This window comes from Bidens hawaiensis, unplaced genomic scaffold (genome assembly GCF_021521415.1).
Source record: "Bidens hawaiensis isolate Kalapana, Puna unplaced genomic scaffold, B.hawaiensis_p1.1 tig00001920_1, whole genome shotgun sequence".
NCBI classification, from domain to species: Eukaryota; Viridiplantae; Streptophyta; class Magnoliopsida; order Asterales; family Asteraceae; genus Bidens; species Bidens hawaiensis.
This window is the reverse complement of record NW_027491107.1, coordinates 1,105,654-1,177,742: the sequence shown is the minus strand read 5'-3', so window position 1 is coordinate 1,177,742 and position 72,089 is coordinate 1,105,654. Positions and strand designations below refer to the sequence as shown.

Genomic DNA, 72,089 nt, shown 5'->3' with positions numbered 1-72,089 from the left:
GGCCTGAACCGACTGTTAACAACCTGAACTGGGGCCACAAAGTTCCTTCTTAGCCCCCCGGGGTTCACCAAACCGCCCCGGTTAACCTGAATACGGCGAACTCTTTCGGGCCTTTTCACCCGATTCATTCTGTTTTGACCCAAACCATTTCTGTTAACCGCTTCAACCCGTCTTCAATTCACTGGCTCTTCCACCTCTTCATCCCAATTCTGATTTCCCTCATTTTCCATCTCAAAACCCTCATTCTCGGGCTCAACTGCCCGATTCCTTCAAACCCACCGGTTTACCTCGTTTTCAACCTCAAAACCCTCGTTCCCATTATTATCTTCCCCCTCTTCTTCATCATCTGTCGGAATAATAGGAATAGCATCATCCAGGTTAAGTCGAACTCTGCGGTTAGGGGTGTTGTGTGGAACTGCTGGTTCAGTTTGATCAAGGTTTCGGTTTCGGGGTCTGGAAGCTTGAGCTGAGTTGTTTTGGTTGTTTTGGTTATTGAAGTTTGTAACATTGGTTAATTTTTAAACCCGAAAACCCGACCCGTTTTAAATTTTCAATTTTGTTTCTATTTAAATTTATATATTTTTATAATATTAATAATTAATCTCAATTTTTGTTAATGTATTTTATGTGATCATTTCTATGCAATTATACTTTTCACCACCCTTGTAGTATTACATACAAATTTAAAACATTCATAATCAAGATCAAATATTTATGTACATGTCCCATGCAATTTACTAGAATTATTATTTAACTACTACTACTACTACTTTTATTATTATTATTATTATCATTATCATCATCTTTTCATATTATGTTACTTAACTAATAAAAAAAACTAATATATGTTTTAATTACATAAAGTTTATTAAAATAGTTAAACCTTTTGAATGCTCCATTAAACCATTTTAATTTTTGTTTTTTATTATATTAAACATGATTTAATTTCTTTAATTCCATAAGACATAACAAGTCTATATTTTCACTATAAAAGGAGGACAAATCCTCCATTATTTTCACACCTCAATCCATTATTTTCTTAAGTTTAAGAGCACTAACAAGTAAGTTGTTACCATTTCAAGCATTTTATAGCTTTTGTTTTGATTTTATCTTGAATATTCATACTTGTTCATAAGTTGTTCTTCATGATCATGTTACTTTTATCATAAAAATATTATATTTTAGTTTTAAGAATCATTATGATCATGGATACCCAAGATAAACACTTTGATTTTTCTAAATCTTGGATCAAACCTAGTTATTTTGCAAGAACAAGCATGAATATATATATTTATGTAAATCTTATGATTTGTTGATCATTATAAACTTATAAAATTTCTTTTAAAAAAGATGATTTATATTTTACAATATATATAACATATTTCATATCTTTAAATTAATAATTGAGTAAGTTAATTATTGTTTATTTTATTTCAACATAACTACTATTTATAATTTTCTTTAAGAGAATTCATGCAAAACATTTAAGTAAATTAATTAATTATGTTACTTGGAAAAACATTTAATAATAAATTATTATTAATATTGTTATTTAATCTTATATTAATAAGTTATAATTATTTATCTACAAATCATCTTCAACTAATAAATATCAAATGATTTATATAAACTTTATTCATTTTTGTTAAACTCATTCAAAATCCCCAAGTCCCCGTTTTCCATAAGTTAATGAAATATATTTTAATAATGTATAATTTCTAAAACTAATATTATTTAACTTTTATAATCCCGATAGTTAGTCTTTAAATTTTGTATTTCCTTTTTAGTTATAGTTTGTGAGGTTCGATCGTTTCAATTTCCTTAAAAGCGCTTTTGGTTATTATTTCAAGCTGTCTTCAATCTCAAAGGTGAGTTTCTCACACCCCCTTTTTAACGCTTTTACACATTTTGGGGGTAGCATATATATATCCTATCAACATAACAATTTCGTTTATTTATTATTTACAAACTACAATTCGTTACATGGACTTGTGTGTTTATTTGCTTACTTGCTCAAAGATTACGTGTTCATGGTTTCCTCATTAAGTATGATCATACGCCCCCCTATGCACTCAGGACCTCGATGTTATGAGTGGAATAGGGACCCCCGATCCGAGTACGTTGGTTGTTACCAACGGAAAGGACACTTACTTGCGCTATTATCCGAGTACATTGGTGCACAATCCCAACTGGAAAGGACCTTACTTTCTCATTTACACTTGTTCATGGAATTGTAGATTTTTATGTACTTATATCAAAACTTGTGTGAACTCACCAACTATTCATTTAGTTGACATTATTTTATATATATGCTACATGTTCCTTATTTAGAGACTGGTGCCGTCACAAGGACACTAAAACTTAGGTTATATTAATAAATGGATAAGCTGTTAATTGTTCTTGTATTTTCCTTGTATTTTTGTTACAAACATGTGTACTTGATGTTTAAATTAATTAATGATATTATTGTCACTTAATAGTGAATCTTTACGTCACACTCGGGCGTATTCCGCTTTAGCCGGGGTGTTACAGATTGGTATTAGAGCTGTGACTATAAGATAGGACATTAGACGTAGTGTTCTAGTTGGTTATAGCTTATTTTTTGTATTTAGGGTTGCATGTTAGAAATTATGTGGGCCCTATTTGATTGTTCAAAGCACTTACTTGATACTATTATGCTGATGATTCAATTACTTCAATTACACAAGCACATACAAGTCCAAGGCTTATGCCTAACACAAAGATTTTCAATTTCAAAAATCAAATTTTTGATTTTTGGTTGTCCGATATTTCTTCTTCATAAAGATGGTTCGTTATGGCGGGTATGTAATAAACTGTAAGGGGGACGTGCTTGGTTTCCGAAATCTTGACACCAAGGTTATTGAAACCTAAGTGATGTGTTGTAAAACACACTTACTTTACGTACCTTTTTACCATGTTTTAAGTGCTTAATAGTATAATAAATAAGAGTTATGGCTTGTTTTTGCATGATCTTACAAAGTTTAATAATTGATTGTAGGTTATGAGTTTTACAAGAGAAAATGTTCGGGTTATTGAAGACAAAAGAGGCTTTTTTGATCAAGTATAAAGACTACAACTCAAAGTCCGATCCAAGCCCAAAAGATCCAAGCCTTTCATGAATATTATATAATATATCAAAAAAAAAATTAAAGAACCCTAACAACTTGGAGAAAGCCGATCGGAACTAAACAGCAAGGAGAAGAAAATTGGTGTTTGTGGTCGGCTAGTTGGTGAGATCTCATTTGTTTGTTGGGTTTAAGGAAACAAGCATTAATTTGCTTGTGGTTGGGGTTTAATCTCACGTGGACAGCAGCAAAAGTAACAAGAAACAATAGTAAACAATCAAAAAAAAAACCTAACAGCCCTCCCTTGTGTTATTCCGATCGGACAACCCCCCTTCACAAAGAAAAATTCATTTTTGCATATTGTTGAGCCAAGGGAAGAAAGAGAGCAGCCAAGGGTGACTTGGTACAGCAGCTAGGGTATTTTTCATCACTAATCTCAGCCATACATCTTAAGTATTCATCCATAAACTTTGTTCTATTGTTCAAGATGTATAACTTGTTTATTTGATCTTTTACTTTGAATTTTTTTGCAAGTAACTTGAAGATTGACTTGTGCTTGATTGAGATTGATTCTTGAATGATTTTAATTATGTTTTGGTTGAGTTATATGGTTTTTACATTAAGTGTTTGCTGCTGTCCAAATAATATGATTGGCTAAACTTGTTAGTTCTACCTAGGTTAGATGAATATTGTTAGGTTTTAATGAGTAATATGGATTGTTGATCATCATGGCTTGAATTGTTAATGAAAAGTTTGGTTTAACATTGAATTAGGTTGTGTTTAGTGGCTGTGAATTCATTAATTATACTCACATACCTCTTGCTTTGATTAATTGATCGGTTTTGATTGATTGTTGCTTGTTTAGGCTCTTTACTTTATGTTTAGGGTTTGTTTGCAGGGTGTACAACCATAGGGTTTAAGTGGGTAAGTTAATTGATTATATTCAGCGGTGAACACCTTCTTAGAGACCGAGAGGTGATAGGAAGTAAGGTCGTCTTATAGCTTTTACTTGTTAGGATTAGGATCGCGCGAGAGCGGGTTCGGTTCTTGTCGGGTTTGGGTTTTGAGCGATTAGTTGATCTAGTTTAAGTTAAACTAAATTGTTCCTCTATCCTTGGTTGCGTAGTATTCGCCTCCATTAGGGTAGTGTGTCGGTGAGACCGAGAGGAGAGTCGACATTAGAGCACTTTAACAGTTCGTTTCCCGGTTTGTTCTTAAAATCAACTAAGTGTAAGTTAGAGTTTGTAGTGAGACTGAGAGGTGATCTAGCTTTCTTGAGTGAACCTTAGTTATGTCATCCTTAGGAACCGGTGTCGTGAGATTCTCAATCCATTAGCTCATTATACCTTCAATATGATTCTTACCTAGGTAGACGTTTTCTCCGATTACAGTCAAGTTTCCAAGTTTTGTTAAGCGTTTAGTTAAGTTAAGTTAAGTTAAGTCTAGTTAATTAATTTAGTTAAAGTAAGTTAGGTTAAGTAGTTAATTATATTAAAAATCATTTAAATATTCTTATGTGAGTCATGGTTAGGGTTAAGTATCATTAACGTTTTCAAGCGTCCTTGTGTTCGATACTCGGACTACCTTAGTGCTATACTATTAGTGATCGTTACACTTGCCGGTTTTGTGTGGTTTCTTTAGGATTTTCGTTTAATAAATTTAAAGCTTAGTTGTGAGAGCATCATTATACACACATCACTAAGGATAAGCAATGCGCATAAATCCCAATCAGACGCGGGACCTGGTTGCTTACCTGGAGAGTTAGGAAAGGCCATGAACTCTATTAAGCCAAAGCATACCACTTTCAACGCCATATGAATCATAACTTTAAGTTTTCAATCGTGATCATGTTTTCTTTGTGAAAAGAATATGGTTACACTCTTAGGATATCATACAAGTCATGGTGGTTAATGCGACGTGTGACGTACGACTCTCTGTGTTTTTCAATGTATTTTAACTAAAAGGCTGCTAAGTCGTGGTGATACACGAATACTCAGCTTTCGGTTCGATTTAATTACGCATTTTATACGAGAATATTTAAGTTTAAAAATTTTGTGACTCGTTTTCTTTATTTATACATTCATTTACGGTTTAAAATTTTAAAGATAGTTCGAAAGGTAATAACCGAATTTCAAACGATTACTTTATTATTTTACTATTATGTTTTAGAATTGAAAGTTCACAAAGTTACGGTGGTACGTAAATGGTTGAATTTCGATTTGATCACTATATTATTTAATTCATTTACTACTGCGTTTTAGAATTGAAAATTCGAAAGGTCACGGTGATACATGAATGGTCGAATTTCAATTCGTTTACTTTATTTCTATATCCATTTACCCTTATGTTTTAGAATTGAAAATTCAAAAAGTCATGTTCATGAACACTCGATTTTCAATTCGATTTCACTATTTATTGTTAAGTTTAATACTTTTTCCATATGATTATTCAATAATTTATGAGATTTTCATTTATTAGAAGGTGAAAACTCATGACGTTTTATGGGAATTCCAATTTTGATTTTAAATTTTGTTTCATTCGATTTCTTTACTTTACTTGTTTTTATTGATGTATCTACTACTCGTTTTCAGACTTACGTCCCAAGTCACGCGAATTCTTCACGTCTCGTGTTATGCCTTCTCGTTTTCCTAGTTTCCGCACTCAACCCGCAAAGTGTCAACCCAAGTTACCATGTAATTGACCGCCGTGATCCCGATCATCTCACGTTTAACAACACCCACCTTCATCGCTATAGTAATTGAAATTCAAACCAAACACAATTCTTGGAAGCCCAAACCAAACCCAACCGAAAAGTCTCGCACAGAAACACTCCCTTTGTATAGTAGGTTTAAATCCCACCACTTTACTTCCCTGAAACGTTGATATACTTCAACTTGTGTTAGATTCAATTACCACTTATTGCTAAAACTTACCCAAACTCAACGCTATTCACCCATCTACAAGACCTGTACCTAACCATTTGTCTCAATCATATGCGTGACCATACGCTTCAAGCCTACTACCATTATAGTGACCCAAACACGCCTACTATGCTTCGGAAGGCCTAACTTAATTCCGCCATGCATTACCTTAAATCGCATTCTCTAACCACTTGGAGATCACTCGTAGCCTTACACCCCTACGTAACCCCTTCATGCTCGTCAAACATACTTATTTCTATTATTATTATTTTAAAATCATGAATGTTTTTCCGCATTCAATACATATATATATATATATATATATATATATATATATATATATATATATATATATTTACAAACACCTTACACTTATGATTTCAAATCATCAAATTATTTTAAAATAGTTAATTAACAAGTACTTAATCAAGTTGATGATTTTCAAAAAGACTTTAAGTCAAACATATGGTTATTATTATTACTATTCTTATGATTATTATTATTGTTATTACTACTATTATTATTATTATTACTACTACTACTACTACTATTATTATTATTATTTCATTACTACTATTATGGTAACAATTATTATTACCACTATAATTTTTATTATATATAATATTTTCAAGGTTAAATAAAAACGTTAAATAAAGTAAAATCGTTGATTCAAACAAGTACTAAGACCTTGAGGCTATTATATTAATATCATAACAGTTCTATCGAAACGAATCTTTTTAGTTGGAGATTCTCTTTGAAGTTTTCATAGGACGCCGCCATAGGGGAAATATTTGTTTTATATTAAAAATTTTATAAATATTGTGGCGCAAACTTTAGCACTAGCTAAGAAATTTTTTTATTATTATTACTAAGCTTTTAAAAAATTTATTATAAAAGCATCGCATTCTTTTTCGGTTTTCATAAACTTAAGCGAATTTTATAGAGAGTATTTTCCATTTTCCCTCTTCAACGCCAACAAATTCAGTTGAGAAATCGTGGCACCACCCTCACCATAACCTTTATACCTCAAATCTACCTTCGAGAAGATAATTATCGCAAGTTTCGTCTTTTTTTATTTTGTTTATTATTATTGTTTTCTTTTCTTTTTTACATATATATATATATATATATACATATATATATATATTATTCTATTTGAATATAACCAAAGCAATTTTACGTATCAAATCCTTTCAATGATTATTTATGAAGTTTATAACTGAGTTTGACTATTTGTGATTGCTGAGCCATTTTCGTTGTCATTCATGGTTGCATTGCTGAACTTGTTTACTATTATCTCAATGTCGCGTTTTATGACCAATTTCCCATAAACGTAATCGTTTAGTGGAAGATGGGATTTCAAATATGTTTAGGTACATGTTGAATTTATATTACTTTTACAAGAACTGTTTTGATTATTTGTTTGTTTTTTTTTTCTTTTCGTCCAATGTTTCACCAAATTATTTCTTGATGTCTCATTAATATGAGATCATAGTTTGATTTTGATTTTGAAGTTTCAAGTATATATTTGGATAATCTAGCTGTTATTCAAAATTAATGTTTTATGGGGAATTTTCATTCGTTAAACGAAATTTCAAATTGATGCTTTATGTTGTTCTGATTCCAAGAACTCAAACTATTTTGATATTTTGATATTAAAGTTTCATTTCTCTATTTTATGTCAATGCGTTTTCGATTTACATGTTGATATTTTGTTAGCTCAATGCTACATTTAATTATCATGTTATTCTCGACCCGTTATTTACATTACTGTGATGCTCATAACTTTGACGTTTTATCCATGTTGTTATTGATAACCTAAGAGTTCCTGATTTCCGTGTTATTATTTTAATGCATCAAAAGTTTTATTTATCGATTTTATTATTCTTGAACCTCAACGTTTACATCTATAGCGGTATTACTAACTTCGAAAGTTTCATTTATTTATTTTTGTTATTTTGAACCCCAATGGCTCATTTATCAAATCTGTGATTTTTAATTATAAAATTTTTTGTACATAAAAAAAAGTTCTCTTTTATTGATGTCTTGCAAAACCACACAATAAGACAAATCATGTGGACCATGCGACGAACTAAGTAATTACGGGTGCACACGTAATTATCGAAGTCCGCGCATGGAAATCATAGTAAGGACAATTGTGTGCAATAACTCGAAACTTGGAATGATTTTGGGAAAAAACGGGACAAATGCAATATTATAAAGGCATGGTGGATACGCCGTTGGTACATCCTATATATAAGTGTCATTGTCATATTTCCCATTTGTGGCGTCTTTCGGTTCATTCAAATATCGACGTTATTTTTTTTATTATTTAAATATGTATGTATAAATTGTTTAAACTTTGAACAACTTTTAGTTGTTTTCTTCTAAAATTTTATTTTTATTTTAATTTCGGGACGAAATTTCTAAAATTTGTGAATCCTGTAACATTCGTTAATTTTTAAACCCGAAAACCCGACCCGTTTTATATTTTCGGTTTTGTTTCTATTTAAATTTATATATTTTTATAATATTATTAATTAATCTCAATTTTTGTTAATGTATTTTATGTGATCATTTCTATGCAATTATACTTTTCACCACCCTTGTAGTATTACATACAAATTTAAAACATTCATAATCAAGATCAAATATTTATGTATATGTCCCATGCAATTTACTAGAATTATTATTTAACTACTACTACTACTACTTTTATTATTATTATTATTATTATTATTATTATTATTATTATTATTATTATTATTATTATTATCATCTTTTCATATTATGTTACTTAACTAATAAAAAAAATTAATATATGTTATAATTACATAAAGTTTATTAAAATAGTTAAACCTTTTGAATGTTCCATTAAACCATTTTAATTTTTGTTTTTAATTATATTAAACATGATTTAATTCTTTAGTTCCATAAGACATAACAACTCTATATTTTCACTATAAAAGGAGGACAAATCCTTCATTATTTTCACACCTCAATCCATTCTTTCTTAAGTTTAAGAGCACTAACAAGTAAGTTGAACCATTTCAAGCATTTTATAGCTTTTGTTTTGATTTTATCTTGAATGTTCATACTTGTTCATAAGTTGTTTTTCATGATCATGTGACTTTTATCATAAATATATATTTATGTAAATCTTATGATCTTATGATTTATTGATTATCATAAACTTATAAACTTTCTTTTAAATAAGATGATTTAAAAAAATTTCCTTTATTTAAAATATTTTACAATAGATATAACATATTTCATATCTTTAAATTAATAATTGAGTAAGTTAATTATTGTTAATTTTATTTCAACATAACTACTATTTATAATTTTCTTTAAGAGAATTCATGCAAAACATTTAAGTCAATTAATTAGTAAATTAATTAATTATGTTACTTGGAAAAAACTTTTAATCATAAATTATTATTAATATTGTTATTTAATCTTATATTAACAAGTTATAATTATTTATCTACAAATCTTCAACTAATAAATATAAAATGATTTATATAAATTTTATTCATTTTTGTTAAACTCATTAAAAATCTCCAAGTCCCATTTTCCATAAGTTAAATGAAATAAATAATACATAATTTCTAAAACTAATATTATTTAACTTTTATAATCCCGATAGTTAGTCTTTAAATTTTGTATTTCCTTTTTAATTATAGTTTGTGAGGTTCGATCGTTTCAATTTCCTTAAACGCGCTTTTGGTTATTATTTCAAGCTGTCTTCAATCTTAAAGGTGAGTTTCTCACACCCCTTTTTTTAACGCTTTTACACATTTTGGGGGTAGCATATATATATCCAATCAACATAACAATTTCGTTTATTTATTATTTACAAACTACAATTCGTCACATGGACTTGTGTGTTTATTTGCTTACTTGCTCAAAGATTACGTGCTCATGGTTTCCTCATTAAGTATGATCATACGCCCCCCTATGCATTCAGGACCTTGATTGTATGAGTGGAATAGGGACCCCCGATCCAAGTACGTTGGTTGTTACCAACGGAAAGGACACTTACTTGCGTTATTATCCGAGTACATTGGTGCACAATCCCAATTGGAAAGGACATTACTTGCTCATTTACACTTGTTCATGGAATTGTAGATTTTTATGTACTTATATCAAAACTTGTGTGAACTCACCAACTATTCATTTAGTTGGCATTATTTTATATATATGTTACATGTACCTTATTTAGAGACTGTTGCCGTCAGAAGGACACTAGAACTTAGGTTATATTAATAAATGGATAAGCTGTTAATTGTTCTTGTATTTTCCTTGTATTTTTGTTACAAACTTGTGTACTTGATGTTTAAATTAATTAATGATATTATTGTCACTTAATAGTGTCACATGTGTTTTGAGCAATCTGCACGTCACGCTCGGGCGTATTCCGCTTTAGCCGTGGTGTTACAAAGTTCGGTGGTGGAGTTATATTATCTGGGTGAAACTCGTTATTTTGTGGAAGTGGGTCTTGGTTTTCGTTTTGGTTCTGGTTTTCATTATGGTTCAGGTTTCGGTTCCGGTTCTGATCTTCTATCTCTGAATTTCTGTTCTGAACTCGGTTCTGCCAAGCTACTCTCTCAATTTCGGGCTCGAAAATTAACGGAGACTGTCGGCCCGAGTGGCGGGTGCGCATAAACCTGTTATCTTCACAACTAACACAACCCGCGTAAAATAAAAAAAAAAATTTAAACTAAAACTTGGAAATTAAAAACTTAATTTTAACTAAAATAAACAAAAATCAAATTGCACGAAAAACACTAAGCGCACTAACTCCCCGGAAACGGCGCCATTTTGATGACAGTCGTTCAAGTCAATCAAAAACCTAGTTAAACTCTATAGATAACATAAGTTAGGTATCGTATCCACCAGGACTATATGGTCAATGTAATCGTGTAAACAATTTCAATATTATGAAGTAACAGATTTAGTGCTGATCACACAAGCAATTAAGTTGAATTTAGAGAATTAAGCAAACAAACAAGTAAATGATTTTCAATCAATTAACAAAGCAAATCACACCCGGGACTTCAAGTAGGTAACTTACAGTAATCTCATGCAACTTAACAGATTAATCATTAACGGTTAACTACAGACTGATCAACTAGACAAAACCTTAGGCAATAATAATTGCTTTACACACGAAACTGGTTATCAAACGGTCCCTTCCAGTATGACTCAGTTAAGGTCAATTATATGCTTTTTCGTATTCAACATAATCAAACAACCCGATGATCAATTATTATAGCAACTAGTAACTAATCGTTCAGATCAACGTAAACCTAAACCGATTGAACACACAGAAATACTAAACATCAATAATCATAGATTAAACATAAGCAATTATACATAAATGTTCTTAGTCACATGAGGAAACTAAAATTGTTACAAACTTTACATCCCAGGTATGATTCGGAGAAGACTAGCGAGCATCGTCATCGATAGATCTTCAATTATGATGAGAAGGCCATGAGGATTGATCAAGAGATGATTGGTAGCCCTGGAATTCACCCAAAATCGCCTAATAGATGTTTTTGTTCGTCAATACTGATTAGGGTTCGTCAAATAGAAGATATAGGTCAAAACCTGATTTTTTTCGTTTTTTATGTCCATAGCAATACGCGATGGACATAACCTCATGCCATCGCGTATCGCTACCTAAGAAAACCTCATATTTGGATTCCTCTCGTAGAGAAACCCAAAATTCATATATTATGGCTCCCGTAACTCATTTTCTAGCCCAGGATATGCTTGTTTTACTTCATGGTCGCATTTTGACAACCCATCTTGTTCAGTTTTAGCATCGGCTTAAGATTTCTCATCTATACTCTTCTCGAATTCTTGTAACACTTCCCAAGACATCAAATCATGCTTCGGTCTTCTCGAGATATCATTCCATGCTCGTACAAGTCTCTCATTTAGCATCTTTAATGATCAATGACCTGAAATACAAAAGCACGTATGAAGTACCAAAGTTCTAACTGTATACTCAATAAAACTACATAATTAATACACTAATATATATACAAAATACACGACCATCATGTTCCCGAAAGAAGAGGAGTATCACCGCCCAGACAGAGCCGTCGTCGCACCTACCATCAGCGAGGAAGCCCATCTTCATCATGGGTCAGCCCCAGCTCATCACATGATAGCCATTATTCTTTCGAGGGCCTATACGGCCTAATTGATCAGTTCTCAGCAAGAACCACTGCCTCGTTTGACAGGATCACCAAGCAGATGGCTGCTTCTGATGCACAGCGGGCGGCCGAATATGCAGAAACAAGGCAATAGATTGATCGTTTAGGATAGCGCATGGACAGGCAGTGGGGACCATTTGACCCGGACACGGGAAACTGATGAGCAGCGGCACTGCACTGGTAGGTCAGGGTATGGGCATGCACGGGTTGGTAGTACTTTTGATGTGTAGTAAAACACACTTACTTTCCTTATGATTTTATCATGGTTTTTATGCTTATTTGTTTATTTTATGAAAGTATTGGGGGCTAAGTGCAATAATTTACAAAGTTTAAATGTTAATTGTAGGTTTATGAAAGATGGTGAAAAAAGAGTTAATTTGGAAGATTCTAGAGGCCTTGTTGGTCAAGTTTTGAAGCTACAACTCAAGGCTCAACCCAAGCCCACAAGTTAGAAGCCTTGTATAATATTATATTAAGATAATTAATTGAGTTTCCAGTCATAATTCAGCCAAGAAACCCGAAAATAATAAAACCCTAGCTTCTTCTACAAGTCCGATCGGGCTGCAGCAGCCAAAGAAGAAGAAAAAAAAGAAAGAAAGGCGGCGGCTGTGGAGGCTGTGGCGGCTGGAGAGGAAGAGGAACATCAAGGGGCATCTTGGTACAGCAGCTAGGCATATCATACATCATAAATCTCAGCCATAAACCCTAAGTAATTGTTCTTAAACTTTGGTTATTGTTCAAGAACCCTAACTTTGTTGAATCGGTCTTTTGCTTTGGATTATTTTGCAAGTGATTGATAGTTTGACTTGTGATTGATTGTGTTTGAATCTTGAATGAATTTGATCATGTTTAAGTTGATGTTTGTGATGTTTTTCTTAAGCATACATGGCTGTCCAAAATCTACGAGTAGCTAAACTTGCTTGTTCGGCCTAGGATAGATGATTGTTGAGTAGTTTAGACTTGTATAATGGATTGTTAATGTTCAAGACTTGAATTATTGATGTAAAGTTTAACTAAACCATAAATTAAATTGTGTGTGATGGCTGTGTTTTATGTGTTATTACTTATAATCCTCTTGCATTAGTTAATTGAATTAGTTTTGATTAATTGATTGCTTGTTAGACTCTTGACTTGGTGTTTAGGGTTTATTTGCGGGGTGTACAACCGTAGGGATAAGTGGGTAATATAAATCATCTAAGATCAGTTAAAATACACCTTCTTTGAGACCGAGAGGTGATAAGAAGTAATATTGTCTCGTTGCTTTTACTTGTTAGAATTAAGACCGCACGAAAGCGGGTTTTTGTCTTGTCAAGTTTGAGTGTTTATATGCAATTAGTTGGTTTAATTTGGGTTAAGTTAAATTGTTCCTCTATCCTTGGTGACATAGTATTTGTCTCCATTAGGATAGTGTGTCGATGAGACCGAGAGGAGAGTCGACATTTGAACACGTTAATAATTGTTTTTTCCGGTTTATTCTTTAAAATCAACTAAGATAAGTTAGAGATTGTTAGAGAGACTGAGAGGTAATTTGACTTTCTTAAACAAGTTTTAGTTGTGTCATCTTTTATAACCGGCGTCGTGAATATTTTCAATCCGTTGTCTTGTTATTTCTGTCAACATGATTCATTCCTAGGTAGACGTCTTTATATATTGAATTTAAACCAAAGTTTTCAATGTTTTGTCAAAAGTTTTCATTCAGTTAAGTTAAGTAGTTAAATTAAATTCTAAAATAAATCAATTAAATGTTTTGGTGAGTCTTGGTTAGAGTTTAGTAATTATAAACGTTTTCACGTGTCTTCGAGTTCGATATACGGACTTTCCTCATCTTTGCTATACGCGACCGGTACACTTGTCGTTTGTGTGAACTAGGATAGATTGTTTGGTTTTTAAAGCTTAGTTGCGACTTGTGTTTTATTTATATATATATATTTTCGCACATCAACTTTCATGACATTACTATTATGTTTGTTCGAACAATTTACATTCCGTCGTTTACTTGTTTGTTTGTTTGTTGGTTGGTTTGGTTGGATACTTTTTTAGCCGTGGGTGCCAAGACATTATTATTAGGTAGTTATTAAGCCCGTTCGGGCAAGGGATGGATGATTCCATACCCAATTTTCAGCAATTATGCTTGGTTGTTTATGGTCGTTTGCAGTTTTATATTATGCAGGTACAAAACAAGAAAACGGACGATAAACAGGGGACGCTATGTTGAAATTTCGTTAACCCGTAGGGAAGTACCTCTCCATTTTAACCCATCATACTTAATTAGAATTTTTATCTTTTAATGAATCTTTTCACATTGAGGACAATGTGAGATTCAAGTGTGGGGAGGGGAATTACTTGACCAATTGCTTGCTCAAATAATTATAAAAATTCTCTAATAAACGAAATTTTTGTAGCAAACAAAAACTATTTTTATAATAAAACTTAAAGAAAAATCCAAGAAAATATTTTTGCAAATAACCAACTACTAATTTATTATAACCAAAGAAAAGTGAAAAGGTAAAAAAGAAGTTTTGTAATACTTAGAAGAAATTTATGCAGAATATGGCGTTCATACCCAATTCCTCCGTTACTATGAAATAAACCTCATGCCATATAAATAATTTTTTTGGAAGATTTGAGTGAGTCATATGTTTCATGTGATTTAGAACTTGTCGCAATTAATCATTTCAAGATCGCACGAAGCGTTGTGTAAAGAAGAAGGTAATGTCGTCACCATTCCCTCAAACCATTTCCCAAATTACAAAACCCAAAAACCTTAACCAAAACCTTACCACCTTATCCATCTCACCGGTAAATACAACACTTGTCTTTTACCGGCAGACCCTAAAGAACTGGAAATGCATTATTTCGATTTCAATTTCCTTTGCTGCATACATTTAGTAAAACCTAGGTTGCACCAAAACTTAGGGAGAGAATTTTTCTCTTTAGCAATGAAGTGAGGAAAAAGTGGCACCAAGACAAACAAAGGCCATCATTTTGTGGAGTTTCCAAAAGCGCAATAAAAAGAAGAGCAAAAAGATACCAACGATGCTTAGGCTGCGAAAACTAGTCCCACGAAGGAAGATGTAAAAAAGTCAAACTCAGTCTCAGCATGAATATAACCAACTAATGAGGGTGTGGGATATTAGGCTCAAAGCCAAACGATCCATTAGAGTTGGAAGTTATGTTCAGAACATGATTGAGGAAAAACTGATCCACATCCTCGACAAAACTGGTCTTGACGATCTGACCTTAAAAGAGTCATTAGGATAGTTTAAGACATCTTAAGACTCCAGAAAAATCAACAGAAGTTGTATTTACCATCCTCGTTAACCTAAACCCTTGAACCAGCACAAATACCAAAATCTCTACTTACACAAAACCAACCCATATTACCTTATGATCTATGCAACCCTTCACAAAGGTGGAGATTTGAACTTGTTACAAGCTTACTTATCACAGGTTACATTTTGGCTAAGAGTATTCACATACATACATCACATGTATGATCAGATATAAAACCGAGTGTGAGTGAAAATTGTGAGAACGTGACGTTTTGCATAAACGGAAGCTCATAAAAACAAATCACCTTTTTATATATCACTACATATATTCCTATGATTTAAAGGTTGGTTATTTTATTCCCATTTTCCTGAAAATCTTTTGGGGGTGTTTAAGCTATGGTCCTAAACTTGCTATTTTTAGAGAATATTTATAAGTAGATTGCTTGAGGACAAGCAATGATCAAGTGTGGGGATGTTTGATGTACATAAAATTATACATCTTTTTAGCATCAAATAATCTTTAAAAATTGCAAGTTCTATCAAATAACATAGCACAGAAGGCTACTTATCATAATAAAATACAATTTCAGGTAAACCCAAGCCTCAAACGAAGAAACGAGAGAAAAGACGAAGAAAAACGGAAGAAAACACAAGAAAAGCAAGAAACACGCCCCCATGCCTCAAGAAACACGCCCCCATGCTTCTGAACATAAGAAAAGACAAAAATCTACAAGAAAAGACAAAAACTGTGAACAAAAGCACGGGACCGACCACGTGGTCGTGGTCACCCTCAGCAAAAAGACAAATTAACTATGGCACATGTCAATAAAAGCACGGGGGCGTGCCTACCTAAGCACGGGGCCGTGCTTCACCCTCCAGACTGCCTATAAATAGTGGCTCATGTTTCATTGATCAAGTGTGCCTTAAAGAGAATTCTATACGGTTTTCACTTATAAAAACACCCACTAACACTCATATTGAAGATCTAGTGAAGAGTTTGAAGGCTTGGAGGTCATCATCATCAACCATTATCATCATCCAACCACCATCATCATTAAGAAGGAAGATTCATCCACATTTGGTTAGATTGTTCTAGTTTAATCATGTGTTTGTTATCATCATCCATTCTAATGTTCATAAGTATGCTCATTATGAGCTAAACTCCATTTACCATCTAAAATCTATGAAGAAGATTTGTTTTACGTGATGATTATATAAAACATGTGGTTTAGTTTATTAAAGTACATGGTTATCTTGTAATTATCTTTTGATGAGAAATGTTTCACCATCTTAATTCAACAATTCAAAGTTGGTGATTGTCAATTATATTGACAATCATTCATGATCGATTCATGTTCTTGAAAGATAGAAATACTTTGATAACTTATCGAAACATGGATCCTTATATTGTACTTAGAAATGATGAGATATAAGTTATGATCTATTTCTCTAGTTTTGGTAATTCCGAAATAACATCGCTAACGCGATTGCTTGGGTTATCATGCTAGTTAAAGAAATCATATGTTAACGGAATGTGTAATTATAACCTACTTAAATCAACCAATGGGAGGTGGTGTGACTAAACTATAACCACCTGAATTTGTTTGAATTGGTATTTGAGAAATCGAAGTCAATCCTAATCTTTCTACTTTACTAAACTACTTGTCAACTAAAATTGACATTCTCGTGGTAGCATGACATTAGAAAAGGGTTGACTTTAAAATGCGCATGCTATTTTCTTTTATGTCATAGGATATGCTCACTTAGAAATGCGGGGCTATTCTATCATATATTATTACGGCAAGTTTATCACATGTTTACTTTATAATCATCAAGGATAAATAGAGTGGATTCTTGATCTTAGATGGTAACCTTCATATAATTGAACTACTTGTTTAGAATTTCTCGTCTTGGTCACCTATATATTATATATAAGTATTTATATTTTATAAAAAAAATTTAAAAATCAACCCCAATATGATTAAAACCTCCGATTAAAGTAAAACGACGATTCATTATTAGAAACATTTGTGTCCACGGATCGATACTTAGTTCTTACCAATACTATCCTACATATACGATAGGTACACTTGTCTATTTTGTGTGTGTTTAGTTTTAGTATAAATCACTTTTATAAATCTAAAACACGATCTTGTGCAAAAGTCTAAATCAACCCATCTTTTATATTTCACCACACATCACAAACAACATCAATTAGCAGTAACGAAGAGGTGAGGGTATTTGAGTTTCATATGGTCTTCACGCTCCCACGTATACTTTGCGCCTTGTTTAAAATTCCAACTCAGGGGATGCGGCTTTGTTTGGTTACTTTGTCTTTATGATCCACGATTTCAAGGAGTTGTTCAACAAAATGCATAGTCTCGTCAATACGAACTTCATCGAGGGGGATATGGAGATTACCCTCGGCAAGACACTTCTTGAGATTCGAAATGTGAAACACCGGGTGAACATTTGAGAGTTCTATAGGAAGCTTGAGTCGATAAGCAACATGACCAACTTTATCGAGGATTTCAAAAAGACCAACGAACCTATGAGCTAGTTTTTCTTTATTTCTAAAATGAACGACTCCTTTCAAGGGGATGCTTTGAGTAAAATAACATCAAAATCATAACTATCGAACATAGAATAGAGGATTAGCCTGCCATAACTGATCCCAAAACAGAGGATTAGAAATGGAAGGCCAACCTCAGAACCAGAATCAAAATCAAAATTAGAACCAGAATCAAACACAGAAACAAAACCAATATTAAAACCCACTACCAGAAAATAATGATTTCAACCCAAACAAAAATTACCAACACAAAAATGACCAACTTCCACTAATAAATTCCAACCACAACAGTACCCAAACAATTCAGCTCAGTTATCCATAAACAGAAACCGAAACAATGATCAGGTCGGATCATCAGCCCCACATAATACCTCCAACCGCAGAGTTCATATTAACCCTAATGAGGATTATGTCAGTATTCATACAAAGGATGAAGAAGAGGGGAGTGGAATGATACAGGTCACAATGAAGACGATAATAATGGGACAGACTAGAGAGTTAAACAGAATGAGGGGTTTGAGCCAATAATTGAGGGGAATTATAATTGGGGTGAAGAGGTAGAAGAACCAGTAAACCAGAGACATGGTGGATTTGTTAATCGAAAAGGGGTAGAAACGGTAGTGGGAAAATCAGAGTTAACAGAGCTGACAGAATTGAAAGAGGTCAGGAAATTCAAGTTAATAGAGGAGGTTTGGGTAACCAGATGGGGCGAAGAGGAACTATGTGGCCCAGTTCAGGGTGTTAACAGTCGGTTCAGACCGGCTTTTCAGATAGAGCATTCTCGATTGTCCCACATGTGTGAGTACCGGGACAACAGACATTTATGTCTCGGATGTCTTACATTATCATTGTGCTACAATTTCACGAGATGGCTTCTGAGGACCCGTATTCACACTTGCCCGATTTTCGGCCATTTGCGGGTGATTGGCGATGGTACGTTTGATTAGGATGAGTCTCGGTTACGGTTATTCCAGTTCCCATTGAAGACAAAGCAAAACATTGGTTTAACTCATTACCGATGTATAGTATCAGAAGCTGGGCCGAGATGTAACATGTGCTCCTAAACGATTATTATTCACAGTCGAAGATAAACGAGGCCAGAAGTGAGATTCACCATTTTTCATAGTTACGGGGCGAGCTGTTTCACAAGACATTTACCCGTTTCAAAGATATGATCAGAAAGTGCCCACACCATCAGATCGATTTGTAGGAATTTGTGAAGTGTTTTGTTGACGGGTTAACATATGAAAACAGAAAGCATTTGAAAGCCTCGTGTAATGGTCAACTGTTAAACCAACCGGAAGAAGACGACTGGGATTTTCTTGGGTTTATATGTGAAGATTCTAAGTTAGAAGCAGTTGCAGGAAGAAGAAGAAAGCACTCGACTACCCGATCAGTATAATAAACATTGAGTGAATATGAACGGATAGCAGAATTAGAATGAGAACTGGCTTTGTTGAAGAAAGATAAGGGTAAAAAGGATGTAGGTAAAGTCGGGGTAAAGTTTTCGATTTGTGAAGATTGTGGAGAACTTGAGCACACAACAGATGATTGCCTCGAGTATGAAGACAGGGAAGATCCCGAAGGGGTTAATTTTGCTGATGGTAATTCCAAAATTCAGGGGTTTAATTCAAACACATACCATCTGTAACATCCCGGCCTCTCGTACCACCAATATTGTCCGCTTTGCTCCCGATTGGTTGCCCATCCGGGAACTCACGGCTTTGTTTTTGGTTGCCCAGGTAGAGACTTCCCACGTGGCCACCCATCCTAGTACTACTTCCACCTAAGCACGCTTAACCGTGGAGTTTTCATGTGCTCAACGGCCAACTAAGCCCAAAACGCGTTGGTGATGTTAAAGGCAGGACATTACTTATGAACCAAGGATCTCTCTTGTCCACAGCCGATGTGGGATTTGCCTAAGAGTGGGACGATGTTGTGTTTGCCAAGGGTGTTAGAAACAACCCCCTTTTGGACTCATCGTCCTCGATGAGGCATGTCCCATCATTTCTAACGGCACAGGAGTGGATCTGGTACCACCTGTAACATCCTGGCCTCTCGTACCTCCAATATTGCCCGCTTTGCCCCCGATGGGTTGCCCATACGGGAACTCACGGCTTTGTTTTTGGTTTCCCAGGTAGAGACTTCCCAGGTGGTCACCCATCCTAGTACTACTTCCACCTAAGCGTGCTTAACCGTGGAGTTTTCATGTGCTCCACGTCCAACTAAGCCCAAAACGCGTTGGTGATATTAAGAGGCAGGACATTACATATGAACCAAGGATCTCTCTTGTCCACGGCAGATGTAAGATTTGCCTAAGAGTGGGACGATGTTGTGTTTGCCAAGGGTGTTACACCACCTCGGCCTAAGAAATCACCCAAATTTTAGATACGGGAATGCAGCGGGTCAGTCAAACCAGAACTTTCAGGGTTCCAATCAATCCTTACAACAAAGTAATTACCACCAGGGAGGTTATCAACAAGGTTCGTATAATCAGAACAGTAGTCGGGGTTATAACAGAGAAGGTTATCGGGGTAACAGTTCATCGGATGGCCAGAATCAGGACCAACAAAAAGGGTCCTCTGGTAATTCAGGCGAGTCAGTACACTCGAAGTTGGATGTTTTGTTGAAGATAGTGACACATAATCAGAAAGACACTCAGAAACAGTTCGAGTTACGAGACAAATATTCGGAAGCGATGGCAAAGAAAATCGGTCAATTTGCCTCCGGCATGGCTAAGTTCCAGAAAAGTGTGGGTCAGTTACCAAGCAATACCACAGTCAACCCGCATCACTTCAGTTCGAGCTCGAAGATACACGTCAATGCGGTAAGTTTTTTACCTAATTTTGAAATTTCTAGTCTTGAAGTTGATTCACCACTACAGTTTGTTGAGGGAGTGGTGGAATATGTTAGTGATGAGTGTGATTGTGTTGGTCAAAATGAAACAATTTTCCAAAACAATTCAGAATTAAAAGCAAATGAAACACCTTTTTTGTGAAAATTGTTCATGTGATAAATGTTTAATGGGTAAATTGACCAACATAAGAGTTGATGAGGTGCAGAATAACACCACCCCAAGTAAACTTCAAGACCCAAGAGTGCCACTTATATCAATCCAAAGTTGGAGAATTTAACACTGATCCGGCACTTCAAGATCTTGGAGCATGTGTTAGTATCATGCCCGGTAGTTTATATGATCAGTATGAATTTGGCCCGTTAGAAAGGGTAAACACCATCGTGGTGTTGGAAGACCAAACTCATACATTCCCTCAGGGCATGGTGACTAATGTAATGGTTCAGGTGAAGGAATTTTGCTACCCAGTTGACTTTATTGTACTCGACTATGCTAAACGTGTGAATAATACACAACCGCAAGTCATATTGGGTAGGCCATTCCTTGTCATAGCACATGCGGTAATTGATTTTGCTAAGGGGGTATTGGGAATCAAGTGTATAAATCGTGATAAATGGTTATAATTGTTTAAAAAAAACTACTAACCCTCTTATTGACAAGTGTGTATCCTTAGACAAGGATCACACAAAAGAGGAATGTTTTGTGAGTGACAGGTTAGTTCAGAGAAGCGATTTGAGAAACAATAGAGTGAGAAGGTGGCAAAGAAAGGTAGCCGACCAAGAAAGAAGAATGTGAAACATCCACCCAACCAAAACGATATAGAGTGGAGATTGAGGATGTTCGGGCCAGATCTTGGCCTATCGGAAGACTGGCATCAATCGATTGAAGAAAAAGTGTGCTTATAATGAGAAGGTTGCACGGGAGCGGGCCAGACGCCCACCTTAAATGCCATAAAAGTTTCAAAAGGGTGGTAATTGTACATTTTGTATATTTTTAGTTTGCATTTTGTTTTAGTTTGTATAGTACTAAACGTATTTCAAGTGTACCATCATAGCAAAAGCTAAGTGTGGGGATACCTCACGAGAAAAGTTGATATTTTGATGTGTTCGGTAAAGTTTTGTTAGAAAACGAGGTAACAGTTAAGCTACCCAGAGTGCTTTCATGTTCTTTGTGTTGTGGTTAATCCAGGGAGACGAGTGTTCACGAGTGTCCAGAGAATTTACGAGCCACGTTGAGCATGCATTATCATTCATATCAGGTGATTTCGGTTTAATAATTTATTTTGTTATTTTAATTTAATTGTTAGAAGTGTAATTGTATATTTTAGTGTCGGGACCATCGCATTAGAGCCCCGATTTAAAAATAATTAAACAGACAGTTTCAACCCCGTCCTCCAAATGTTCTTAAACAATTCATATTTTTAACATTGAGGACAGTGTCAACCTTAAGTGTGGGGATGGGGGAAAATTGAGAATTTTTAGCCCGATAGTACCTCGAAGAGTGTTCGGAAACCAAAGTTGTTAATTGATAATTATTGTCATTAATACCAAGTTATAGGTTTCTGGTCATTGTTGGTTTTTCAGCTTCTTGATAGTTTTCCTAACAATTTTTTTCAAAAATAAACAGAGAAGTTGAAAATGGGATCGTTAAGGCGGGGATAACGAGTCAAGAGGACGGGTATACATGTTTCATATTGGCAGCCCATAATTCTAGACATATTGTGAGATTGCCCCTATACTTAATACACATATTATATAATAAATATAAAACATGTCTTATCATTTATTGAGGGAAACCAGTATGTTTCACAGAATTAGAACTTGCTTGTCATATGTTTATCGAGATCTTAATACCACCACCTGAATGGAGATTAGGACTTTAGAAAACCCGTACATATATTTCCTCAATAAATAAAATTCTTAACCCGACATTATCCCCTAAGATCCCATTTGAACCTTATTCCTCTCCACGTGCTAAACCGGACATTACACATCATTTTAGCCTTGACCTTTATTTTATTTTAACCATGTGTGATGAAATTCAGTTCGTTATCGGGCTGTATATAGTCAGAAGAGTTGTAAATATGTGAATGTCATAGTTGCGTATATTTGTTTCAGTGTTTTAGTATAAAAAATAAGCAAAAAGTCAAAAAGAAGTTATCAGTTAATGTTCAGTCATTGTAAATAGCAGTTCGTTTGTATTGGATTATTTAATCGTCTATTTGTAAAACTGGGTTTCATCCACCTTGGTCACTAAATATGCCTAATTCGCCCCCAAACCTAAGCCTCGGCAAAACCTTAGTCCGAGTCTTTATGCAACCGGTGGGTAATGGGTAGAGATATGACTGGCCTGCAAGCTTATTAAGTTGTGGTTCATATATGGTATTTGAGGGCATAAACATATACTAGCACATCTTTTGCTAGTCCATATATTAACCCGAGAGGAGTGTTGATAGTGTGAGGGGTATGAACATGTATGCCTTGACCGAAAACAAAGTACACCCGTCTGGGTGACTATATTGTTTGTACAGCATCATTTAATTATATTTGTAGGTTGTCAATCTAGAAAGTGTCAGTCTGGGAAACTGGGTATGACCTTAAATATTCTTACTAGTATTAATGACGATAATTGACATACATTTGATGGAGGTTGATGTTTACTTTAGAGTTTGCTTGAGGGCAAGCAAAGGATAAGTGTGGGGATGTAATGGTCGGTTAAGTTGTATATATATATTCTTGTGTTAATTGTGTATTATATTGAGTTTATGGTTAGAAGTTTGGTACTTCATATGTGCTTTTGTATTTCAGGTCATTGATCGTTAAAGATACTAAATTGGATACATGTACTAAATTGGGCATGATTTATAGTCTCAGGAAGTGTTAGAAGGATTCGGGAAGAGTATGGATGAGAAATCATTAGCCGATGCTAAAACTGAACAGGATGGGTTGACAAAACGCGACCAAGAAGTAAAACGAGCATATCCTAGGCTAGAAAATGAGTTACAGGAACCATGATATATGAATTTTGGGTTTCTAGGCGAGAGGAATCCGAATATGAAGTTATCTTTGGTCGTTGTACGCGAATAGATGGGTATATGTCCATCGCGTATCGTGATGGACATAAAAAACGAGTTTTAACATATATCTTCTATTTTACAAACCCTAAACCATTATTACGACTTTCAGCAGTTAGGAGATTTTAGGTGAATTCTAGGGCCAACAATCATCTCTTGATCAATCCTAATGGTCTTCCTCATCATAATTGAAGACCTATCGATGACGATGCTCGGCTAGTCTTCTCGAATCATACCCGAGATGTAGAGTGTTGTATTTTACAGTTTTTAAGAACGAATGTTTTGTAATTATCTTTGATTAATCTATGAGTACTGATGTTTGTTGTTACTGTGCACTTAGACGTTTAGGTTTATTTCGATCAAAATGATTAGTTTGCAAGTTGCTATGATAATTGCTTATAGAGTTGTTTTGACTAGTTTGAATATGATGAAACATACAATTGCCCTTAGTTGGGTCACACTCGCAGGGATTGTTTGATAACCAGTGCCGTGTGTTAGCGATTGTTAATGCCTAAGGTTTGCCTAGTTAGTCAATCTGATTTGATCGGTGATGATTAGTATGTAAAGTGACATGAGATTATTGTTTATTTACTTGATTGAAACCCAGGTGTGATTTGTCTTGTTTATTGATTAAAACTTGCTTTGTTTACTTGTTTGATATTAAAACCGTTAGTACACGAAACGTCTTTCGCTTTCGTCTTGTTAGTGGTCGGTTGATAGTAGTGTTAACAAACGTAGAAACGAGTTTTGCGAAGAACATGATCAGCGTATATGTTGACATGATGATAGCATCCGTATAAGTATCTTATACGTATTATATTGTTGGATTTTGTACATATACGTTGTTGGCAAACTGTTTTCGTATATGAACTTATACGTTGATGAGTTATACGCTGGACATATATAGATGGCTTGGACTTATATGTGTGTTGTTGATGCTTTATAAACAGGTTGTTAGTTTAGTTTCATAGGTAAGCTTCTGGATCATTTATTTCATTGTTATATTTTCTGGTCTAGCAAGCTCATGTGCGTAGTTGTCATATCTTTTGTATTTCGCTATTATCAGTAATATTGGCGCTTAAACGAGATATCTATCGTATTTTTCATCTTGTACGGATTTCCGCTCAGTACATTAAAGAGTTGAATCAGTTGTTAGTAAACGTCGAAACATGATTCCAATCCCGGTCATGAACTTTTAAAAACTAAATCTCTTGCTAGTGTGATCAGCACTCATAACTGTAACTTCATAACTAGAAATTGGTTACATGTTACACTGCCCACATACTCCTCGTGGTTCGACACCTTACTTACCCTAGCTTGCTTAAGGTGATTAGGACTTGATTATAAATGTTTTTTTTTACTAAATAGCAACAGTCTAGCATCAATCTCGACATTGTGTCTTTTCGTTAATTTTTTTGTATTTTATTTTTTGAACGAGAATTATGGCGGAAACATTTTAGTTTTTAAATTTTTTTCATTTTTTATTTAAATTTTGAGTTATGATTTTTCTATTTTTTTAATTTATTTTTAAGAGTATTTTTTGTCACAAATTCTTCTCACACTTTTTTATTTTTGTCTCACTTTTTATTTTAGCTTTACCCTATATAATATTGAATTGTTACCCTATATAATATTGGATTGTTGGTTTATATGTACTTGAACGTAGTATCCAAATATTCTACATTTAGTGTTGTTTCAATGCATTTTTATTCTAAATAATCTATTAGTTTATTTGAGTGAACGTGTTTATTTATAATATAGTTATGGTTATGGGTAATAATTGAACCGATACAAAGTTTAACTTTTGAATATGAAATATGCTTGAGCTTCGATAATTGTTTTAGGCATGCCAACATCCCATATTCCCATCCGATACAAAGTTTTTAAGTGCCACCCACACCTTATAAAAAATATATATATATCCTTCCACCATATCATAAAAATTTGAAAACATTATCATTTCCATTTACGGAGAACTATAAATAATAAATTTAATTTGATACTTATTTAGATATGCTTCAATTTTACGTACAACAATCACTATCATACCCAGTAAATCTCATAAATAACAAAAACTATCAATAAGATAGAGTGAGATTAATGCAATCATTCTATTTAAAATGAATAGAAATATTGCTTTCCCGGCTATAGAACAACAACATAATAGTGAAATAAGTAAACTGCTGTTAATTTTATATATTTATATCAAAACAATTGATACACCATATATTTAGGCGAAAAGATGACGTGCATAACGAAATTTGATGGGATTAATATTAATAAATTGTTTTAAACTCTTTAATTGAAATAGACGAAATATTTTAGTGGATATGATTGTAGAACAAAATAAACATATTTTTTTTTGGTTGTGAGGTAAACTATAATAGTTTGATTCTAACAAAATGACCAAATTGCATAGAAATTGTACACATTTTGACGTAATTTCTAGCTTTTGAAATCTTATATAAGATTGTAACTTTGGGAACATTTGGACTAGGAACAGGGTGTTATTCAACAATAAGCATGTCAGAGAAGTTGTAATATCGAAGATGATTAAGGAATATACTTCTCTTTGGTTAAAAACTAGATCTAATATCTTGATAAATATGTAAATTATTTGTACTTTTATGTATTTTTTTTGTTGGATTCGTGTTCTGATTACGTTTTGGGCCGAACATTAGGCACGCTGTTTATAATACATGGCCGTTAAAAAAATTAACTATAAAACCTAAGTTATTATGAAGTGAAATTTTGGATCCTTAAATTACCACGATATGAAATATGAAAAGCGAATTATTAATATTAATTTTGCAAATATGAATAACAATATGTTGTCATATTTAATTTGCCGACAAAAGTCTACCTCTAGCTGGTAGATGAAAAAACAAAACGATATTGGAGTAGGTTCTCCACTTGCATTATATCGTTAAATGATTGTCCCCACTCATTCGGTAAAAAATTTAAAATACCAATCAACAAACAAAACAATCAAAATTTGTATGCGTCATTAGACGCAATGATATTAAATAATTACGAACGAATAATGCAAATTATATATATAGTTGTACAACTATAATAAAACTTGTATTTAAAATTACGTAAGATATACTAAAAACATGAACTGATGGTCTATCACAAAATTCTTAAGCCGTTTTCATTGTATTGTAACAATAAAGGCTCGTAGTGACCCAATGTGTTAATACGCATTGTTGAAAACACAACGAAAATGTCTAAATTATTTTGTGCAAAATTATATTTTTCGTATAGGTAAAGACTAAAGTGATGTTTTATCATGTAATGTAAATAAAAAAAACTTTGTTATTTTGTTGTTACTTAGTTATACAAATGATTGAAAACTAAATAAATCTATACTACTAGTTCATTCTCGCATTATTGGAGATTGGTGGAGGCTCAATGGTCACTCTTGAAATTGATGGGGTGGCTTAGCCCACGAATGGTGTCCGTTCATGAAATATGTCAAGTTCATATTTTGCCTTATTTGACCAATTTTTCTTCGTTTTTTTTAAAAAGGGTACACTTTATTAGAAACGGACAGAAAGGCAAGACAAACAAACACAAATACAACATAATTACATACATGTTTAGTGAATGAAGCCCCTATGGGAGCGTTATGCGGCGCCACGTCATTGGTTTTTTTTTTTGACTAAAATGAGTAGTGGATGGACCACATTCAAATCATTGCTATATTATTTTATAATTATACTTTATCAAAAATAATAATAATAAAATAACAAGCCTACCAATCACCTTCCACCCATTTCTTTATAACGGCTCTATGTGGGAAGCATCCCCCCCCACGCTCCATAGCCGCGAGAAAAGGGGGGTGAGGGGGGGATCTGGTGCTATGGGGGCTCCATGGGATGGGGTAGCACCCCATTATGCATGATCCAAGGTTAAAATTACATTAATCTAACCAGTAGAACGAATTAGAGGTGGACCTATTTGAAAACCAAAGAAAGCTCAGAGCCTTGTGTCCATTAAAATTTTCATCTATTTTTATTTGACTAATATTTATAAATATTCAATACACGCTTCTATCAGTCTTATCAAATTCAATCCACCACTTGCGGTCTAGTGATAGGAGTCTTGGGTTTTCCAACGAAGACTCAAGTTTGATCCACACATGTATCATTTTTAGTGAATTATGCAATGAAATATTTGAGCTATGTCTTGTGTAAAGTTGTCAGTTCGAGTCCCGAACCCAACTGGGTTTTCGTCTCATCGTGCATTACACTAGAGATGTATGCTTTTGTGACGACACAATGACTATAAAGTGGCAGCCGATAGTATAGTTTTCCGGGGGAATGCCCAAGCCAAATTCTGAAACTAGTGTGGGTCTGATTAAAACAACATAGTTTGGCTAGAATAGGACAACAAAGCTCTCCAAATTTAAAAAATCCGAAAACCTAAAACACAAGAAATTTGTCGTTAAAAAAAGTAGTCTTATCAAATTCAATGAAAGATTCGATGAGGTTTTAGAAGTTGAATTTTCCACGCATTTTATTAGTAAATGCTTAATTAATTTATCACGTGCCCTCAACCACTCAATTCATTGTTTATTTTAATTATCAATAAATAAAACCCGGTTGTCCCTCTCAATAATATTTTACACGTAAAAGTCACTGCACATGTTAAATTTAAACACAAATATAACATAACTTATGAAAACAATTTACAATTGGTTTTTTACATGTTTTCTCTTCATCTTTGTTAGCAATCAGTCAAAGTAAGGATGAACAAATTTGGTACCGTTACCGCTACATAAATCGGTAATGATTTGGTACCATCAATACTGAACCGGTACCAAAATTTTGAGTTTCGGGACCGGTATGGTATAGGTGTCAGTAATTCTCGAATTTTTATCTTTAAGGTCCCGTATTGGTACCGAACCGAATATTTCAGAACCGGTACTGGTATCAAGAATTTATGAAGTTTGGGACCGGGATTTTCGGTACCGGTACCGTACGGTACCGACACCTATCTTATCCATAAGTCAAAGTTGGTTGCTGAATTTCAAGTTGATTATATAATATAGAAATTTTGTTGTATATATATATATATGCTATTGAATCAATATAGAATATTCTTTAAAAATGTTTTCCTATAAACAAGAATCCTATTTTGATGTGTGAGCAAATTATTTGTGTACCGTCGAATATAAGACATCAAAATGGATTACAAAACAATTTGATTGATTGATTAAAAAAATGTTTTTATAAGTGTTTATACATAATGGAAACACAAACCATTGATGACAAAAGGAATCTTTTCCTAAGAAAAAAAAACGTGTATTCATAAGTTATATATGTTATATTTGTTCAAATTTAACATATAGAGGGATATTAAAGTGCAAAAATATTGTTAAGGGACTTTTATGAGACATAATAGAAAGTATGTTGGTTTTTTTTTTTTGAAATTTTGCCTTAATGGGACTCGGGGTATGTTTGACAAAACTAGCTGGTGCTGTTAGCTGTAAGCTGGTAGCTGAAGGCTGGAAGCTGGTAGCTGTTAGCTGTACCGTTTTAAATTTTTTAGGTGTTTGGCAGAGTAGCAGAAGCTTTTAATAAAAATAGTTGGATGCCCGCGTGGTGCGACGGACTGGGCGCACAACCTAACATCAACCACATAATCAGTGCCGGTACATGATTCACCTGATGACATTGCATACATAACCTGAATGTAGACGTGTAATTCATAGAAATGCAGTAAGCGTGTAACTTATGGCGAAAATCAAGAAACAAAGCTGAAATATACAGTAATTTCAAATAGATAATTTTTTAAACCAACCTATTTTGATATGAATCCCTCTCTGAACAGGCACTGTTCTAATCTGAAACATGTTCTGACCTGACCCCTTTCGACTCAAAAGCGTACCGACACGACCGAACTAATTTAACCCTTTTTGTATCGACTCGTTCTGGCCCTAATTTGGTCTTACACATGACTCAAGTTCATCTGACTCGATTCCTAATTTGGTCTTACACATGACTCGAGTTCACCTGACTCGACTTGTTACTGATTCTAATCGATAATCACGTAGTATGTTAATTTTGTAAAGTTAAAAAAGTATAACAATATCATACTCAAATTAAAGAGAATAAAATGCTCGTTTTTATGATGCAATTTGTTTAAAAAGTTATTAACGTGTGAAAAAGTTATGAAGTCTAAAAAAGTCGTGAGGTAGTTAGTTTTGAATAAGGGTTGAATGTGTAACTATTATATAAATTAACAAAAGTTGATAGAAGTTCAAGTACCAAACTTGTAAATTCAAATGTAAAAGTTTGTAGCTACTTTTTCTCAAACGCTACCAATACTAGTGTTCAAATATGGAGTTTTTTCTACCAATCTAAAAGCTTGAAGCTTTTTTTTTAACGACCAACTAAGTAACGCCGGGTATTCCGTACGCGGCCCCCATTGGCTAAAGGTAGCCCGAGCCGGCCACTAGTTCGGACGGACGAAGCCACTAGCGGTCCACCTATTGAGGGATTCACCGGATAAAACCCGACCCCCACGCCCGCCAAATGGCACGACAGCGAGGAGCCGATAAAACCGGGTGAGATCAGGACTCGAACTATGACAAGCCATGATCATCCCTCATATCTCCAATATAAATTGATGGTAGTGAGGTTTGAACCCCTACCTCTCACTAGTAAAGTGAGTGCTCTACCATTGAGCCACAACTAATTTATCTAAAAAAGCTTGAAGCTACTCTAACCAAAACAAAGCTTTTTTAATAAATATGAGTTTTTTTTAAAAACTTAAAGATTGAATCTTTTAAAAAAGCTCATTGCTAAACATAGTCTGCTCATCGTCAAAATCTAAAAATAATACATACCCACTTGAGATCGAATTCAAACCTAAACCTGAGAGCCTTGCCTTCGAATCTCTCCTTCTCAACTTTTGTTTATGGTTGCCCTTTTTCCCTATGCGCTGACTAGGCTGATGGGTTTTAAATACTTTGATCTTCATCATTTGAAGTTGATCACAAGGTGTTTGACTTTATTACTCAACCAGGTTTTCCTATAACTACACCCACTTATTTAATTTATTCAAATAAATATTTGACTGTATTCAACTCCAACGGCTTTCACCCTCCTCATCATTTTTTGAAATTTAGGTTCTGATTAGGGTTTTAAAGACATGAATACACTTTGGGGGTTGTTGCTTTTCATAGCTTTCTTCAATGGATGTTTCATTAACCACCGGACTTATGCAGCACCACAATCTCAGGTTAAAAAAGTTTTATCTTTTTATCAATTATTATTTTATTTTTCTGATCATAGACTTATAGTGAAACTCAGTTTCAGATTACAAGAAATGCCAGTATACCTTCAAGACCGGATGTAGTAAATATCGGATCCATTTTGACCCTCGATTCGATCATTGGGAAGGTTGCCAAGATCGGTTTAGAGGCTGCTATAGAAAATGTGAACAATGATCCAACTATTCTTAATGCCACCAAACTCAAACTGACCATTCATGACTCCAACTTTAGTGGCTTTCTCAGTATTATGGAAGGTATATTAATATATGTCTTACTTTTAAACAGTTGCTTATATATTGTATTATGTATTACTCATCAAATTATGATCTGCTTTGCAACAGCTTTACAATTCATGGAGACTGAAAGTGTGGCGTTAATCGGACCCCAAACATCGGTCTTAGCTCACATGATCTCTCATGTTGTGGACAAGCTTCAAGTCCCACTACTATCGTTCACAGCACCCACGTTATCCTCGCATCAATACCCGTTCTTTGTCAGAACAACTCACAGTGATGCTTTCCAAATGGCTGCAATAGTCGACATAGTGGGATATTATGAGTGGAAGCAACTTGTTGCCATTTACATAGACGATGATCATGGTAGGAATGGAATAACTTCGTTAGCAGACCAATTATCTGCTAAAAGGTGTAAGATTTCCCATAAAGCCCCTATCAAACCCGAAGCAACACGTGCAGACATAAGAGATGCATTGCTTCAAGTTGCTTTGATGGAATCTAGGGTTATTGTTGTTCATACTTATGCTAAATGGGGCTTAGATATACTTAAAGCTGCTAAGGATCTTCACATGATGGATAATGGGTATGTTTGGATCACAACAGATTGGCTCTCTACTATTATAGATATTCATATAAACTCGTTGGCAAACCCTACAAAGTTCTTTTCTGCAATGCAAGGAGTTATTACACTTAGATCTTATATAAAAGATTCACAACTTAAAACCAAGTTTGCAAACGAGTGGGCAAACATGACCACGTTGGGTTTGAGTACATATTCTTTATACGCGTACGATACCATTTGGTTGCTTGCTCGTGCCCTTGACAGCTTCTTTAATCAAAATGGAAGCATTTCCTTTTCAAAAGATCCTGAATTGAAGGATTCACATTCAGGGGGCGGATTCTTGAATCTTGATTCGTTAAGAATCTTTAACGAAGGGAAGTTGTTGCTTAACAACATCTTACAGGTCAAAATGAATGGAATCGCGGGTCCAATCGAGTTCACTTCTGATAAAAATCTGATTTTTCCCGCTTTTGAAGTTATTAATGTGATTGGTACCGGGTTTAGAAGAGTCGGGTATTGGTCAAACTCATCACGACTCTCAACTACCCGTCCCGACACAGTCCCGAACCGAACCAGAACCGGTTCATCTGAGCTGTTGCGTAGTGTAATATGGCCTGGTGAAACGGTTATAAAGCCACGCGGATGGGTTTTTCCACATAATGGAAATCAGTTGAAAGTTGGTGTTCCAAAACAAGTTAGTTTTAGTGAGTTTGTTGAAGAAGTTAAGGGAACTGATATGTACAAAGGATACTGCATTGATGTGTTTACTTCTGCAATAAACCTGTTACCGTATGCGGTCCCGTATAAGTTCTATTCATATGGAGATGGCTATCATGACCCAAACATTACCCATCTTGTGAGCTAATAAGTGCTGGTGTGTACATAACCCAAGTTGACCCATTTACCCCTCTGATTCCTTTCAATTAAAGCTGTTAAATATGTGGATTTTTTCATTAATTACTGTAGGTCTATGATGCTGTTGTGGGAGATGTTGCCATCATTACTAACCGGACACAAATGGCTGATTTTACCCAGCCGTATACGGAGTCCGGGCTCGTTGTGGTGGCACCGGTGAGGAGGCTAAACTCTGGAATATGGGCTTTTCTCAGGCCTTTTAGTGCAAAATTGTGGTGTGTTACTGGGGTCTTTTTTTTTATTGTGGGAGCGATTGTTTGGATTCTAGAACATCGTATAAACGATGAGTTTCGTGGCCCGCCTATGCAGCAAATCATCACAACTCTATGGTAATTGTGTATGATATTCAATATGATGCCTAGTATTAAAGGTGACAAAATGGGTGGGTCTGAACATGCAGATTTGGGTGACTTTTGACCCTGTTTGACTCTTTAGAGAGAGAAATGATGACTAACCATAACCTCATTATAGATAAACGGGTCAAAATTGGCATGTATTCTACATAGTATGTTACTTTGTCACTAACGGTTTGTACTTTGTTCTTGGCAGGTTTAGCTTTTCGACCTTATATTTCTCTCATAGTAAGTTACTCTTTACGATCTTCGGTTGGTGGGTTGGATGGTTGAATCATTAAATAGGAACATGACCCATATATTATTCATGTCAAATGCATCAACCGTAACTCGAACACACTTAAAATCATGTAGCCCCCCGTTTAGCCCATTTATTCAAATGAGTCAAACAGGCTGTAATCAAGTTGTGGACAGGTTAAACGGGTGGGAGGGTTGTAATAAATGGTTAAACGGGTTAGCAGGTCGACCATTTCATGTATCTGAACATGGCCATTTAACACCCACTTATCTTAATGAATCGAATGGGTTGTAATAAAGTTGTAGATGTGTTAAACGTGTTAGCAGGTCGACCAGTTCAATTACACGGGTTAATCTGGTCAACCTGAACACGACCCGGTTATAAGTGGGTTTTGATCATCATAATCATATTGGTTTTGATTGGATGCAGAAGCCATGTTGACTTTGAAAATCAAAGAATCGTGAGAGTGCTTGCATGAATTTACTTTAAGTTAATGCTTTACTTATATACTGTATGATATTAGTTATCCATGGTTAATGCAGAACAGAACATGATGAGCACTCTTGGTCGACTCGTACTAATCATGTGGTTATTCGTGGTCCTAATAATCGCGTCCAGTTACACTGCAAGCCTCACATCAATCTTGACTGTACAGAAGCTTTCTTCGCCTATTGAAGGGATTAATAGTTTAATGTTAAACAAAGATCCCATTGGCTACCAACAAAGTTCTTTTGTGAGAAACTATCTGGTTGAAGAACTTGGCATTTCTGAAAGTAGACTTGTTCCTCTTAACTTGCCAGAAGACTATGAAAAAGCCTTGAATGATGGTCCCAATAATGGCGGTGTTGCTGCGGTTGTTGATGAACGACCGTACATTGAACTGTTTTTATCCACCCGCTGCCAGTTCAGCATTGTCGGTCCAGAATTTACCAAAAATGGATGGGGATTTGTAAGTGAAAATATCGTCTGACTAGGGGCTTGTACGTAACCGAAATAACCAAACCCAATATAAAAACCAATGGTTTGGGTTTCTGTTTAAAAAGCGATTTTTGGTTCAGTTTTGGCCATGCTATTCACCAAAAACCGTATGGATTGGAACCGGGAAAACCGATTTTAAGTAGTTTATAAGAAATTAATAAATGTTTGTCCAAAAGTTTTAGATCGAAATGTGTACTAATCAATTAATCACTGATTAACAAAAAAAACTTGGCCCAAAGTTACAGGCCCGAATTCATTATTTTGGGGTTTTTTTGGGACCAAAATTTTCAATCCCAAATGGTAAAACCGGAACCGAACCGTACCCATTGTGAAACCCAAAAACCGAAAAGACATAACTGAACAGTTTTCAAAAACCCAAAACAACACTTTTCGGTTTTGGGCTAAGACTTCATGTTGGCATTCAAGTGATAATTATTTTGTTTTTGACTTGATGTCTTTAGTCAAAGTTAGTGAGCTTAACTTTCGTTAAACATTGATTTCTTCTAGGCTTTTCCTCGGGACTCTCAACTTGCAGTAGATATATCAACCGCCATCCTTAAACTGTCAGAAAACGGTGTGTTACAAAGGATCCACGACAAGTGGCTAATGCGAAGTGCTTGTAGTTCACAAGGAGCAAAGTATGCAGTTGACCGGCTTGAGCTTAAGAGCTTCAAAGGCCTGTTTTTGATATGTGGGTTAGCTTGTTTTATTGCTTTTCTGGTATACTTGGGGCTCATTATACACCAGTATGCTAAACACAAACCCGATCTTCTTGAGCCATCTACACCGAGCCCCAAATCAAGGCGTCTTAGAACCTTCATTTCGTTTGTTGATGAAAAACATGAGTCGGTTAAAGCTCGGTCCCAGAGAAGGCTTAAAGAAGCTATGTCACGTGCAAGTGTTAATGGAAATGATTTATCAGTTAGCGGATTTAGAAGCACACGGAGAGTGTCGGTTGCAGACACTCCAGAATGGTCACCAGATGGAGGCGGTTCCTAGTTGTGCCCATGAGAAACATGAAGATTGATGTATACATGAAAGATTAGATACAACTTTCATACATGTACATATGTTAAACTGAAAGGGGTTGCAGGGTATTGTATATAAGATAAACCTGCCTGTTTGTTTCAAGCACAATAATCATTTAGTATTTTAAAGACCCAAATAAAAACAATACTCAATTGTAAGTATAAGTCACCCATTCTGATGATATGAAAACTTATAACATGAGTTAAATGTCACTTAAAACTATTCGCATGCTCATATTTCAATCTTCCAAAAACTCATCACTTAAAGTGATCATAACAGAATTGCGTAAACGTCAATGCTGATATCCAGTGCCACAGATTGACTGCAAATGATACTATCTCAAAACCAAGGAGTTTATGTTGAAAAAGGATCAGTGGTCAATATGAATGCATCGATCATCCATGGTGCATGCAAGTATTGGGGTTCAAGTAAAACCAGACGATCATGTTTGACACCATGGAACATGCGTTCATTGAGGACTGTCCAATCACTTGACGCGATTTCAAGATGAAATCAATACTAAGAATCCAAACAACAGTATGAAGGCATATATTTTGTCAAAACCGAAAATTATAGAAGACTAATAATAACATCACTCTTTAATTTATTCATAAAAAGTCACATGATTTTGTTAAATTTAAGTTTTTCTTATAAAGGAGTCGATATTCAAAACAAATTATTAACAAAATTAGTCAAAAGGTTCTTTAAATCATTAAATGGACAAGTGGTGGTTCCATTTGAAAAGCACTTTTGAGCAAATGTGCTTCACTCTTAGTTGGTCAACGGTGTGCCAAATCTTTGGCATCTCTCCCACTACTTATTTTCCTTCCAACACTCCAGTCTTCCACTCATCTTTTATACTTGAAAAACAACACATAATAATACAATAAATCTTTTCTTGAGTGGTTATTTGAAAACATAATCAAATAACCATCTCAATGTTAAAAGCAAAGCAAGAGAAGAGAAAGTTGGTTACATTTTATAATTTCATTACAACATGATTTTCTTAAAAACATGATTTTATTCAAAGACTTTTGAACAGAAAACTCAAAAATACATTATTTTATTCAAAGGCTTTTGAACCAAAACTTCAGTTGGCAAGCTTCATGCTTACAATTCTCTTTTCTAAAACATCAACCAACTAACAATAATCTATCAATCCATTTAGCATTTCTTGTTAATGTTTTGAATGTTTTTTTGCATAGAACATAACAATAAAAAATACATACCCAATTTGATATTTAAAATTTGTATAAACCAACCAAGTTCCATTATTAGAAACAAATGAGGTTTTGGATACAAAGCCAACCTCCACGAAGCCTAAAAAGCTACATTCACATAATCATGGCTAATTGCAAAATTGAGTTAAACAAATATATAGTGTACTTACAAGCCAAACCATGAACACTAACAACCCGGCCACACAAATCCCGAGCAGCTACTTGTGAATTCAGCAGTATGTAAAAATAACTAAGTTCAAGAACTAGCATCAAGCAGGAATCTGTTGAGGAACCTGGTCAGCTGGATTGGACTTCTTCTCGGGCTCAGATAACTGAAATTGCGGTTTTGAAGAGAAGATAAAAATAGTATATGCAGCAGTTGTCGGTTGAAATCCAGCTGAATACCGAACAGAGGTAATTGTAACCCTTGGAAGCTGTAGAGAACCTGAACTTAGGGGCACGAGCTTATAACCTAGAATATATTCTGATAATGGTAGAACAAAAGTCGTGTTGTTGTGGGACCCAGACAACACGAAGCTTTGTGAATCTGATAACGAGAACTTAACCTCTTGCAGCAGTTTTGTTTGGTTCTTAACCCGAGCAAAGTATGTGAACGGTTCACCAAGAACCCCGTGAGGTGGACACTCCATAGTAATTATTAATGGAGGAAATTCTAGGTTCACATCAGGTAAGCTTTGTTTTGTAACAACCTCTTTCGATGATTCGTTATCCCGTCTCCATCTTAAACACACGCTTCCCAAGTTAAGTTTTGAAACGTTTAACTCAGGTTTCACGGTAAAAACTTTCTTGAATTCTTCCCCTAGGACGAGAAGCGTGGGATCGGTGTCAATTCCTGAGAGTATTGTGCACGTGGTTTTAGCTTTGTTTTTAGAAGTAGCATCGTCATCGGTTACAGACATGGAAAGTAATCTCAACGGGACCTCGGTGCAGTTAGTCGCATTAACAACAAGTATGCTCGTTTCGTTGACCGGAAGTGATCCTGTTTGACCAGATTCGGGAGCACGTTTAAGCCTCGAGAGCAACAACGGGTCCCGCCGGAAGGGTAGCATAAGGCGGTGGCTAATAACAACCGGGGTTTTTCCTTCAATTTGCAGGCTTTTATGAATATAAATTTTAGGGGCCCCACTGCTTGGAGAATACCCGAGTGACACGTATAGCATGATCGGTTTAGGATGATGCCATTGGATCTCCAGATTGCATGACCACGAATCACCGACGTTTAGAAACGGGACCGAAACCAATCCAAATGACTGTTGAACTTTCCTGATATTATCATCACTGTTATTATCTTGGGTGGGATCACATAATACGCCAAGAAGCTCAACATGAAGATTATCAGAAGACGATGAATGTTCAGCCTCTCGTGGACTGAGCAAACCAACACCTCGGGTGTCAACCAGATTGATTTTTAACTCACCCGACTCAACCGAATGGCCCTTGGAGGTCAGAGTCACGGGTAACAAGAAGTTTTCTCCAACTAAAGCGGGCCCGGTTGACTCTAATTTAAGGTCAACTTGTGGATCCGGTTCTTCGACTTGGGTAACCTTCATACCCGAGAACGCAATAGCAGGATCCTTGGTTGGGGAAGCTTCAAAACGCTCCTCATTTTTCCACATAGGTAAATCATTCATATTTGCAGGACTTTCAGCACCACAACATATGCTAAAGTGGGGGCCGATTCGAGCAATTACATATGTGCATTCCAGTTTTCCACTATTTACTGCACCATCAAATATAACACTCAGTTAACAAAACAAAACAATTTTGACCCATTTTCAAAAGTAGGGATTGGTTTGGGTCTAATTTTGGCTCAAACCGAACCAACACCCGAAATTTTGATTTTTGGGTTTTTGTAAACCATTCAGTATCGTGTTTTTCGGTTGGGGTTTGACTTGGTTTCAGCATTTCCGGTTTTGACATTTAAACTTGAAAATAATAAGGCCCCAAAATATATATGGCCAAAATAATGAATTTTGGGCCAAAAATAAATATGGCTTCAAAAATAATGAATTTTGGCCAATATTATCTTTAAAAATTAATAACTAATGATTATTATAAATTTTGCTAGAAAATTTGGGGTTGCACGATTTAACTTTTTTACGGCAAAATTATTTTACTTTCCAGGACTCGAACCAAGGGTCTTTGGGTGCTAAAGAGACTTTGTCTCTGCCACTGGGCCACCGCTTATGACTACACTACTTGCTAAATTCTTATAAATTACTTCAAATAAAAATAAAAAACGAAAATCTTTAAATTCGCTTGGATTCAGTTTTTATTACACTAAGGGAACATAAAACTTAATCATTGGTTTTTGTTTCGGTTTGTTTTTTTTTTTTGGTTTTATGCACACCAATTGAAGTAAACTTTAGATGAATTTTCAACCCATCTCACGTTCCCCTTTTAGCAATTTTGACCCATTTTTATAAGTAAACGGGTCAAAATTGACACCTGTAATAAACTCTTAGACTGGGTGAACTGAAGTGCCTATGTCATACCTGACTTGATATCATACGTTAATCGAAGCCATTTGTTTGTAAAAAGTTGAATCACAGGAACAGTCTCGACTCTGCGATCAGGATGGATATTGGAGATTGATGACGACTCGCGCCTTTGAGCATTCACAATTATAAAATTGCACTCAGATTGATTAAACTGGATCTCTAACTGATCTATTTCAACCGGAGATGGCAGTTGTGATAAAAGTGACAATGTAATTAAAGTAGGCGCGTGTGGCTTAACAATTTGTTCATGAAAAGCTACCGATGTCAATAGAGCCACTCTGAGGGGACTCACGAGATCAATTTCAAGATGAAGCGGGTGATCACTGTCTACTTTTATACCACTTGTTTCTTCTTCTTCATTAGTTGTTTCTTCTCTAACAACTGCAAACACTTCTTTGTGTATATTTTCCACTTGTTGTAGGCTCGGGGAACCGCCAGGCCCACAATCCTTAAATTCTTGAAGACTAGAAATGGATAAAATTGGTAATGCGGCCATTTCAAGTGAATATGAGATGAAATCTTGAGCTGAACCGAGTTTTCATGAGCACTCGCGAAGATAACTGAGTACCTCCCATAGTAAAGTGACCCAACTCTCTTGTCTGTATAGACTTGCAAGTTTATCAAAATGGTGTTTCGAATTGGTATAATCGCCTGTGACGAAATATTCTTTTGCTATTAAAAGCATGCAAAAAGAAGCTGCTCTTTGAGATTTTGATTTACCGTATGCTTCATATGCTTTTTTCAGTAATGCAATGGTTTCAGTGGAGTCCCCTAATTTCTTCTTTTCAGCAATAAGAACGAAGAGGGTGTAATCTTCGTCTGTGATTCTGAAAGAACATCAAAAGAATAATATGTAAAATATTTAAAATAAATAATATAATCAATAGAAAACTTTTTTACATACAGTTGCATAACAGATGTCTCCCCGAGGTCAAGTAGTCGAGCAAATTGACCCACGTAAAGAGAAGGCACAATAGAATCAGAACTGTCATCAGTCTCGGCTGGCATCATGGAAACATCACTTTCTACACACTTCTTTTTCTCCCTTAAAAATTGAGCAGCAAGCTGTGTCAAGGAAACATGTAATAGATTATGTTGGTGTCCTAGTGAAATAATAGTCTAATACAATCATGTTTAAGCATGCAACCCATTTTGAGCTGACCCCATTCTAACCCGTAACTGCCAACCCGACCCATTTTCCAGGCCTATTAAATATAATAATACTACTTGAACGATTGTGTGTCACTTAAAGATCAAGTTGACTATCAGAAAGGCGTATAACCAAGAAAGCACCCCTATATCCAACAAAATAAGAAGCTATCTCACTTTGGTGTCACTTGTGTTTAAACACATTATTGCAACTTCATTACAGCATGATTATAATTAGGTGAGAGAGTTACTGATATAAATGAACAATATCTAACTGTCCCTACCTTTAATCACCATATTATCTGATTAACTAATCATATTGAGCATGCACATCCAAACACCCCCTAACTCTACCGCCACAATCATCCATACCACAAAAACTAAAAGAATATTTGAGCAAACTGTGAAGCTAAATCAAGCACCACATGTGTGTGTGTATACACACACTAGCATGAATACCCGCATTACGTGACGGGATAACTTGTGTTGCATCTAATCCAGCCTGTGCAAGCCCATTATTATTATTATTATTATCATTATTATTATTATCGTGAATAATAAAATTAATGTCATTAAATATGAATTAAGGTATAGAGGAGTGCCAGCGGCCCAGCGCGATTTCCAATGAATAAAACTTATGTCATTAAATACAGATTAATAATAAGTATAAAACATAAATAAAACTTATGACATTAGATACGGATTGAATGTAGTGGGCTAGTGACTAAAAGACCATTTTACCCCTTTAAAAAGTGGTAATTACTTAAGTAAATGCTTTAAGTATTGCACTATATGAATATAAAAGGTTTTAAAACTCTTCAACTCAAGAAACTCTTAACATGCCCTTCCCAAATGCTTTATAATACAGTAAGTATAGATGTGTGTGAGTATATAATATGTGGGGGTGTGTGTATATATATATATGTGTGTGTGTGTAATATATGTATATAAATATAGACAAAGACAGAGTGGGGTTCATTAAAATACACTAAATTATGCAAGAACAAAAAGAATAAACCTAAATCATCTAATACTTTCATCAATGGTCATATTTTAAATTTTTTTCACTTCTTAAGTACAAACGTGTATGTTTTGTATATAAAAACCCATAAAACTATATATCTTTTTTTATGCGTTCAACTGTATATCTACACATGTGTAAGTAATACACATTACTTACACATGTGTAGGTTCTATATACAAATGAAATCTGTCCGGATACTATTTTATTGAATTTCAGGAGAGATTAATAAACATTACATCTCAGCCATTTTTTTTTTCTGCGTGTTTTGCAAAAAAACTGTGTCCTGCCTAGAACCATCCACTACATATGCATACCCACACCCACACCCACACCCACACCCACATATATAAGAGGTAATTTGGTGAGGAATTTCCATATTATTATGTAAATGCAAGAGCAGGATAGATGGTTTAAGCAACTTGCCTGATAATAATATGCTGGACGGAATTCCCAATCAGATGAGGTTCTATCTGCAACAGTTAATGCAGAAGAAGAAATGGTTGCACTAGTAGTTTCAAGCAGCTCAGCAAATACGAAGAACTGCCTGCTCAGCCAATCCCAATGAAGAAAACTCACTTGTGTAGGGCCTGTAAGCTTCTTATAAAAAGCATTATGCTGACGAAACCATTTAATTGCATCTACAACCTTCCCACCATGTAAAAGTAATGTTGATATCTTGAAGTGGAATTGCTCTGCAACCATCTTAATCTCAACCAACCGTTGGATCGCTGGCAATCTAGTAGATGTCCCAATCATCTGTATTTAAAATTAGATTGTTAACGTACCCAAATCTTTAATTTGTTACTCGGGCATGTTTGCATGTGCATTTTAATATATTAATGCGACTTGAGAGTGAATAATCAATTTGAATTGTCTGGGTAAAAAGTGAACCAGAAGTTGTTGTAGAAAACTATCCCTAGCTTTAAAAAAACTAATGTATCTGATACTGATTCAAATCTCATGATAATCACTTTCTAAATGCACATCCAAATACCCCGTAATTCAATCTTTTGGAAAGAGAACCTCTCGCAGTGCATGATAGCCATCCTCGTACATCCTTAAAGCTTCAACCCAGTCGCTCCTGAATTCTGCTTATATAGCAACCTACAAGTTGAATTCAGATAATATTATCATAGAGAACAAACTTTCTGGTATTACTTTGATTTATGACTAGTTTTTCATTAAATGTTACAAAATGTACACCTAATCTGCAGACCCCGTTACACAGGTTTTCAGCATTTTAACCCTCGAAAACCAAACCTCCCCTTCATCTGTGAATAGATGGTTACATATGCATCACATTCACAGATATGTGCATGCAATCTTTATTTACAGGGGGTATATATAAAAAATAATCTTGCCAACACTAAATCTTTAGGATCAAATTAGAGTTTTTCCTAGCAGTTTCAAACCACTGATGCTCTATAACTTTCTGCATCAACTATGCCTGATAAACAAGCAGCTGATACTTTAAAAAACATCTATACGGAACTTGCAGCTGTTTTCTTACTTTAAAGCAGTAGTGGACATTAAACTCAATAAAACCATAATTCTTTTTTTCAAGTCTTGTTTTAACTCTTCTTCCTTCATCTCTGTAAAAGGTAAGAGCTAGCTCTGCAAATATGTTTCCTAGCCTACATTTGACAAAAGTAATAGTAAATACAACAATCTATGACAAGTAACCGTGAGTCATGACACTCATACAGAAATAACGGCATGCCTGTTCAGAGATAGGTTCAGTTCAGATGCATCATCTGGAATAAATGTAATAACATGTTTTGCATCTACTTCAGCACGCTTGCGCAGAGCAACCATGCGTTCTTCCGTTATAGAATCTGCACCAAAAATCGGAGAGTAATATAATATATCGAGATATAATCAATATCCGTCCTTGAGTTAAATGAAGCATAGGCATAGGAAAAGGCAGTTAGTTACCTTTGGAATTAAACCGGACAACGACAACCACTACGAGTTTGATATTCCTCCCTTTAATCACTGTTCTGTGACACATAACATGAATAATAAATTAATTAAAGCATAGAGCACAAAAGAGGTAATATTTGATTTCAGATAGTGAAATTGGCATACTTGAGGGCATCTAGATCATTGCAGACCTGCTGCCAGAGGGCGGGATCACCGGAGAGTTGATAACAGGGCAGCAACAACAGCGGGAACCCTAGTCCGATGCTTCAAGAGCCAGTCTCGTTTGATAATGCCGGTAGAGGTGTAAGCAGAGGGCAATTGATTAGTGTCGGTATCCTTGGGGGTTTTGTCAATGAGGGAGATCTTGGAGAAATCAGGTAATGCGAGTGTGTTGATGGGCGGTTGTTCGGAATGGAGGTGAGTTGAGATCGTGGCGTGGAGGTCTTGGTGGCCCACGATGCAGACTAGTGTCACCGGTGGTGTACGGAGTTCTTCCGGGTAATATTCCATGATTGGATTAGAAGAATTAGGGTTTTGAATGTGGCCGGAGGTGGAAGGTGATCGGTGATGGTCGCCGGAATAGCCGATCTGTTTTGTTTTGTCTGATGGAATGAATGAAGGGAGTTTCGGTGATGGCCTTATGAATTTTAATTCATGATGAAGGCAAAATAAAAGGGTTTTGAAAAGTCATGAATCTCTAACTTATTAACTTAATCGGTTTGATTTACCTATTACACCCCTCTAACCCTCAAAACTCATTACACTCTTTTAAAAAAGAGTGTCCATTTTAGTCATTTTAGCTTCCCCCAACACATAAGCTAATCCAAACATTTTTTTACAAACTTCTTTTAAAAAATTCATAAGTTTATAAGTACTTTTAACAAAAAGTCCTTTTGCACTTAAATAAGCAATCCCAAACACACCCGAATACTGGACTCTCAATGAGTTGACTCGTTACAGGGGGTGTTTGGGATTGTTTATTTTTACCGACTTATAACTTTTTGAAAAGCAATAATGTGTTGAGATTGCTTATAACGTGTGAAGAAAAAAAACTATAAGTTACTTATTAACTTGAGGAAAAGTTATAAAGAAGTAAAATAAAGAATCCCAAACACCCTCTATATTGGTTTTGTTTTTTATTATTCTCAACTATCATATGTCGTATATGTCATAGACATTTGTTACATGTTTAAATGTTATATTCCTCAGTGAAGCCCTTCCATTAGCTACCAAAGAAAGATGCAATAAGCTCAACAAGTGTACCAACAAGTTCGTGGCATGTCCGATCATTTGGAGGGTTCTCATGGACTGATGTGCTTATCGCACGAAAGAACTTCCATATATATTTTATATATATGATTATCAGGTTATGTATTTGTTCTCGTTTTAACATATATTTTTTATTTTTCATTTGTCAACTTTTCATTTGATGGTTGGATTTTATTTAGATAAGATAATTAAACATTGTCCAGTCAACTTAATTTTATCTACAGTTTTTTATTTGTCAACTTTTCACTAGATGTTTGGATTTTTATTTAAATAAAAATAATATAGCATTATTGTGACATCTGCCCCGATCCGACCCGACCCAGGTACCCGTTTCTCTGACCCGATCTCTTTCTTTTATGATTTAATATATATTTATACTTATACTTTATTTTTAATAATAATAATATACTTTTCCTTCCCGCCTCTTTCTCTCTCTTTCTTTCCGCCGTCCCGTCCCTCTTCTTCTCTCTTTCCGCCTTTTTTTCCCTTTTGTCGCCGTCCCGCCCTTAAGCCTTGTTTCCCTCTTTTTTTCTAACTCTTTGCTTGTCCTTTGGTTCTTCCCGCCTAAGGATGTCTGCAGCTCCACGCGCCAGACTCCTTACATGGAAGCCTGCGTGAAGACATCTTGTTCCTGCGATGCGTGAAGAGAACTCTTCTCGCAGCGCGCTAAGAATGAATGTTCTTCCCGCAATGCGCTAAGAATGTATGTTCTTCCCGCGATGCGCTTAGAATTCTAGTTCACGCAGCACGCTAAGGATGTGATTCTTCCCGCAGTGCGCTAAGGATTGTTGTGCCAGCCTTCGCGCTCGCGCACTCAGCCTTCTCGCGCTTAACCCTTGTATCTTCTGTTTATTCCAGCCTGTATGCTTTTGTGTTGTCTTATCTTCTGAGCTGTTGACCTAATCTATCTAATGTCTGAATAGTTACTTTCGGCGCAGCATGCGTACCAACCCCATTGGTTGGTAGAAAAAGTGACTGACATTATCTTTTGAGATCTGCTTTTCCATGCTTTAACCAGTAACTTTATCTGTCCTCTCCCATGCCTTTTTCTGAATCCTGTCAGCCTTTTTCTCTTTTTCCTTGCTGCCATATCTTTTGATATCTTTTGCTTTTGGAATCTTTTGCTTTTTGAGATCTTTTCCCCTTTTCTAGGGATTGTGTTCCCTAGGGTTTGCCTATAAATAATAGTAGTATTTTCTTAACACTTCACACACTACACTTATTATCTCTTCCTCCCTTTTGCTCTCTGCCGTTGTCCTCCTGCCGCCCCCCCTCTCTGCCTCCGTCTTCCTCCTTGTTCTTCCTGCTTTTCCGGTAATATATATTATATATAATAGTTTACTTATTAATTATGCTAACTTATAATCAAGACTTAAAACCAATCGTTAAAACAATAATCTTTAATTATAGGTTAACTTTGCTTGTTTAAGAGTTGATTCTTGCATATCTATCATCGCATCTTTATCAAGTGAGTAATCTCGTACCTAATCCCTTTTTGCTTTTAATGTTTTGGGATGTTCATGTGTTCATACAAACTTAGAGTCTTAAACTTGTTTATGAACTTTAGTCGCGCAGTATCCCATGTGTTGAGGACGTAGACTTGGCTGTTTATTTGTATGTGTGGATCATTAACCGTCTTGTCGGTCTATTCCGCAGTTTTCATGGTACCATTAGATGAACACGGGAGAACTATCGTTTATGATTTTCTCTTTTGTTTACACATGCACAGTTAGTCTTGTTTGTGAGCTCAATTGTGAGCACTGGCAGTCTTATGAATCTTAGAGTTGGTCCCGATCAGATTACACCCTTGTTGAAAACCAGACATACACATGTTGCGCGCAGATTTTATTGTTATCTATGTATTGTATTAAACTTGATTTCTCACCAACACGCAAGTGTTTGACGTTTATTTTAACACATGTTCAGGTTTGCAGTAGCTGTTTTGGAGCTTGTGGACACATAGGAAGTTTCTTTATTTTGGACCTAGATTAAAATGTATCAAGACAAGTTTTTGCTGTTCGAATATTATAATTTATGATATATTGATTTATGATGTTTTATGTTATCTTGTGTTTACCCTGCGCGTGCGCGAATGAATGTATTTATTAAATATTGACACCCAATAGTGTCACGAGTAATGAAACAATATGTGGCGCCCCGATGTATAATCCGCCTTTGGTCGGGGTGTTACAATTATACGGTCAACTTAACTTTACCTTCAATCTTCCATTTGTCTACTTTTCATTGGATGCTTAGAATTTATTTAGATAAAAAAAATGTTAAGATTTTCCGATATGAAAATCCATTATTATTCTTGTATAAATATAACATAACATTGCGATATTTTCTCATCCAACTATAACTTCCCAGTTCCATTTCTTTAAAAATGTCATATAGTGAAAGCTTATAAGGGAGTTCTGTCGGACTCGAATGAGTTTAATGCATGGAAAGAATGAGTTAATCAATTAAATCATCAACTTTGACGACATCATGATTGAATTAATACTTTTCATGACAAGCAATCAAAAGTGTTAGGGCCCATAGGATCTATGTTATGAGTGTTGTGGGTCAAAATCTCGCTTAGGATCCTAAGTATTGTTATTTTGCCGGTCGGGATCCCAGACAGTTCAATAATAAATATAGCTAGTTCTTTTACCCGCGCGTTGCGGCGTGCGGAACACTTGTTGATCTCCGAGTCAAAACTGTTTTTGGCGTTCACTCCTTTTCTTGATTCATTACTTTGATCAAGAGAATTAGCATATTCCATTGCCATTTTTTGATTTTCTTTCACACAATTCTTACAGTATGTGCATTCAGCATTAATTCATGCAAATTCAAAGTAAGAAAGCTTATATACGTTGAAACCAAATAAAATGGGCAAAACATTTGAATTCATGTATATATTATATTTTTGGTGATCAAACCTTGAAATTCATGCCAATAAATAAGTTGAAACCATACAAATTGTTAGTTGGAAGTTCCCATATTTAAGTAATGATATTAAGTGAATTACTAATCTCATATTTTGCCAAAACGTTTGCTCTAAATAGAAAAATTTACATGGTAACCTATAAATTGTCAAACTCATTATTTACTCCAATGTACAATATTGCAAATTTATAGTATATCAATAATATAGTATAAGAACACTTCTTTTGCCCATGAGACAGACTGAAACCTTGATCTTCTCTTACTGTCCCGTTAACCCACTGAAGCAACTCTTTTAAAAACAATGTGACATCGTATACTCCCGCGGGTCCGAAGGCGGCGAACCCATCTAAATGCTTTACCTGACCCGTTATAGTTCTTAATTACCATTTGTGTAGCGGTAAATCATACCTGCAGTGAAGCAAATTCTTGATTGAAAATACATGTCTGTTTCAGTTAGAAATTAAGTAAAAACAAAGCTTCAATATGTATGATTTGTTACAAACATGTATAAAAGTATTAAATAGTCTCAAAAGAATGACAAAATTCTTATCAATTTGGACGTAAGTTCCCACAATGAATCAATAGTAAATTTCCAAAACCTAATTGCATATGAACACGAAAACAAACTTGGATGGTAGGTTGCAAAAAAGTTCACATATATATGCAAACAAAAGGCAAAAAAAATCAAATAGTATAAAAAAATTATAGAAACTCAAAAGCTATAACACACCAAGAAAGCGATAAAAAAGCCGGAAAAGAATATCAACATAATGTACGTTAAAGCTCGAACGATTCCCGAACGATGAACGTTGTAATAGTTAAAGACGTCTTCGATAGTGCACGTACTTGAAACAACCTGAAGAAACACTAAGTGACCCTGTACAGATTATAGATAATCTGGGGGTTAAGTAATGTTTCCCACGGATGAGGTCTAGCTGAGAAGGCTGTTCTTCAGGAGACCTGCAAAACAAACACCGTAAGCTCGTCACTGAGAAGGGGGGGGGTTCCTCCTTGTGACCACCCTCCGGCGTGAGAATCAGACTAGGTTGCTCTGAATATAAGTGTATATTAAGAGATTGCTAGATAACTGGATAGCAGATGATCTTACCATTCCAAGATGTTGGAGTATTTATAGCCGAAGGTAGGTTTCCTAGAAGGTACAGCCGGCTGAATAGTATTCCTGTTCTACCAACAGTGGACTATACACAGGCCATACTGGTTGGTGGATAGATTACGGCCAACAGTAACTATGTCGGCTGCACTATTCCTCCAACTGTAGATTATGCACGTCCTACCTACTGTGGATTATACGCAGGCCATGCTGGTTGGTGAATAGGTTACGGCCAACAGTAACACTATTTCACCAACTGTAGGCTGCGCACGCCCTACAGTAAGGGTTGGTGAGTAGGCAGCGGCTAATAGTGACAAACAGTACTAGAGGGTGCTCTTCCTCGCACTGTTGTCGGTGAGCTGTCACCCTGTGATTGGCTCATGGGTTGTTCTGGTCAGATCGTCTGTCCTATCCATACCTTGGTAGGTATAGTACAGAAGATCTTTCAGAATCGTACAGACTGGCTCATTTAGGCGGGATTGTTCCCGCCTTGCTCATTCCTTCATGTGACTACTGAAGTATCTATTGTCTTGTGCGTGTAGCCCTGCTGTCCGCGGGTAGCCTTCCCTGATGGCTTGTATCCGCAACTGCGGGAATAGGCGGGGTACTTCATCATTGGGAGGCTTTCCCTGCGTGTACAGCTTGCGTACTGCGCGTAAGGTTCTATGAGCATGGTGGGTCCTGCGGGAGCAGATGGTCTTTGCGCAGACGTCCCTGTTTAAGGTGAGTCTTGCGGGACCAACTGGGTTCTGCTGGGACCTACCTCTTCAACCACATAATCCTAAACATAAAATTTTTGGATCTTAGATAATAGCAACAGATGGAGCCAGTAAAACAGATCATAAATGAATCGGTGTTTCAGAATAAAAACCTTTTACGACAATTATGGTGGCGTAAGTTCACTAACCACATAAGTTTTTTTTTATTTTCAAAGCAACACGGTTACACCAGTAGGGATGCAAAATAGGTTGCAAATGGCCAACAATCTCAACTAAAAATACATAAAATGCACACCGTTACCACAAACATCATAAGCAATCAAGCAAACCACCGTCACTTAAAAAATATTTCCAAACACAGGGGACATGATCAAACAACATGTATGCATACACAAATAGGCTAAATCCAAATTATCCCCAATTTTAGGGTTAGGGTTTCTATAAAAAATGCAGATGATATCAAACCCTACAATAAACCCCAAATTAAAAACAACTTCATAAGTGAAACTGATTTTCATACATACCGTTAGAAGGTATTGGTTTTCAACACATGGTTATACCATACCATAGTCGTCGTGTACGACCGCAGGTAACGAAAAGCACCGCCTCTCACCTAATTGCCACAGGTAATAAAGCATATATATATATATATATATATATATATAGAGAGAGAGAGAGAGAGAGAGACAATCAGCTTGCCGCCACTGTTGTGACGCTTACCAAGCAGCCGGAGATATCTTCATCACAATCATCGCTCAACACAATCGGAGGTGCGGTGGTTGTAGATACAAAGGAGGTGTTATGGGTACTGCTGTGGTGGTAAGGAAGAAGGCATCCACAGGAGAGGCGGTGTAACGGTCAGCCTTGGAATCTGTAAAAGTTTGCAACGTGGCAATGGTTATGAATAGTAACATTCTGTGAGACAACAGAAAGTTGTCTTTTAATATATATATATATAATTTGCAGGTATTCATTGGTGATTTGGTTAGTATTAAAAGCTCATTAAATGCGTGAATTAAACATCTGTAATGACTCTTGTAACTGTTAAGAGAAATGATCACATTAAAGACTCATTAAACAGGCGGGATCTTCGGCGTCAGTTACGATTATGATGATTACTTAATTATATGATCATCATAATGACTACGCATGACTAGCAAACCAAGTCCTCTTCAAGAAATGCGTGGAAGCTAAGCTGACCAGATCCAACGGCTAGTTCAAAGACCAAATTAATAACACTAATGGCAGCTGATATATTGCTAAATACACATGTTTTTCCTTGTATAGTTTGTATCGTATTTGATTAGTTTTCGTTTGTTTTTTTTAGAATCTGTATACCACTAACTTAATTGTGGTTTATAGGTCTCGGTACTTGAAAGAGCAAGAAACGAAGCTAAAACCGAGAACCAGAGCGTTACATAAGTGAACCGGACCTACTATCACGCAAAACGAGACAATACAGGCAAGCCACGTCACGCGCCCAACCAAGCCCACTAGGTCGCGTGACGCGGCGTGGTTATGGGTGCCATTTTAAGTTCTTGCACGGCATGTCTCGTGTTCAGCTTCCATTTGCTCTCTGCGACGCGAAGAGCCTAAAATTCCATAAAGGAATAACATCTTTCCTTTGATTCTTGGAATCATTTAGCCAAGGTTCAAATCATAGTGTTATCCCCATCCAGTTACTACAAAATTCCGTCACACGTTAATACTTTAAGGAGAGAAGTAAAAAACAAAAAATGTGGAATTCTTAAGGAATTTACCAAATTAAAACCACATCTCGGGTTTTTAAAATTAATATTGAGAGTGAGGCACAGCCTCGGAGTTGTGTGTGCTTTGTGTACAATAAGAAGAATAAAAAAGTTAATTAATTCTAAGTTATGAACAAAATTTAAACAATTAGGACATAAGTATAGGGTCGTTGAGCATGCTACTAGGTCATTACGTCTAATGGTCTATCTTATAGCATTCGGCTCTGACCAATCTGTCACACCCCAACCTACGACGGAACATGTATGGGCGCAACTAAGATTTCTCATAGCTCAAAGACACTAATATATAAAATGACAATAGCTAATTATTTTCTTAAATATCAAAGTACACAAGATGTTCAAATAAAAAAATAATACAAAAAGGTGATTACATCAAACAAACTAAACATGTGTCTTGCTTGCATTAAAATATCCTAACGTCCAAATCTAAATGCTTCAACTTCAAATTATCATAAAAATAATATAGTTTATCAACAACACATGTTGAGTAGACAACACAATTTGATATTTTAATAATAGATAAACAAAATAAATAAACCATTCCCTTGTGATAGGATACATACAGGCTGATTTTAAAAACAAACAGAGAATTACGATTTTAAAACAATATTCACATCAATCAAACCGAACAATTCCATAATAAAGACACAAACTTAATACTACTTTATATGCAAAAGTTATGTTAACTAATCTAACATTTAATTCCCATGAGAGAACCCACGACCCTCCCTAAGTTTCATGTTGTATTTCAAAGTTTGACCTTGAACCTGAGATCAGAGTTTACCCGCAAGGCTCGAGAAAACCTTAACATCCTATGCTTGTCTAGCTGAAATTTAATTCACCAATGGTTAAAGCTTAAGTGTGACATAAATATCTACCTATACTATTAAAGCAATAGAATTTTTGAACACATGGTCTCTTCTTATTGGTCCAACCCTATTGCTTTCATATATAACAATCACTTCTTTGATTTTCTTCATAATTAAATAATTCAAAAAGAAAATAAAATATCAAGTTTTCCTAGATTTTTTTCATATTTAAATAATTCTAAATTCATATTGAATGCCAACTTATATCATATGACAATTAGATATATTTTTAAATAATAGTCAATACAATAACTATCTTTAAATCATAGTCAATGCATAAACTATCTTTAAATACACTATCTTTAATATGTTTGTTATGGATTTTTTTAACATGCTTAATTAAGTTATGATTCTTTTTGTTTTTAAATTACAAAATAATATATTCCAAAATTAAGAAGTCAATCAATTAATTTTCCTTATCAATTGTCCAGCTAAATTAAATGTACTGTTTTTAAACAAATTTTCGTTTTTACCATGTTCGAAAATAAACTATGATATTTTATAATATCAGTATTTATTGCACTTCGTTTCATATACCGATTAAAAATTTTTCCATAGTTTATTAAATTAATCATTCTGGAATTGTATTTCTTATAATTATATTAACATACAGAAACATTTATTTAAGTATTCCCTCTGTCCCTCTATAAGTGTCATAGTTTGAAAAACACAAAGTTTAAGAAAGTTTGAATGATTGTACTTTTTGATTAACAAATGACTATAATGCCATTAATATATATAAAAAGACAAAATTTAAGAAAGTTTGAATGATTGATTTGTGTAAGGGTAAACTTGGAAATTAGTTAATAAATTTTGAAAGTGAACATTTGTAATGTGACAAACTAAAAAGGAAATGTAGACACTTTCAAAGAGACGAAGAGAGTACTTAATAAAGGTTAATCATTTTAACAATAGTATACTTTAGCTCGGGGCATAGTTTGGTTTTTAAATAAGTAAAAGTTATTATGGTTTATGATTATTTTATTTTATTTACAAATAATGTAGTTACTTGTCCAATACCATCAATTAGTGATAATCGAATAGATGGTGGAAAAGAAAATAAAACGCCAAATACTATACAAGGTTCTATATGTACAAGTTCAACTAACATAGGTTAGTTATTTCTAATCATTTACTTTTTGGACACACTACATCTATTCACACTTGATTTCATTTGTTATACCAGAATATTTATTAAACCATTTTTATGTTTTTAAATTTAATAGTTGTCACGATAAATATCGAAGAAGCAATTGCAGCTGATAATTGAAGACATAGAAGAATGGTTTTGGACCAAAGACATAATAATAAATACTACAAAATTTGTAGCAATACATCAAACAGTAAAGTTTACATTTTATTATATACATCCATACTTTTTTGGTTTGAATATCATGAGCTGATCATAGATTAATATGAATTGCGGAAAAATGATGTATACAAAGCTTGTAAAATATATTTTCAATTATAATAGTTTAGACTTTTGTGACTACTTTTATGTAATACAAATGTACTAACTGGATATTGATTTCCCATTATTGAATAGAAACATTTTCTATGAATAATTATTAATATCCATATGATAAGGGGGGTATTTAGTAGTTTATGAATTTTATTTACAAGTTTTAATTATCATTATGATAATTGTAAATTGAATGTTATTTTGGTTGAATGCTATATTTAAGAAACACTTGTTTTCATACCGATATTGTTAAGAAGTATATATTATGTTGTCGTCCCAAAAATATATTACAAATTATCTCTTCCTTTAAAATTATATGTGTTTGTTAGAGGATTTCTATATGTCCACACGTGTCGTATACGGGTCATTCGCTTCGTAGTATTAATAAAACATACCATTAGATGCCAGTCACAACTAACCATTTATTCTCCTAGTTTTTCGAACACGTTGGTTTAACCATGTTTTATCATAGTTCTTGAAGTGACCATTTGAGATAACATTGTTATGATTAACCATGTTCTCTGCAAAATAATTTAAATACAGTTAAATAACCATGATTTTTAACCTTTAAAACTGTTCTAGTCTTACATAATTTCACAAATATGACTTAAAAAAGTGTAAACTTAATAAAACCAACAAATTGAAATAACAAAAAAGAACACATATGTAATTCTAGCTTTATAAATTTCACAAATAATGAAGATTTTTACATATTTGTGATGACGTAAGATAACTTACCATGTACCGACGCACACCAGATTTCACCAAGAAATGAATAAAAACGGTTATCAAGAGAAAAGACCACATACATGACGTAACAAAAGACAAAGAGAATAAAATGATGTTTGTTTTATCAGATGTAATATGTCTGCAGGTTGTGGACCACATCTGTAGAAGAAGAGATAGATCAAACCTTTGTAGTCTGTAAGAAAAAGATTGTTCGTTTTTTAATGTCTACAGACTGCTAAACAACAACATTCATTATACCTAAACTTTCTACAAACGTTCATTATACCTAAAATTTTTACGAACTTTCTATAACAAAAAACTAATACCTAAACAAGCAACTAACACTCTTTATATATAAAAATTACAATCTAATTAATCCAAGGCATAATATAATTAGTTTTATAATAATATAACCATAATTTAAGCTTCTTTTATCTATTGAGTAGGAGAGAACGAGAGTGAAGGTTGTCAAAAGAAACCCCAGTAATAATTTTAATCTTGATAATTTTTCAGTATATGGCTCTAAATAATAAAAATTGCTCCTCAATTATTCATGTTAAAAAGGATAGACAGATCTTTAGTAAAATTCATATATTTTATAAATCCAAACATAAATTACAAAAGTTATTCTCTAGTTACATCATTATTTTACAAGAAATAATAAAAAAACTCTAAAAAATCAAATAAACTAACAAGTCCTAACATAAATAAAGTAATAATTTAATTAAATAAAATAACATGTGATAAAACTAATATATGAACTTCTAATACTTGACACTAATAACTAAAAAGTTATCTTAGCATCTAGTTCCGAGAATAAAATAAATAAATAGTCTTCTGGTCACTTTTACTATTTTGTGTCAGGATAAACCATTCTCATTCACAAACCAACTCAACCTAAACTTTATTATAAAACTAGTTTTTATCCATCATATTATGAGGGTTTTTAAAATTTTTTGTTTCTAATGTTTGCGTTTCTAGTATTGTGAATGTATTTTTGTATAGTTTTGTTTATTTATTGTAAGAAGTTAAAAATATATTGAGAAATCTGCAATTTGCCTCCCTGGGTTATATCGTCGTTGGATGGATTGACCACTAAAAAAGATTTTGCGAACTTTGTGCCCCTGTATTTCTCGGGCGGGTTTTTTTGACTCCTGCCGTCAGTTGACTTACCGTTGACTTAGTGAAGTTACCATTATGCCCTTTTATAATAATAATATACTCAGATCTTCACCTGTAATTCTATTCCTCAACCCAGATCTTCACCATCAAACCCAGATCTTCATCATCATCATCATCATCATACAACACCAAACCTAGATCTTCATCATCATCATACCCACACCACCACCAACGTACCCCCTTCACCAAACCCGGAAACCTTAAACCCATATACCCCAAATCCTAAAACATAATTCCGGCGGAGGTGACCGCCGAAAAATCAAGAATTTGAACGAAAGATGTCTGGATTTGAATTTGGACCGAGGTGACCCGGAAACCCTAGCCGCCACCTCCGCCGCTACCGTCTTCCTGTTGCCGGAACCCTAACCGCTGCCACCACAACCATCTTCATCCGGTAACAGTTCATGTTGGCGGTAACCCTAGTCGGCGCCACCACCGCCGTCTTCCTGTTGCCGAAAAACGAACCGGTCTTCTACACCACCGTCTTCCTAATTTCTTCAATTTACATTCTTGATTTCAGAATCTTGAAACCCTAAACTCACTAGTTGGAAAGGGTTGAAAGTTTGATTAGTTTCAAAGTGATTTATGTTAAGGATATGAAGATGATAATGAGATTTAGATAAAAAAAAAAAAGGAATTGTTATGGATGGATATGGATATGAGGACAGGAGGATGATTATGAATGATGATGATGATGATAAGATTATGATTATTATTATTACGAGATGATTACCAAAATGCCCTTGGCATCCGTCAGTCAACTGACGGTCAACTGACAGCAGGAGTCAAAAAAACCCGCCTGAGAAATACAGGTGCGCAAAGTTCGCAAAATCTTTTTCAGTGGTCAATCCATCCAGCAGCGATATAACCCAGGGAGGCAAATTGCATATTTCTCTTATATATTTGAACCTATTTTAATTAATTTATGTTGGGTCATGTTCATTTTTTAATGAAACGTTGAATAAATTATCTACTTAATTTTTATATTTGTTCGTTTATATTCATTTGTTATAAAGATATTATTTTGTGAAACTTTCCATTTAAGTTAACTTAAAAGAACAAAGAATCTCTAATGTAACTAAATCCATATTAAGAAATTAAATTATGGTTTGATTACGGGGTTTGTTTACATTTTATGTTTCTAATATTTATACATTTCTTTGTATTTTAATTTTATATATTGTAAGGAAATTAATAATATACTAGAGTTCGATGATAAAAGAGTTTCACAAATAAATGAGATGTTATAACCTGTTTAAAATATGGGTGTTCACGGTCCAGTTTTACGATTTTTAGCTCAAACCGAAACCAAACCGTTAATAACGTTTTTTTTATTATTGAAAACTAAAACCGAACCGTTGAAATTCAAACCAAACCAAACTGAACCATTATTAACAGTTTGGTTTCACGGGTTAGGCTTTATTGGGCTCTCATATAAAATGTACGAAGTAAATATTGAAAAAGTTTCCAAATCTAATTAATATAGCACATAAGAACTTGTCCGAAAACACTATCCATAAATTATCCTAGTACAAAAGAACTTCTAGTTATCCATATAAACCATTTTTCAAAACTTGGCACATAAACGATATTAAAGAGGTAAAACACAAATATGAACGACTATGACAGAAACTGATGGCTAAAATTATGGTCTGTATGGAGCTAGGGGGCTTGGATAATGGCTGCATTTGCAATTTAAAACTACGCCAAGTTTTATTTGTATAAATACAATATAAACTATTATATATTTAATATTAATATTTTTAGAATAATATATATATAATTTTAAGGTCCGGTCAGGTTTTATATGACCGGTTTTTGGTACAAACCGTAAACCAAACCGTTCACTATGGTTTAAAAATTTTGAAACCGACCGACTGAAAATTTAGGAAAGAAACCGACGTGAAACCAAATCGATGACCGGTTTGGGCGGTTTTATGGTTTTAGACCGAACCGTGAACACCCCTAGGTTTAAAGCTATCTGGGTTGATGAGACCCATGACCCGCTTATTTTTTTACTATAAAAGTGTTTCATAATTACAAATAATTTTAAAAAAACGGATATTAATTTTTAGTATATCCCTATTTTATAGGATTCTCATATTAAATATTTGGTGAGATTAATTTTAAATATAATAAGATGTTATAACCCGTTTAATGGCTATCTGGGTTTGGTTAGACCCATACCCGTAAATTCAGGACAAATGCATGAGAAAACACCATTTACAAATAAAACAATTTAATTGCTTGAGAGAAAATATGAAGGTTTCGTTTATATATATTTAAGATTATTTTCTCTCTCTTCCACCAAACCAAACTTTTCACACTTATTAGCAATCCAAACTTCAGTATTTTTTATTAAGTAAATGTAAGAAATGTGTATAACTTTTAAGTTTATTTAAGATGGTGCATTTTTCTTATGACCATGGAGGTAGTATTTATACTACAATTGCAATACTATTTGGCAGATAAAGATAACTGTTTAGGAGACAACTAGGTAACAACTTTCATCCTTAGGTTTTGAATAAGATGGTCATCCAATGAATATTGATATTTCATAACAATTCACCTTAGATGGCATCTTTCAAAGCTTCGGGGTCTTAAAGTACCGCCTCATTAAAACCCTTACTAAATAAAACCCAGTGGGAAAAACTTTATCTAAGAGAAAAAGAGTGCAATATATAGCTCCCCTCAAGTTGTAGGTCATTACATTGCCCGTACATGTCGCATGCCAATATCATGAACATGTTTCCTGAAAGTCGTAGGGAGTGCCTTTGTGAAAAGATCAGCCGAATTGCTGCCATATTGGACATATCTTATTTCATCTTGTTTATATTTAATAAGGTCTTGAGTATATGAAAAGAATCTTGGAGGTATATGTTTTGTTCGGTCAGTTTTAATATACCCTTCTTTCATATGTTAGACACAACCTGCATTGTCTTCGTAGATTGGAGTTGGGCTTCCATCTTTCTCTATTCCACAAGAAGTTACTATGAGTTGTGTCAAAGATCTTAACCAAACACATTCACTAGAAGCTTCATGTAGTGCAAGACCTCAACATGATTTGAGGATGTTACAACAAGTGTTTGTTTATGAGAGCGCCATAAAATTGCAGTTCCTCCACTCTTAAACACGTACCCGGTTTGAGATCTTGCCTTATGAGGATCTGATAAATAACCTACATCTGCATAACCAACTATCCCTTCTTTTGAATCGTTAGGATAAAATAAACCTAAATCAACAGTTCCCTTTAGATACCGAAAAATATGTTTAATGCCATTCAAATGTTTTTAGTAGGGGATGAACTGAATCTTGCCAATAAATTAACTGGAAAAGAAATGTCATGTATTGTACAGTTAGTAAGATACATAAGTGCTTCAATTGCACTGAGGTATGGTACTTCTGGACCAAGAATTTCTTCATTATCTTCACAAGGGCGAAATGGATCATTGTCAACATTGAGTGATCTAACAACCATCGGGTGCTTAAAGGATTTGCTTTGTCCATATTAAAACGCTATATTTTTCGATTATGATTCTATTGCACAAATCTTTTTCAGGGACGAAAAAAGAGTAAGTGTGGGGATATTTGATGTGAGTCAATTAGACATTTTTTATATTGATATTTTTCCTACACTTTTAATTGGTTTTGAATTTTTTTTTTTTTTTACAATCGAAGTTTTATATAATTTACTATAAAACGATTACAATAAAGTGGCAGGCAAACGGGCAACAAGCTGCGCCGCAACCCCCTTTTGAACAGCAAAGCCAATCCTGTTAAAAACGAAGCTTTGGGACCTAGAAGCTGAAGAGGTTCCGTGTACGACGCGCTGAACCCTACTCAAAAATTTCACAGCCTCTGGAGCCAGAAAACCAAATGTATCAAAGGCAAATGGTAGAAAGACATGTTGATTATCTAAACAAGCTTTCTCGTGTTTTGAATTTGTCTTTATTAAATATTAGTCTAAAGCGGTTCATATTTGAATTTAAATGGTTCAAGAGATAATCAGCTAAAATGAAGTTGGTTTATTAAGTTTGAGACCAATGAATAATAATAATAATAATAATAATAATAATAATATACGTAAACGTTTAAGAATTGAAAATCATATGTGTACTTATAAATTGAAATTGATGAGTTATGTTGTTAGCTGACTTGCAACACACAAAACCCCTTCGTGAAATTTATATATTGAGATTTTATATTATATGTTTTCTTTGTAGTAAAAGGAAAAGAAAGCTACAGGACTACAAGAGTTGTCAGGGAATCAATATATCATAAATTTTCAACATCATTTACTTTCATCATTGACTAACATGCAAACTAAACGCAACTGTTGGGCTTCGAACAAAAGTAACATAATTGGGCTTCATCAAATTATTTGTATTACAACAAAACTTAGTGGACTTTTAAATGGGCCATTAAAAGAAACCCACATGAAGAATTGGTGTCGGCTAATGTGACTTGGGTCACAAGAAAGAAAAAAATAATAATAAGGGATTTTTATTATTATTGGGGACACGAACAAAAAGAAAAAAGAAGAAGCCGTCAAAAGAAAAAAAAAAGGAGTTTTGATTAGTGGTTTTGACGCAAGAAGAAGAAAAAAAAGAAAAAAAAAGTCGTTGGTTCGAGCCTAGATCGTTTGGGTTCAACGTTCACTCATCCAAGCTTCATTATTATTCGGTTTGAATTTATTATTTTAATCATGAGCTTGGTTATTGAACTTAATTATTTTGGTTTCCTTGATTTTAAGATGCTAGGCTAAACTTATTAAACTGCCTAGGCTTGCAATGAACCAATGTTGAAGTTTTATTTTATTTGGAATTTGCTTTTCGTTATGTGTTTATTAATCAGTAAAAAGTTTAATATTATTTATTCGATGTATATGTGTGCTTGTTTTTATTTGATGAGTTTTATTGTTTCACATTTTCTTTGGTGATTGTCTGTAATATAATAGGATTCTGTTAGGTCATTTACCGTGTGTTCTTGACTAGTTTGTGATTGATTTATAATAAGATCTTAGAAACAATATTATTATTCAAATAAATAAAAGTGTGCTGCTAATCTAAAAAGCTGTAAGGTGATAGATTATTTGATAGGTTTTTGTTGATTAGGATTGCTAGATTTAGTTCTTCGTAAGGAGTCCGTCTAGGTTTGATTTATCAACTTTGTCTATTGACTCGAATGAATTTACTAAACTATATTTGATTTACGCGCTGTAAGGTAGGTTGTCGTTTAAAGGTACTCGTTCATAATTAATTAGATAACCGTAATGAAGTCTAATATTAAATTTGGTGTTTTTAAGAACTTAATATAAATCCATAGGTGTCATAGTTCTTAACAAGCATTTTTCCGAATAATTGATAACTAAAACTTTGAGGATTCTAGCCTAGGTGGTTATTCATCATCATCTGGTTTAAAATAATTAAAATTGTCTCTTGTGTTATGAAACAATCACCTATTAGCAAGATTCATACTCATATAGAGATGATAAAGGGAAAAAGATTGATTCTTATTGACGTGTATAACAAAATACATGATGCCTTTATTTATAAGGACTTTTACATTAATACAAGGATAACGAATAGTTGATGGTTATGCATGTGAAGAGTCACACTAATAAATAATGGTTCATAACACTCCCCCTTGACCATCCACATGATGGAATACATTTGATAATGTTGCCTCATTAAAAAATCTTGCTAGGAAAACCCATTGAGACAAAACCATAGCTAAGGGAAAAAGAGTGCAACGCGTATAACACTCCCCCTCATTTATAGATCCTTTAAATGATGGGTTTTGATCTTCCGCGAAAGTTTGACCAAGTCTTTTGTAGTTAATGATTCACCGCTTGATCTTGTAATGTAAAGTTCTTTATTTCGAGCAACGTTGTATTGTCCTCATGTATGACTTGTAGTGCCTCATCTTGTAGATAAGTGATAAGAGATCCACGACTTTGCTTATTATATTCCCTACATCAATACGACTAACCAAACCTTTTTTTACGTGTTAGTAAAATATAAAGTTATATCTTTCATACCTTGCATATATCAAAGTATTATGTTTAACTCAGTTCGATTGAATAACTAGCAAGAAATGTTGCATCAATTGCGATTAACTATGATACTTTTTGATGAGTAACTTCCATTTCTTTGGTAGAATATGATAATGGTGACTTGTTCTATACTAAATTATACTAAATGATTTAAAACTTTAACCTTTATAGAGATGAACCTTCTATATATTAGAACTAGGTTATAAACCCGTGTGATACACGAAGTTAGGTATAAAAAATAATGAAATTAAGAAAAATTTGTCATAATTATTCTTCGTAATTGCAAGTTTCTTAATTTATATGACTTTGTAATGTGACCCGTTAAAGCAGTATATTACAATTTTGCATATACCATGTGCTTTCAAAATACTCTCTCATATTGTATTGACTTTGGAAGTACAAAGAGAAAAAAAATATATGTATACCCATTACTTCGGGGGTGTTTGGGTTTCCTTATTTTTACCTCTTTATAACTTATTAACTTTTATAAGTTAAAATAGTGTTTGAGTAGTATGACTTATTAAACATTTTAAAGAACAAAAAAGAAGTTCTTCATAAGTTAGGATGTTGTAACTTATGAAAAACTCCTTATATAAGGTATAATTAAGGAGCTACAAATAAGGAATCCCAAACACCCCCCTTCATTACCGTCAAAAGACACATTTCATATACACTGCCAAAGACCCCATATACATTTTCAAGAAATCTAGATAGAGACATTGGAACATGCATTTGTTGAAGAATAAAGAATTCAAACATGATTATGAAAAACCCATACATTTGCCTTCAACACAACATCAATAAGTAAGCTTGTATCATTTTTCAAGAACTACCAATAGTTTCTTTGTTGTAATATAGAGGTTACCACCGTGAAACAAATGAACAAATATTAAATGAGTTAAAAAACGCTCACAACACCAAAATAGATTTCTGCCAAACTTGATGGCCCTTTGACCCGTGTAAGTTGAACAAGCTTTGTCATAAACTTTTCAAGCGGGCCAAAATTTTCCTTATTTCTCACTCATTTGAACCTTCCAAATGTACAGTTTGACAAATAAAAAGTCAAAACATGTCTACAAATTACACCTAACTCCAATCTTTTAGTCCATCTATACAAAGTAGTCAATTTATTATTACTTCCATATCTTCCAAAAATTTCCAGAATCCAAATGGCCAAATTACCTTTTCTTCTACATGCATCATATTACTTAAAAAAATGGAAATTGCCGAAATAACGTAAGTAATAACAACTTGTAGAATTGTAAATAAACAAAAACCATTCATACAACATACACCTCAATTAGGTCATGCTTCAATTCTAAATGGGCACTTGTTTTCCCAGATCTTTTCATCATACAACAAAGCCTTCCCTTACTTGAAGCCATAAGTGATAATGGAGTGTCGTTGTCACCTGTGCATAATGTAGTGTCCATATTAAACAAATGAAACGACTTTGTTAAAATAAACAAACACTTGTTATTGAAAATCATAATATATGGAAATGATTTATTGTTCTTATATATAATAATATAATATAATACCTTAAAATTGACCGAATCTTGAGATTCGCTTTCCATGAATCTGTTATTGAAGGACTGTATGGAATGAGCCTGCATAGTAAATAAAAATGGGTACGTTAAATGATGATATATAATAGAAGTAAAATACATTCATGCCGGTTTTTGTATTGATATCCTCAATACTAAACATGTATAAATAATACCTGATCAACGATCAATGTCATTATGTCAAATATGACTTCAAGCTTAGAGATTATGGATGCATCATCAGTGAATTTCTTAATGGTTAAAGACTTGTAGTTGATGGTGATATTATAATTAGTAATATCAATCTTGAAAGCTAACTTGTTTCCAACCAAAGCGTTAATTTTAGGTGGAACCATGTCAAGACTATCACCCTGTGATATAAATGAAAGAATAAATAGGTGAATAAATTAAAAGATTAATAAATTAAATTACTAATATAAACATAATTGTATAGCACCCATACTATATTTTGTATAAATGTGAGTCTATTGAGGTGGTTGATGCACATGGTAATATCAATACTAAGCTTTGACATGACTTGTTCATATAATGTGAAGTTTTATAAACTACAGTATCAACATGATGCCATATTAAGCAGTAGAGAAGCATCAACAATAATGTCACCTGAACAAACCAATATAAAAAAGTTGGAAAAAGATTCAAACTTTCCAATTATCACATGTATACCCTATAACTTTGTTAAAGCATGAAGCAATAGTGCCATACATTTACTTAATTAGCTCACATAATCAAAATACAAAATACAACAACTTGATAATGAAATTAAACAGCAGCTAGATACTACAAATAACCCTAATTAATAAGTAAAAAAATAATTTAGCAAATACGAATCATTTTGATTCAAAGAAATGATTCATATGTTACCTTTTAAAATCTTCAATGAAGTCAATGGAGGTCCCATTTCCATCATCATTAGCATCATCAAACTCTGGAAAACTGGAAACCATCAATAGTATATCAAGAAACAAACATACTTTAAGTTATTGTGGTATAAACATGCCCCTAAAATTTAATTTTAAGGGCATTTAGAAAATAATCTTCATGGTGGAAGATTTTAGACAAAACCTTAAGTTAATAATAGAAGATTGCAGATACAAACAAATCATTAATTAAGCCGAGAAGATGTGTTCGCCAAAACTCCTAATTGATTTCGACAGCTTCAACAAAATTATAATACAGAGATCTGTAAATCTTTACTATAAACGAAACATTAAAAGGAATGGTAATTTGGGAACGAAACAAAATTATAAAACGACAGTAATTTTTTATCGCCGACAATAAGGAAGAGCGGCGTTGGAAGTTTGGGAATTAAGGTTTGGATGTGTAAACTGTAAAAGGTTGAATAAGCAGGGAATATTTTTTGTTTTGGATATGGATCCATACGGTTTTTTTCCATTTTGCAGTTACAATAGAGAAACCATTTTACAGTTACAATAGAGTGTAAAGGACAATGAATTTAGAATGTGACACTTGTCAAGATTTAAGATCATTCTCATCCAACCTCTCATATTATGTGAGGGGTGTTTTTTATAATTTAGAGAGTGATTCAGGGTATTGTGAGTGAAGAATTTTTATATTTTAGAAAAAGTAGTGATTTTTCTGTATATTTGAAAAGTTACTGTTCATCCCCTATAATTTTTTAATATATTTTGAAAGTGGTTGTGAGTGAAGGAAAGAGAAAAGGTAATGATAAAAGGTATAAAAAGTAATATTTAATTGAAATGGAGAGAGAAAATTAAGTGAGTTTTATTGTAACTTTTGGTTTGAAGATAGGGGATGAGATGAGAATGCTCTAAGGAGAGTCTTTGTTTTGATGACACCTGGACAAAATACCCTTTCTTTTATTACTATAGAGATGTTCTAACATCTTCTTGATGTAGTTTAATTGATGTATAAAAATATCATTATATAATTGCTCGACGCACATACCATCTTTTTTTAGAAGATACAATGCTATCATTAACACATATAATAATATTTCTTAACATGAAATTGTTTATTTGATATATTTCTCAAGCTTCTAATATCAATGCTTCATGCATTTATAACAATTCGTCATGGATTTCTTTCCATATTAACCAATCATGTATACAATTTACTATTCAAGAGATTACATTCCATCTTGAACTTCTTTCTATGTTGAACAATCATGTATATAATTTTTCGCTTCAAGAGTTTGGTATATAAACTTCACCCAATTAGCACATCCTTTTCTACGTCACATTTAAAGATGTCATCAACAAAAATTTTGTACCATTCTTGTACATGGTTTACTGAATACCACCATATGCTTATTGATGCATAGGAATACCATCTTTTAGATGTTTACTTTTAAGTAATGAATCATCTTTAGGAAACTCGCAAGCAGTTTCATATGTATTTCATTCATCACCGTATACAGAATAAAAATGTACTCGGATTCGAATTTATTATTGCAGCCATATCGTTCTCGAGAACTTTATATGATTTTGGCAACTTATATCCTTTGGAGATTTCATATAAATTTCATTAAAAATATATATTAGGCTCATATCAAATCTCTTTTGTATCACCAGATTAAACTTGTTGCATCCACAATTGAAGAATAAGTCTCATCATAATTAATTATGAATTTTCATAATATACTTTTTGCCTCTATTTGTGCCTTATATTTCATAATGTCACATTTCTCATTATGCTTCTGCACAAAGGCTCATTTGTATCTAACGTATTTTACAACCGTTAGTTATATGGACCAATTGTCCAAAACTTCTAGATTCGTGAGAGATTTTATTTCTGCCTTACTTGTGTCTTTTTCTTTTTATTCATTTCAAATTTCATTTATCAACAGAACTTAATTCTAGATCCTCATCTTTTTCATTATTTCAAGCGCTATATAAAATGATCAACAACGTCGATTTTTTTGTCGGTTCCACGTATTTTCAGACATGATATAATCTATTGAGATCTATATATTCAGGTACCTTAGGTTCTTCTAGAACTATCATGTTTAATGCCTCTGTTGGAGACCCTTTTACTGTACCTCGACTTGACCATTTTCATTACCTGCTCTATTTTCGAGGATTTTATTATGGGAACCGAATCGTTTACCATGCTTAAGGTGTGTCAAACTTATCACCAATATATTGTGTCCTTCAGGGACACTAATCTAAATCGGAGCACTAGCAGTTGGTATATGTGACTTGGCTAGTCACTTTGTTTAGGTCAACAAATGCGTCTAGTAATTAATTCGCATATTCTTGTAAATGAATTATCTTTTGAACTTCTGGTTCACAACTTTTTCTAGCTTGAGGATCAATATGACAAAATGATAACTCATTGCAACTCTTTTTTTTCAACAGCTTCTTATCACCCCCCTCATATTGGAAATATTATTTTGTTAAAGTAGAAATCAATAAACTGAGTCGTAAACGAAGACCACGTTAATGACTCTAAATTCTTAGCTATCAAAGGTTTTCTACATTCAACATATATTCTTAACTTTCTTTGAGGTCTCATCTTTGTGTATGTGGTGGATCAATTTTAATACATACCGCACACCAAAAATCACATATGAAAATCTTTTGTTTATGACCTAAAGCCAATTCTAATGGGGATGAAGTATTATAATTTATTGCCCTGATGTGAATTAATATCAAAATGTAAAAACACATGTTCCAACGTACACATATGAACTTTTGCTCTCATGATTATTGGATTTGCAATCAATCGGAGACGTATGTTCATCGTCTTCGACAAAAGCAATTTTTTGCAACAACATTTGTCACATGTGGTTTAACACTTATTCCAATAATCATTAGTGATATGGGAATAAAGATCACCGCATGTATAAAAAATAGTCTATAAGAATGTGCTTGCTATCAGCCAAGTCACAAGTCACGCACACTTCAGGTTGGGAATTTAATAACCATTTAGACGATGCATCGATTTTAAAAACACTAAATGGTATCATATCGGGATATGCATATCCTTTTTTCATTTTCATAGTGTATTAGAGATTTACACCCAACTTAGTTGGTTAATAATTAACTTCCCCTTGAGTGCAAACATCGTATGTTTAATTACCATGAAGAACTTTCCGGTTCTTTAATTTTCACATCATTAATGACTTGGAATGGTCTAACCGGTCAAACCAACATATTAACCAATCATGATCCATAAATTTCCTGGTTATGATCATATATGCTTTAGTTACACTCGTGTTTGTTTGATACACGACAGAAAAATACGAGATAATAATGTATTGTTGTTTCAAACGTTCATGTTATAACACATTTCCCATAATTTATTCTCGTATAATTACTCCCTTGAGATGCCACTTCTAGTGGTCCATTTTAATATTAACATGGTTGATCTCATCACTAAAGCAAAGGTCACTACAATTTCCTTATTTATCATGATCATGATCTTTATAACGATCATTATATAATCATCACATTATTAACATAGTTACTCTCATTATTAGCATGAGCATCATAACAATTTCTTTATTAACCAGGGTCACAGACTTTACACCAATCATTATATCATCACATTCACTTTAAGAAATTGATTATTAACCAAACACTTTCATGGTAACATAACTACAATTTCCTTAGTTATGTACATAATCGCAACCTTTACACCTATTGTTCTATCATTACATTCACTTCAGGGAATGGATTAGCACCAAAAAAATTTCATGTGAGCGTTTTCATCGTGGTCGTTTCAAATCTTGTATATTATTTAACAATCTTGCTACTTCATGAGCATATATGAAGCATGACAAATGCTAATTAGTTTATTCAACATTTTCTTATGAATAATCTTCTCATCATATAAATATCAATTGACAAGTAACTGTGATTAAGTAATGCTCATTTTACAATTGTCCATAAGATTTAAAGAGTTTGACACAATAAGTGTCATATTATAATTGGACTTTACCACAACTAAAATGTGTTTATAATCTTATAATGAGAATGACAATAATGCACAACTTTGGTCTTTTAGTTGTTTTAATTAAGACCAATTATATAAAGTAATGAAATTTAAAAACATTAAATATCATTTGTAAAATAATGAAGCATCATTCTCTAAAGTTAAATCTCTTTATTTTTTTATTATGACATTTCATGAAATCGTTAATGCATCGCATATATAAACTAATAACTCATATATAGTGTGTTGCAAATTAAAGGTTTCTAACCATCGAATAATCAGTTTAATGCTTTAAATGCAAAAGACTAATAATAAGTGTATTCAAGGTCAAATAAATTTTAATAAACAAAAGCGTATAATCTTCCTTAAATTTCTTATGTATCATGTTATTATGTGGGAGCCATACAATTCAAGAAACAATTTTTATCCATTATTAGCGTTAATTATATGGTCTATATGACAATTGACCAAAAATATAAATAACACTTACTAAAATAACACTTGGGACAAACAATGGTCCATAAATTCATGTTGTTAATATCAAACCATAACTGAAAAATAGTCATAAAAAGTCTTGAAACATCATGAAATAAACATTTTCATAACAAGCAATAAATTAAGTGACTAAACATAGTTATAATTGGTCATCAAACATCATATAATAAACTAAGTTATGAATCATGAATTAATACATAACCGGTGTTTAAAAGCCCATCTTTTAATGTTGTTACAACTCATAATTTAAATAACATCTATTAAGGCTAATTGCAACTTATAGATTGATATATCAATTCAAGACTCGTTATCGTTATATTACAATTGTTTCTATGATAAATAATCAAACAAATGTAACATCCCGTTTCCCGTTTCAGTTAATAAAATAATAATATGAGTTATTATGAGTTGGACTAGTGTTGGGTTAAATAAAAATGGGTAATGGACTTGGATTAGTAAGGAAAAAAGGAAGACCATGGGCTTAAGCCCATGACCCATAATATAAATAACATAATTATCCATTCATCCATCCATTTTCACCCATTTCATACACCATCCAAAACACACACTTAAGCTATCTCTCATATTTCTCTATTTCTCTAACCGAAACCAAGGAGAAGAACCGATCCCGACCCGAGGTAATGATAGTATGACCTTATATGGATCCAAACTCGTTAGATCTAGTCACGAAACGATGAACCGACACCCTCAACCGTTAAAGTCATAAGATCCGGATGGAATCGGGTATAAGCCGATCAAAATACGAGCTTAGGGGTCACCCTAGCTCGGATCCGAAATGAACGGGACGAAAAACAGTGTTGAAACACGTTTTTCCGGCCACCACCCGTTTTTCCGGCTTGGCGGTGCCGGAAAGGCGGCGTACGAGGATAAAGGAATGTTAGAGAATGTTCTGACATTCTCTTACCTAACCATAGGAAGAATAACGAATTCGCTATGCCAATTCGTTAGGAAAGAATGACAAATTAACCCCATTCGTTATGCCATCCGTTATGGATAATTAACGAATGAACCCTCCTTCGTTAGGCTCATTCGCTATGCCAATTCGTTAAGAAAGAATAACGATTGAACTGACGAATGAACCCTCATTCGTTATAAAGGGTCAATTCATTATACATGTTCATTCGTTATAAAGGTCCATTCGTCAAGAAGTAACGAATGAGCTCCATTCGTTAAGAAACTGAATAACGAACTAGACTTTGAAAGAATGACAGAAAGGTCCCTGGACTTAGAATAAAATGGTTTAATTACAAAGAAGCCCTCAAACTTTATTAGTTAGCAAATAAAATAATAAATTAAGAATTCTAATGAAAATTGTGTTAAGACAGTTAATGACAATAAAATTTTTTCAAGCTGACCTGGCAGCTCGACCCACCCAGGGGCTCTGCCCCTTGAACCCTTCTAGGGGTTGCCGCCCCTAGAACCCTGCTTCCAGGGGCGCTGCCCCCGGACCCCCGTTCATTGAGGGTTATAATTAAACTAGAAACACGATATGGGCAGTGATAGTTAATTAATACGTGTAATTGTTATACAGTTAGCCGCGCATAGCTAAAGAAAGGAATAACCATTAACGATGAACGTAACCGAGTTTAGGTGAATTTCTAGCCCCATTTACTTGTTATATTTTCAGGGCTTTGTGCATACTCAATGTGATTACTTAATACACTTACCTTGAGTGGTAAGTGTATGCATGGATGATATATGTGATAGATATTATATTGTGAATATAAATGGAAGCTTGTTGGTACGTGAACTATTTTCGGATATTGCACGTATCGCCAAGGAAGGTAAGTGTTAGAATATATATAATTGTGTATGTATGAACGGTAAATCAGGGTATGTACGAAATTGTATGAATGTTAGTATGAAAGTATGATTGAGTGAAGGTAGGGAACAGACCCTAATAATATTTGCGAAAGAAGAGAACATACCCTAATAATATCTACAAACGAAGGGAACAGACCCTATTAATATCTGCGAATGTAGGGAACATACCCTAATAATATTTGCGAATGTAGGGAACCGACCCTAATAATATATGCGAAGGTTATAGGACGAAATGCATGTATATATGTATGAATGAAAGAAAGAATGAAAGTATGAAGAAAGGTAAAAGGCTAATTATGCTATACGTATCTTCGGATGCGTATATAAGTAAGTATATGTATGTATTGTATGTTACCTGTTTTAACTAGAACTCACTCAGCGTAGCTAACTTTTAACATGCACAAAGGTGAATAGATTGAAGCAGTTGGCTTGAGAGAATGACACACGACATGATTGAAGGGATTTGCATCCAAAGAATTTTTGTCATAATGAAGTTTATACTAAGGGTCTGTTTGGTATGGAGTAATGGAATGAACGACGGAATGGAATGGACGTGGTAATGGAATGGACAAAGGAATGGAATGGGTTATTACCATTCCAATGAAATGTTTGGTTACCATATGGGAATGAAATAAATCATTACTTTGTATTGTTGGTAGGTAAGAAAAAAATAATAATAAAATTAAAATGGTAGTGAGTGGTGGTGGTGGGAGCGGTGGCGGTAACGGTACGGTGGTGGTGGCGGTAACAGTGGAGGTGGTGGTGGGCAGCGGTGACAGTGGGCGGCGTGGGTTCATCTTGTGTTACTCTGATTTCTACGGTTCGCTAGGGTTTACGCGCAATGTTCATCGTTTTTGTTTAATTAATGCTGTTTAGTTCTTTTTCTTTTTTTGGAAGATTCCGTGCTTGCTTTTATTATTATTATTATTATTATTATTATTATTATTATTATTATTATTTATTATTGTTAGATTTTGGAGAGAAAGGGGAAGATAGTGTTCGTTTTTGCGTTATCAAGGTCAAACGAAGCGCGATAGCTAAAAATTAGGATTTAAATGAACCAGGGCGAGCTCGATCAGTAGAGCTCGGTTTGTTTTGATTTACTAGAACTCGAACTCAGGCTTAGGCTCGGCTTGTTTCGAGCTTTTTTTTAACCTTGAGTTTGGCTCGTGAGTCTTTTTTTTCAAACTTGAGCTTGGCTTTGGATCAACTCGTTTGTTATTTATATATTAATTTTTATTAATGATTTCTATACTTACTTTAGCTATTTTTATATGTTTTGAGGAAAACCTTTTGAGCTCGTGTAATACCTTAAATATGCCAAAACTTTGCCAAAGATTGTGTTACCGACTACCATGTACATTGAAAAAGCTTTTCAGTAGCTTAAATGCTTATCTTCATATACTTCTCTATTTCAAAACACCAAGTTTAAAACCTTTTACAATAGTTTAGTTTCCAAGTGTTTTAGCAAGACATCAAAAAATTTTAATTTTATAAACTCACCTAACTTTCGTTAATTTTTTTTTCAATCTTGTTAATTTCGTTTACAAGTGACTTAAATAGAACATATTGTAAATTATGGTTACTAGGGATGTAAACGAACTTAGCCGAGCCTATGTTCAACTAGACTCAAGCTCGACCCAGCTTGTGAGTAATTTTTAAGTTTTAGCTTGGCTCGTGTTTTACTTTTTATAGCTAATTAATGTTCATGTTTAATACTTTA

General features: G+C 34.1%; 2 pseudogenes across 2 annotated transcripts; one reads left to right on the top strand and one right to left on the bottom strand.

Annotated features, from left to right (window-relative positions):
• The first annotated feature begins 30,929 nt into the window (after nucleotides 1-30,929).
• LOC143599672 (glutamate receptor 3.6-like) lies at nucleotides 30,930-69,210 on the top strand (annotated as a pseudogene). The gene is made up of 9 exons (XR_013147333.1): nucleotides 30,930-31,043; nucleotides 31,147-31,259; nucleotides 31,337-31,547; nucleotides 31,635-32,967; nucleotides 33,058-33,335; nucleotides 33,556-33,587; nucleotides 34,140-34,546; nucleotides 35,083-35,576; nucleotides 69,200-69,210. The product of XR_013147333.1 is annotated as a glutamate receptor 3.6-like (transcript).
• LOC143599663 (uncharacterized) lies at nucleotides 36,695-44,038 on the bottom strand (annotated as a pseudogene). Its single transcript, XR_013147332.1, has 9 exons — nucleotides 43,608-44,038; nucleotides 43,455-43,519; nucleotides 43,240-43,354; nucleotides 43,030-43,153; nucleotides 42,543-42,623; nucleotides 41,943-42,275; nucleotides 40,251-40,411; nucleotides 39,341-40,173; nucleotides 36,695-38,565 (listed from the first exon to the last, which is right to left on the bottom strand). The product of XR_013147332.1 is annotated as an uncharacterized LOC143599663 (transcript).
• Nucleotides 69,211-72,089: the final 2,879 nt, after the last annotated feature.